Genomic DNA, 70,740 nt, shown 5'->3' with positions numbered 1-70,740 from the left:
GATGTCACTCTGTAATCTAAGGAGTCAGACAGAGCATGTTGCCCTTTCTACCTATCACCATTAGCACTGTCATGTCCACTTGATGCTAATCATTCAGACAAATGGTTTCACACAGAGCAATTAGTTACCTGAGATCTTAACTCATCCCCTGCCAAACAAGTATAAATCCCTAAAAATATATCCTTTCTAGTATTCTGACCAGTCTAAATGCAGCTCCTACTGCGTACAGCACATAAAAGAGTCATACTGCACCGCATCCAATGCATTTCCCTTTCATAACGTTTATAAAAGTGCTCTGCCTGGTGAGAATAATTATAAGCCAGATACTTGTGAGGAGATTTATGCCACATCCTTCCTAGAGTCTGCTGTGTGTGGAATATAACAACATATTATTCCCAGTTACATTGGGAATACTCATTTTTATTTCCTATTTTCAGAATAATTATTATCATCCATAATGATTCATTCCCCCAGAAAGTTATTTTTCTCCCTAATTGTTAAGTTGCTGATTGATGTTCATGGGTTAGGGACAAGATAATGTATTCCATATGATAGTTTTGTCACAGTTTGCCCCAGATTTTGACACCCTGGAGGCGACATAGTCTAATATTTGTAAACTAAATGCTTCCTAAGGAGTGAAGCTGATAGCAAAAAGCACAATTATTGGTAGTCTTATTCAGTTACTTCATTTCTGCAGGAAAGATGTGAAGGTGACAGGTCCCTCATGCGCTATGTCTTTACATGTGTGATATCCTTGTTATATTTCCAAAATATGTGCATGTACTCTGCTTGGGATATTGCAGTAATTTGACTAATTTCACGGTTTTATAGGGTTTCTAGAGTTGTAGGTGGATATATTTGTGATTTCTGTGCAGTACGATGATAGCATTATACATCTGTAGAGTACACAGAAGCATGCGATATTCCACATACCACTTAAAGTGTCATCCCGGCACCAATCGCTCTTTTAATTAACCAAGCTCAATAAAAATCAAAAACCTCGGGAAGTGAAATCCTTCCCCAACTCACTCAGAGCCCCAATCTAATTAGACACCCATTTCAAGCCTTGATACCCAGTATGTAACAGCAGCGTGTATAGGATTGTCGAATGTTCATATAGAAACGTATACCTCGATTTAAGCATTTGGATGTGAAAAATCTCCTAACATTAATGAATACAGGGAATTCCGAAGCATCTTAAATGAGGCAAAAAATGCAGCAAGTAGGGGGTCTCTCCTACGTTAACAAGTAGACCTGCAGAAACAAAGAATATGAATATCTTACATGCCTCACCGTTGCCATAAGATCTTCGTTCAAGCTGTGTGTGTCTTTTTCACCACTTGAAGGTAACAGGTCCTGTTTTTGAACCCAGATGTCAGGGGTGACCTGACACAAGTACCCTGGGACCACCCGAGCCCTTAGGTTGTAAAGTCAGCATCACATGGCCTAGATGAATACGGGGTTCACACATCTCCAGGAGGAAAGTTCCGGGCCTCACCTTCATTCTCATCCAAGAGGCTGAATCTATGAATTTACTTTAACGTTAATTTTTAATATCATTAATTATAATTCATTAACGCAGCTCAAACCTATAGCCACAGACTGGTACCACAAAAATATAAATATAAATATATTATTCTTCTATATAATGTACAATGTTACAACACCTCCCAAGAAGTCATAGGGCCACATCAAAATTTTGGTACTGCTCTCTGGACACATTAAAGTGTCACTTTTTCCATACTTTCCAGTTATTTTAACATCTTAAACACAGGGTCACTCGAACACAAGTGAGGTGCAGCCCGGACCCCGTTATGTGGATGGCATAGTCACTTCATGTCATATTCTACCATGGCTGCACCCTATTTTCACCTTTAAATATTATTATTATTATAGCCATGTCACCTTCAACATTGATTAGAGAATAACTCCTCATTCTTATTCCGTTTTACCCCTTTCTTTGTCACTGCTACCCTCTCCCACCTCGGCGGACTTTAAATACCCAGGGATTGGAAGGATAGATTTTCTCTGTTTTGTGTCTGGGTTATAATGAACTGAGACACAAGTATCAAATTCTCTCGGAATTCAATTGCTTTAATGGAATTTGATTCTAGTAACTTGCTGATCTATAATTGTGTTTCTGGGAAACAGATTATATGGGCTAATGCTACAAATCTAAACAAGAAAACACACAGAGTGCATGGACAGATAAAGCTAATTTGTGCCATAAAAACATGTTTTCCTCACACCTCAGTTCAGACATCTAATGCGTACACCCTAGCAAAGAGAATAGGATAATAAGACGTAAGATATAAGAAATTTACGACATATCAACATTAAGACAAGCACCGATTACAATTTTTAATTCAATAGTTACTTGGGAAAATGTTCATAGAAAAACAAATGAGACACAATAGAAATTATGGTTTGGGTGTGTTGCTTCCACATAGTTAGTGAAAGGGTTAATAAATGAAGCAAACAGTATGAAATGAAGGGTTCTGTACTGTAGCAGCTGATCGTGCCCACCTGCCAGTAGGTCCAACTCCTAGGAATACTGCGCATGCGTGAACAGGCAAGATTGAACCAACGCACAAGGGACGGAGCCAGGCGTTTCACACTCTGCAGAGCATGGAGAGGCCATTGCAATTATACTAAAGAAACAGCCAAGAAAATGTATGTCCTTTATGTAAAAGACCACTCACATCCATTTTTTTAAAAAAAATTATTAATATTTTTAAATAATTGAAGTCCCCTTGACCTATACTTTGCATAGTGTTTTGGACTGGAGAAATCACTGTATCCTATCTGGGTATCCATTCTGGTGTCATGAAGTGGGTACTAATTAGACTTGTGCATTCGTATTTGGACGAACATAAAAACAAACACGAAGGGTGCGTTTTCGTTGTTCAGCCTGAATACCGAACATATGAACATGCACGCGGCAAAACATGCGTGCAAGAATCTTCGTGTTCGTCTTTGTTTACTAATCTCCCTGGTCCCTTCTCCATCTAACCTACCTTATCTACCTAGCATCGCAGGGGTTAACGGGAGTGGAAATCCGTAGGTTCGCTGTCAGGAGTTAAAGGGCCGTGCGCCTGATGCCAGAGGAGGCCCCTCTCTATTGGTCGTTCGTCCTGCCGGGTACTAATAGAGTTGCTCGTACAGACATTTAAAGTCCTGGCGTCAAAGCTTCTGCGTAGTGCGTACCGCGTTAACCCCTATTAACCCGTATTAACCCCTTCTACAGAAAACAAAGAAAAAAAACCGAACACGAAGAATGTACACAAATATTCACCCGAACCGAATACAGGAACAGGCGAATATTCATGGAATACGAAGATTTTTTCCCCCACAAAGATGAACAAGAAGAGTTGGCCGGCACCCAAATGGGGCAGTGCACACATGTGCCCTAAACTGTCCTGGTGTGTGTGTGTGTGTGTGTGTGTGTGTGTGTGTGTTTGGGTGTCGGTGGGGAAGAGCCTGTCCTGGTGTGTGTGTTTGGGTGTCGGTGTGCAGTGCCTGTCCTTCATAAACACATACTAAGTACACTGCATACATAGTTTGAAGAAAATATGCATATAAAATAGTCCCCAGATTTAATTTAAAAAATATGGTCCCCTTAAACTAAGAAGAAGAAGTTGACAGGTGAGTAAGCCTGTCAGGCTGTGCATTAGCCTGTGTTCCTAATTGGGGCTCTAGGAAGAGACTGCCACTTTTTATTTACTTTCTGAACTCAACATATAGTCAGTTTTTTTCCGGCTCATTTTCATTATTCCTATTTTAGTGCAAATTTTAGTGTAAATACAACCGTAAATACATTCCTTCAGAAGGTAAATTGTATATGTGCCATTCCCAAATCCTATAGTGTACATATTTTTGTGGAGAAAGCTATATGGGGAATAAAGTGTTTGTCTGTTTCTGTCTAACCTTGTTTCAGGAGAAAATGAAAATGGACAGGGAGGGCTTGCATCTTCTGGTCTCGTGGGGCAGGTTATGCCAAGTGGTCCCATCGACCCCTTGCTCCCCCAGGTAACTAACATATGCACTGGCACACATATTTACACACACTATCATGCTTACACAAACTTACACTCACGCTAACACACATACACTCACACACACACTTACAGATACACATTCATGCTAACTCACACTCCCCTAATACATTCACATTCTTGTTAACACACACGTTTACATTCATGCTAGCACTCACTCCCTTTTATACACACACGTATACATACGCATTCATGCTAACACACATACACTTGCACATACACATTATATACATACTCACTCCACCCCTTCAGCCCCTTACCCTCGCCCACAGTGTTGTTTATGGGTGCCCCATTTTTTTCTGCGAGGTCTCTGAGAAGGGAGATAACATCAGGACAAGAAAATGGTATGCCACTCTGCCATGTTTATGTTGCTGATCCTAGCTTCCATAAGGTAAATTAGTCCCTTACATTTCAGTCAAAGTTATACAGATTTACAAAAATCACAAGCAATAGGTAACTTTTATAAAAGCTATGGAGGTGACAGTTATGACTGTGTCCAACATTTCACCCACCCAACATTTCGCTCAGAAGGTCTCGATAAACTCACTCACTCTGGTTGTTGCATGCATTGGTGATCTCCTCCAATGCCAACATTCTGTTTGATGAAACTACGTGTTTGGATAGGGTTCAGGCTCCGGAATGTCTGTGTAGCTTCATTATAGCAGCAAAATACAATATCATCTCACATGCCTTTAATAAAACTACAGAAGCAGATTAACCAAAATCTTGGACAGCACAATAATGTAACTCTTAAATCGCCAGATATCCCTAAAAAAAGCAAGAAACGGGAATTATCTGATAACTTGGATTTAATAACGGTGATAAATCTATTCCAAGTAATTGAATACCAATCCTTGAATAGACCAAAAACTTTAAGTTTTATCTCAGTTCATGAATCTATTGGATCCATTCTTTGGCGTTCAATCACTTGTGGTAGAATTATCTGTAGTACTAAATTCTGCCCAAGGAGGGCTATTCTATGGGCGTTGTTAATTTTAAAAAAATAGTGAATAGCAGTCAAAATACATCATCAAATGATGACAAGAGAGGCACAATTTGTGAGACATTACATTGTCTGCAGGACAATATGTATATACCTAACGTCAATTAGACCACTTCAGGCCATATTTATTTACCATGGCGATATAGGGCAGTTATTTAGTAAAGTACAAAATGTGGAACAATCTCTCTAAAAAAACAAAAAAACAATGGAATGATTTAGCATGATTGAGTGTTCACAATATTGTACTTTGTCTTGTAAGAGCTCAAATTAGACGGTCTTCAACTTCCATCTGATCCATTTAATACACAGGGCCAGCCCTGCCATAGAGCAGAGTGGGGCAATTGCTCAAGCGCCTTTTTTTTTTTGAAGTGGAGGAGAGAGGGGCGCCAAGTGGTTTTTGCTTATCAAGTTGTCAGTACCCGCTGAGCGCCGGAATATGATGTAATTTCCTGCGCGAAGCAGTGAAGCAGCGCGCACCGCAGGACTGCTGAAAGGTAAGTGAAGTACAAAGGGGGGATAGAGTAGATAATAGGGAGGGAGGGGGTGGGGGGTAGATAATGAGCAGTGGCATCGGTAGGGAGGTGGGCGGCATTTCAAACTTCGCCCCAGGCGGCACTATGGCTTGGGCCGGCCCTGGTAATACATTACAGAAAGGTGTGTATATGTGGTGGCCAACTAGTTCCTGTAGCATTTGGGTAAGCTGTAATTTTCAGCATTGTGTAGTCTGTGAATAATGTGTTAATTAATACACACAATTTAAACATTTCAGAGGGATGTGTGAAGGAATATTGAGCTTGTGTCCTCATAGGAAATTATCCTACCCTACCTTCTAAAGTCATGCTATGTGTGCATCTACAAATATATATATATGTATATATGTAGATTTTAATTCAACTAGAATTGTATTTTTGCTGCGATGTGGCTAGTGTTACACTGTGCAAAGGCTTTAGGCAGGTGAGAAGAAAAGTAGGAATGATTTTCAAAAATAGACATGTTAAAAGTGAATGAACAGAAGAAACATTTAAATGGAATCAATATTTGGTGTGACCATCCTTTGCCTTCAAAACAGCATCACTTCTTTTAGGGACACTTGTGCAACGTCAGGGATTTTGTAGGCACATAGTCAGGCGTATGATAAAACAATTATACCAAACAGGTGCTAATGATCATCAATTTAATGTGTAGGTTAAAACACAATCATTAACTGAAACTGGGTGCAGAACAGCCAAGCTCACTAACGAGGTGCGAATGTTGAAGACAGTTTAATGTCAAAAGTCACACGTTACGGTAAGACTGAGCACAGCAACAAGACACAAGGTGGTTATACTGCATCATATAACACTAATATCAAACAAGCTTATTTGAAAGGCCTGTTGGGGGAGTCTGGGTCCGTGCATCAGACATCAATCCCCTGCTTACCTCAGCAGAAGAAAACATTTAATATTTAAATAGTATATGTCTTTCAAGAAGGTATTCTTAAAAAAACAACAAAAAACATTACAATAAAATATAAATTAATTAATACGAAGAAGATGAGAGGAGAGAGGGAGATTTAATAAAACAAAAAAACCATAAATATCATAGTATGTAATTTATCATCCCAGGCGCACACATTTTCCAGACATTTTTATATGCTGCCAGTATGTATAACTCTATATGTTAATCTAGTAGTCCAGATTTCTGAAATGCTGCCATGTGGTACTTGCACTCTAACGCCCATTGCCTGCCCCGAACTAGACGTGCCAGGAGCTATAATTTGAACAACGCTCATCGTCGGCCACATGCGTGAGCGTAGGCAGGATTAGGGATCAATGACATACTGTATGTGTGTCTACCTGCTGGATACACGTAGATACACGTGGCTACATGCTACGGTCTACTCTATTGTATGTATCATACTAGAGACCACACACTAAGGGACCAGAAGTTAAGGTAAGTGACCTCCACCATTAGGCACTGGGCCACCAGAAACCCGTCTTGCCAGATGGCCAGTCTGGGCCTGGGGGTAACTTAAGGGTTTTATCGGCTATTTACCTAACCTGGCAAAGATCTTAAATGGCGAGAGATTAACGTATTAAACAATGAATATAGATATCTGCACTGACTGTGATCTGCAAATCAAAACTGTCATATTTTTACAAACCCGGTGGAAAATAAAGTTCCACCAATAACTTCAAGAACCAGAAGCAAATAAATCATTTGTCATCGTGCCACTGAAAAGGCAAATGCACGTCCTGTACATTAAATTCATGATTTGCCATCTGATCAGCAGCGTTAAGACTGTTTAAAGCCATCCTACCAAGACGCGACAAGCCAAAAGAATCATGAAAGAAGATTATTTTTTGGTGATTGTGAGGTATTCCATCTCTAAGTCAGCTGGAACTGTCAGGATCAATAAAGTATATTTATAAAGTGCCTGGATGCAGGTCCCCATTCTACGCCTGAGGGGCACACACAGCCACAGCTGCTGGCTTTTACAAAATTACGTGTCTTCTATAATTTAATGCCTTCCATCTGATGTCCGTGGCTGTGTGTAAATAGTTTGGAGATGGAGGGGTTATTTGCATGCTGAGGAGTTGATCATTCAGGCTTGCTAGCCTTATTGCCATACCTAGGAACATCCATGCTCCGGCTACCATGAGCCCTCTCTTTTCAGAATGTGGATAGACGACGTTGGGTGGTCTAGCTGAAAGCTGCCCGTTTCTTAAGGAGAAGTGGCTGAGGAGTGAAAGAATGATAGCGGGAAGAACTGTGTTTAGGCCTAAAATAATTACACCTAGGGTGGACCGAAGGGGTGCCAGGCCATGATGGGTAAATCTCTGCCGGCACACATTTCTCATGATTTACTCCTTTGTTTGGCTACATAGTGTGGAGCACCAAGATATGATGTCATACCACGATGTTCTGGGCTGGAAGATAGCAGATCTTTACCACCAACAAACTAATGCCGAGGCTCTATGGGGGTTCAGGAAAATGTGGATCTGTGGGGTGTGACAAAGGGGGTAATTAAGAGTAGGGATTTCTGGAAAAGAGGGACAGAGGTATTTAGGGTCCTTAAGGGGGACGGTCTCGCCTCGCGTGGGATCTTTTGTGCTACTGGATGCTAATATATAATAAATTATGTACTGTAATATTTATGACATTTTAGAATTAAACATTTCCCTCCTTTCCTCCTGTGCGTTTATTTTTTGTTAATTTGGATTATCTGTATTTGCTTCACCTTCCCTCCTATCTTTTTGATCGTCGATAAGTGTTATTGTATTGCATTTTTATTAGAAGTATAACTTTTTCCTGGCAAGTATGCATTTAAGGCTAACATTTTGTAGCATGGGCTTCCCATTTTCTCAAAATCTCTATTTTACAGAACAGCTAGTTCAGAACGAGGAAGTTAATAAAATATTTAACACCAAGCTGTACTGACTTAAAGCAGACCCTCACCTTACTGTAACTTACAGATCCACCTAGATTCATTATTATATATTATGGTAACTTGAAAATAAGCTCGTTTTATACAATATAGAATATTGTGATATAGAGAACCACGTGAACGCTGTGAACATCAATAAATTGTGATTTGTGATTCTAGCATTTTTTGTAATTTTTTTTTTTTTTTTAATAACATGATTACAAATAAATCCAAAGGAAACCGTGATCCCTCCGTGGCAGCCAAGGGCTTATTTACATGCCGTCTAACATATTCAGAAACAATCCAATAACTATATATGTACACAAATCAATAATGCTCTTTAAGCTTTGATGTATACATTTCAATTATGTTCACAATACAATAAAATCGTATGGCATTTCACATAGTAATTTCCTAGGAAGAAAGCATTGTTCCTTTTAAGTGATCATAGTCTCTATTTATTTTATTTGCTATGAATTCCAGTTTTACAAGAATATATTATTTGTTTTTCTTCTGTGCATATTGGATCTCTAATCATTTCTATTGTATAAAGTGTCTCTTTGATGTGTTCCATCTGAATGCACATGTTGGATATCGACATTTACTAGCATTGTGTGTTCATTTGGGAGAATAGCATGGCTCCCAAAGTTCCACATGGGGAGTTTTAATGGCTGAAACATAACAAGCAGGAGATAATCTCTACTGGCAGAGACCTCAAAGTCTCTAAAACACTCCCTGGCATAAGATGCTCCTCACATACCTAGGAAGGTTAGTAAGGAATATAGGCTTAAGAATAACTCTTGTTATATGGCATTATAAATGAAGGGGTTAAAAGTGATGAAGAAAGGGAAGATCAAGTGAAGAGCATCATGTAAAGAGAAAGGGGAAATAGGAAAGGAACGTGTCTGCATAAGAACATAATAGTGAATAGAATCTTCAGAACCGTAGACAGTACTCCAGTACTCCAGAGCAATTATGGAACCAGACTGAAGTGAGACTATGAAAAATGTGCTCCTGGGATGAAATGCAGAGAATGGAGAGGAGCTTTGAGGAGACAAACAGAGACAAAGAGAACGCAGAGCTGAGTATTATTGAACTTTTAGAACACAACAGCCGGAGAACGGTCTGCTCACACCCCAGGGTTAAGAGAACCTTATTTGTTGCGTAATACCACTTCTCCAAAGTCATTAATAAAGGATGGTTTTGGGTTCCAAATTATGACAACCTTGCCTTTGAGTAAAATATTAATTAGACACAAAAAAATTAGAGGACAACTGTACATGTAATGGGAGAGTCACCAAAAGAGCTGTTCACACTTTGTATATTAATGAGCACTACTACTTGGTAGTAATGTACTCCTCCTTCCCTTGGTATTAGCAATCACAGCTTTGACCTCTCAGCGTGTTATATGTTTGCTTAGGGGTTGTGGTTAAAGGCATGTCTAGGGGGTAGGGTTTCGGATTTGTGGAAAAAAGTAACATCAAGTGAGAGACAGAGGGATTTGGGTTTGAGTTATATTTCTTACACCTAAATGATGCACATCTTCCATCCTCTTACGGTGATTGATGTCACGCTCTTTTAAGTCTGGCAACCATGAGCATTTAAATAATATCCTGAGAAAATTATAACATAAAGGCTGCTTTTTCTATCATTTGAGCTATGCATTAAACTATAATGGTGCTGTTACATGTACAGAATAGCAGAATGCTGAACCTTCCCTTCTCAGTCATAAGATGCTTCCAACACACCTTTGCACTGTAGATAGGATTACCAGTTAGGGGGAGGTTAGGTGCATTATTATGAATTATAAAAATATTGCAATTTCACGTTGGGTAAATGTTCAGGTTTCTTTACATTGTCCCAGTGATTTCTATTGTTGGTTTGTGGTTTTAAGGACACGGCTTCATAGTTTTTAGTAGTTTGCTAACCATTGGTAGGCATGCTTTCTTTTATTTATTAAGCTTTTTATCATTGCCCAAGAAAAAAAATCACACTCTTTATATCCATCAATGGTTAATTCATTTATTTAATATATTGTTTTCCTAATTTTATACTTGGGGAAAAATCTTGGGGAAGTCTACCCCCTTTTGAACTTACGTTGGACAGGACTGGATATTGTGTGAATTAAATACTAAATAGCCTCTTCATAGTTCATTTGTTTTAAATAATCACAATATAACATTTACTGAAACGTATGTGTGACCGTGCGTCTTCCTGGTCTCTGAATAATGTGAGAAAAATGTTCAAAACCATTCAGATTAATTAGTATCAAAAGAGACATATAATTTCTTGACTGATAAGAAGTTTTTCTAGTAAGTCCATTATTTTAAGACCCCAGATGTGACTTGTTTTTTTTGTCATGTCTTATGTTAACGATAACCTTATGCCTTTCCCATGCATGCCTAAATTCTCCTACCACTTCTCCTGAAAACCTATTCCATGTATTCACCAACCTCGTAATGAAGAAATATTTTATATCTTAGGCAATGTCCATCAACTTTTAGAGTAGATCTACGTTTTGGTGGCCAGTTTCTCCATGGACCTTTTGAGTTGGAGTACATATGTGAACTATAGACTCTGGGCCACACCAAATCTCTGGTGGCAAATAAATACAGGCCCAATATGATTTTGATTAGTATTTTAATGATACAGTATGTACATATGTAGGTACATGCATGTTAACTAGATAATGACCAAGTGTTTCTATGTATGTAAAACAATGTACGCCAATTTCAACTATTCACTATAGTCATCAGATCTGTTGTGAATATGGTTTTAGTTAGAATGACTAAGAAGACAACGCAAGGATCACTTCTCTACTCTAGCTGGGGGTACCATAGGAGCTCCATGTCCACCATAGCAAGGTAAGAGTAGCAGCATAGGCTGTAAAGAGAATGAGATAAGACCGGAATAGAAGACTGTCTAATTTGTAGCAGAGACGTAGCCAACGAGTGTGCCAGAGTTCCTCTGATTCCATCTCTTCCATGTAGGAGCGGATTGACGTGACTTCTTCAAGGATCTTTTCCATCAGTGGGTCAGCTGATACTGTAGGCCCGGGAAACTCTATATGTGCTGCATCAAACAAATAAACAGTTTAATATAAACAGACCGCTTACATCACAAACAAAAAAAACCATTTAATTTAGAAAGGTTAATTCACTCAAGGCAGGAGAGTTAGCAAAAAAACGCATAAAAAAATATTTCTGTTAAGTCAAGGAGTGGGGGGAAATTCTCTACGTGAAACACTGTATGTTGTAAGAAAAATTTATGGGGCGACATAAGTTATGCTATTACTGCTATAACATTGCCGGAATACCTTATTAAAGGTATATATCTTGGAGTATTAGTGTGGCTTTTGCTAAAAATTTATACACTGTGCATATGATCTATTGCAAAATGCAGGACTATTAAATTAACTATTTCTCATCATCTGACCTAGTGGTTTTATAGTAACAAAAAAGCAGATGTTTTGGTTCATTTTTGCAATATATTTTTATTTTATTAATACTACACAATGGATTATATATAGATTTATGGTTAAGTGAAATCGTATAGGGTTGCTCTTGTCCTGCAGTATAAGATACCCTTCCTCTAGATTGTAAGCTTGCGAGCCGGGCTCTCTCCACCAAATGTATCGGTTTGTCTTAGTCTGTCAATTCTCGTCTTGTCATATCCCTTGAATTTATGTATTGTATTAAGCCCTGCGTAAACTGTTGGCTCTATATAAATAAAAGATAATATTAAATATAAGGAAGTTAATAGAAAAAAATAATAAAATATAAACTCAGGTTTGTTTTTTTCTTTATTTTCAGAGAACGATATGGAACCCAAGGCAGATCCTCTTGACTGACTGCATTCATTAACAATGGCTGAGAGGTGAGTGCTATGGCAGACTTTTTATTGAAATGAACTTAAAACATATCAGCAGTCAATCCAATTAGTGATCATTAAGGAATAAGATGACTTGCTAACCTTTTTTATATCAGAAAGTGTGCATTAAAAATGTGATACATTTTACTGTATATGGAACATGTATCTGAATTATTTGCCTCTTCAAATTTAGCATTCTCCTGCTTGTCTTCCATTTTGATCATTGCCAACATGAATGTTCAGACCTTTCAGACCTTAATATATAATAACATGCTATAAACGGTCATGTATACCTGATGTTTCGTTGATAGAACCCAAAGATGTGTCTTCTGTGTTGTCTTTCTTGTGGTCAAAGTTCTCCTTAGTTACCAGCGGACAACGGGACTCCAAGAGTCCTCCTGCCTCTTCCTTGTCCAGGTGAAGAAACTTTATCACCACAATAGATTTGCCAAGACTCAACACCATGAGTGCCATACAAACCACAAAGAATACTCCTAATATAAAAGAAGAACAACAGTTATTTATTCTCATGGTATTACATTCAATAAATGCTAATAGAGCCCTCAACAAATTTATGTTGGCAGATCATTTTAAGTATACTTTCATCACGTAAATAAATATAAACAGATTGCACGCATATGTTTGGATGTTTACCAAGGTGTAAGCGCTGTTTCGGTTATTCATAGTTGAATAGTAGACCAAGACTATATAATAATTAATTTATTCCCTGTCGGTCTAATTTTGGCTATTTTTAAGGGTCTTTTCAGAAACCACAAAGGGTGTAAAGGGGAACTCGAGGAACCGGATACACTTTAGGCTTTCTAGTGCCAAATGTTATATAACGTGTAATGCCAATACATACTTTTATTGCATTTGTCGCCCCTAAAGTTAACTTTTATTAGAAAAATCTGTATTTCCTGGGTATAATGGGTACACTGGAGCTTTTTGAACTGGGCAAAATAAGGGGCAGATGTGGGTAGGGGTAAAACTTCTGGGAACGTTCCAATGTCATGCATTAAAAAATAATGTTCTGGTGAACTTACCTATGAGGGGTACTCTTAAAGTAGTAGCTGGCAGTTCATCAGCCATATTAACCCGAAAGACAGTATACCCCACAAGAATACTAGTCTTAAACATGATCCTCGTGCCGCTGTTAGGAGGCAGGTAGAAGCTCATGAGATCCACAGTCATGAGCAAGATGCTTGGCATGAGAATGCTGACAATATACAGCAAGGGACGTCGACGAATAACTAGCTGAAAAAGTATATAATAAGTACGTTAGGTTCTCGAATTTAACACCAAGAGCAATAAGGAAACTGGAAATCCAGCTGCCAAGATCCACAACTAGGAAAATATTTTTATAAAAATGTTAGAGATACCCTAAAATCTTAATGTCCTAATTTCAAATATATTTAGCTACTGGGCCATCCATTTTTGGGGTAAGTGGCATGTCAGAAATCCATTTTTTGTCTTATGCTGTTAGCTGAAGACATGAAACTGACCTAACGGACACTTTCCCTCCTCCTTTTTCATTATGTACACCTAAATGTGTTTTTTGTTTTACATACAGGTGTAAAATATTAGAACACCTGGATTTGATGAATGGAAGCCATAGATATGTGTTGTTGGGTAGACTGTACCTTTAAGAGGCTGTCGGTACACTATTTAAAATCTCCGTCTGTGATAATGAAAAGAATAAATCTAATTGGAAATTTGTACATGATGAGTACACAGAAGATGAAATAGAAGCCCTACGGTGTTAGCCTAATTGCTCCGCTGCTCGTCTAACCTTCTGCTGGTTCGTTTGATAAGGTTCTCTTTATGATGCTATGAATTTCGAAAGCCCTCATTTATTCCACATATAATTCTCCATCCCTCACCCCCCACTCTTTATTTCACCCTCTGCTCATTTGTGAGCTGTTGTCGTAATGATAATGATTTTGCCATTAAAGCTGAAATCACTGCTGCATGAGAGAACGCGGTCCCCAGCCGGTCATTCATCTCTCGGTGTTATGTGTGGTTAACTAGTCTTGCCAGGGTCGTTGGCACCTCTGGACGCGCCAGATTCTCAGAAAGGAGTGTCAGCTCTCTAGATCGGTAATTGTGCATGTCTGGGGTGCACAGGTTAATTATAACATAATGGATACCATGAATTAGTATACACACACATTGTCCTTGGCTGTACACACTGCACTGCGCATGGTGTTGTGTTAGGGCCAGTTCCCACCCCACTCACGGTAGTGCCTACTCTGATACACCTCGTTGAATGCAGCGCCCGGTCCGTATGTAATATAACTGCTTAAACAGTTGGAAGACCTGTGCCAAAGAATATGTTTGGCTGGAAGGGAAGGATGCAGCTGAGTGTAATTGTATTCCAAGTATTCATTCCAGTACCCCGCAATTTATGTTATAGTTTGAGTCTGGATAGAAAGTCTCTAAACAATGTACTGTAAGATAGTTACGCTTTTCCGATGTGCATCATAAATTAAACCGGATGCAGCATAGCGCATGGCAACTCCGTTTGGACAAAATAACTTTGTAAATATATAGCCAATCATTATGCCTGCAACTGCTGAAAATTCATTGTATCTACTTTAAAAACATAGATTGACTGGTTTGTTCTGTATTCTGCGCTGGGGCCCAGAGAACGAAAGGGGACACTGCATGGGAAAATCTAAATAAAGATTGTAGTATTTGCTCACCCGTATACTTTCTGCCCCAAAGTAACGACGAATCAGAATGCAGATATTAGGAGCAGAAAATGTACCCTACGCATTTCTCTTGCCTTTCATGTTCCCTCTGCTATCTCCCCTTGGATTGAAGGTGAGCATTCTGATGTGCCTTCAGAACTGGGGTGCACTCGCTAGGCTGCCATGTATTCACTACTCAGAACATGATTCTGCCCTTTACTGCAGGTATCCACAGTTCTAGTAAAAGGTGTAGGTTAAGGAGGTTTTACTTTACTGAGAGAGTGGTAGATAAATGGAGCAGTCTCCCATCAGAAGCAGTAAAGGCTAATACAGTTTGGCAATTAAAACATTCATGGGATAGTCATGTGGCTATGCCAAAGAGGAAAAAAATACAAACTAGAGGAGCGCACAACCTAAAAAGCATAAAAGGTTTGTATATATATATATATTCAGATCTCTGGGTTACTGCTAGAATAATGACCATCAAGTACACAACACAACGCAAGAATTCAGCGCATACCCAGCGAATACCATTCAAACAGCAAACGAATAAGTCAATAGCAAACGAGTCAGAAGCCATCAAACAATATAATCCAGAAAAACAGTATATCTGAAGCTCGCAGTATGCACTGGCTTCCAGCTATTATCCTGCCAACCTGGGCAATTTTCTTTGTTCTCTGCCGGCGTATACGGCGTATATTACATCATGCTACATACAGGTAGGTCATCCCTAAATTCTAAAATGATGTCTTCATGTATTGGCTCCACTACCTTGGCAAGCTAGAAATGATTATAAACAAATACTAATAAACCATTTGTACCATTCAATGGATTACCTGTCATTCTAAAATGTTCTGTGCGCACAGATAGGTTTTTGTCGGTGCTGGCTCTTGATTATGTGTTCATTGTTATTGCCAAGTTTGGGTGCTACAAACTCTTTTGTACTACCTTGTATGTGAGACTATGTTTGGTGTGTTGACCAAGTAATTTTTATGTACTATATGTGGTCAATGATTCTTTGGAGAAGAGAACTGCTGGTTTGTGGCACTTGAGGTTGCCATTAACCAAATGTTTTCATATTCATCCCCTACTAAGATTGTTTTATTTTAAATGTAATTCTTCTAGAGAAAGAGCTTAGATCATACCCCAAGCTCTGGATATTATAATCTTCTGAAAACAAAAAGTGTCAGTTTTCCTCTTTGATCAATAATCTTAGTATGTTCTCCAAAGAAGACTTGAGGCATCTCTTGAGTTGTCCTACCCCCATGTTATATACCCTGTCATTTAATCTGTCCACATGCGTAGAAGTATTTCAGCCTAATCCTTCTCGCAGGTAATGGTGTGTGAGTTAATAGCCGTTCCCTGCGTTACTGTATGTACTGGTATCCTGTTCCATGATAATAATGAGGCTCTTTGGCTCATATGCAATTTAACGAGCTGTGGCATTTCAGCTTAGTGAAAAACGTTATCTAATGGTAATTTGGAACTGAACCACCTATTGGTCCTGGAGTCACTCAAACACTGTTGGTTTGATATTTATTTCATGGCTATGAAAATGTACAGAACTTAAATTAGTTAGTGAGCTAGTCCTCAAAATGTGTGATTAAAGCTAGCAATCCTTTCTCCCATTTTTAGCTTACACCGTCGCTTCTTACATCTATCGAGTCACCAACAGTAATCTTGGTTTACTAGGCCATTATTTTGCAAGGAGAAACTCAATTAATTATGTTGTAAATAGCTAAATGTTGGAACTATCGGCAGGAACGTACTGTAGTAGTAGCGCTAGTTTCCTAACAAAGCAGATCTGATATGTATAATGATTCATGAAGTATATTGTTCCAGAACCTTCACAACTAAATAACAAGAAGGTGAACAAACTCAACCTAGTTTCTTCCCAGATTAAATGAGAAACAACAGAGCCACGGATCCTTCTTAAGTAGCCTCATAACACCCACCTTCCTTGTAGGCTGAATGGTTCTTATCTGCCATAACATTTATGCACAATCTGGATCAATCCTAAACATTCTAGAAGAAATACTTCTCCAATGGGAATCCGTACTTTCTTCTTTGTGTGTAAATATCGTGTTTGACAAAGGGGAGTTGATCAAAGCTACTGACACTCATTGTAGTCCAAGATTAACCTGTGGGCAAGATGCCCTCATTCAGAAGAGAATGTGTGGAGAAAACCAGGAATTGTTCAGATTTGGGTTAAAACGCAATATAAAGCCTTCTCTGGACACCATTTATCAGGCACTTGAGTGGGAGGAGGGACTGCTTAGCCCTTGGGGTAATTTGACTATATATGGCCTCAATCCCCAATATTATGCTTTAGATAGGTGTTTTTGAATGGTATTCGATGGATATTGGCTGAATTCGTTCTTTGTTTTGTGTATGTATTGGTCATTATTATTCTAGCAGCAAGTTGGGAATTTGAATATGTATGCCTTTTGTGCTTTTGTGCTTTTTGTTGTGCGCTCCTTTATTTTTGTATATTTATTGTGCTAAACTAATGATGCTTACTTACATTAAACTTTACTTGTGCAAAACTGCCCCCGTGTGTGTGGAGAATCTCATAAGAGGATGGCACTTCAAGGAGTTCCCACTCCCCATCATTCAGAAAGATGCTCTTGTCTTCACTGATTTCCTCATAGCTCCTCCAGATGGAAAGATTCAGGTCGTTCACTAGTTTTAATATAAAAATGTGGGATTCATCAGATACATATGTGACGATAAAGTACTTGGGCGCAGTGGAAACATTACAATTAGTGTTTGTTAATGAAGAGTAACGGGTTCAGCAAGTAAAGGGCTTGGTGCTTATGGACAGCCCTAAAACATATGGCCACATTCTAGTAAATAATTGGGGATCTATTGCCTATTAACTAAACTACTAATCTACTAATCTAAATTTAACATTTAACTTTTGACACCCTTGAATCAGTCTCCATCTAGCTCCAAAATAAGCACTCCATATAAGCTGAGTTTGGGACCCAAGCCTGGTGAATCAGGCACGAATGAAAGGCTAAACCGCAGTACATTGATAGGTCCCTAGTGTTTTAATGCTTGCTCTTCTAGGTAGTAAAGAGATCTCTTACCTGTGTGCAAGCAGCTGCTGAAGGTGAGGCTGCAATTTTGAATATCAAAGGGGAAAGCATAGGTTTCCAGGTTACATGCAGAGACCACTTGCAGTGGCTTATAGTTTCGAATAGTTCCTACGGAGCTCACATAGACATAGGGCAGATCTGGAGCCTTTTCTTCTTCTATGCTGTAAAGTAAAGCAAATTTGAAATCACCAATTTGCAAAATTGGATTTCTGATTTTTTTTATATCATTTCTGTGCCCAATCTTTCAGGTGTCAAAATAGAATCCCTGCACTCTACGTTATTGTCGGTTAACTTTAGGACGGCTCGTACTGTTCTCTTTCTACTTTTGAAGTCTGTTGGTTCTGTTGTGTTGCTTATTATTAAAGGTAAAGTCTTACTCGCCCTCCCAGGCTGTCCAGTTGGACAAGCTGATTCTATTCAGCTTTAGTTGGACTCTATCCCTTCTAATCCTCATCAATGATCTACCTTAAATTGAACTCTAATCAGCACGAATCAGAATTCTGAGTGTCTGATGAATTCCCTTTTGTAAACACAACTGTAACAAGGTAAATATTAAATCAACATGGCAGCTATAAGATATGTTCAGGTCCAATATGTCCCACCTTCATGCAACCTATCATGCAACGTGCTCCTCATGTAAAAACAAACAAACCCCAGATGTCCCCATGTTTAAAAACCTGGCTTCCTTATGGTCTTCCCTAAAACAAGCCTGCTCTTCTTCCTGTCTTGCAGTTTTAACCCTTTATGACTTTATGACTAGTCCACTTACAATTCATTGATAACAATATCAGGAACCCAAATCGCATTGAGTGGCAAGGAAATTTCCTCAATTCCATCAAAATGTGTAGAGTTCCAGGCCAGGAAATCATCTTTCCATATCTAAATGCCAAGAATACAAAACCAACACATAAATGAGGTTGTGAAGCTAAAATTGTTGCAGGATGAAGCATCTGCCGTGTCGTGTACAGCAGACCTACATTCAGCCAGAGATACATATTTGCAGATAAAAGTTCCATTAGAGTAGTGAAAATAATATTGACTATTGCGATTTTAAAAGAGGTACCTGCACAAAAAATCTACATTTAATGCTGCAGAAAGTGTGGGTACCCAATCTTATATTTCTACTTATATTTTGTATTTATAAAGGGAGAGTGGAGTTTGTCACCAATATACAGGGTATTAGGTTACAAGAGGTCAGAAGTTACCTGACGATACCAGATACTGGTAGTTAGCTTCTGATTTTGTCCGTCCTGTTAACATAAAACAGAAGAAAGTGGTAACTTGTTACTTGTTACATATATGGATGAAACAATCGCATACATTCATGTGTGCATAGCTGAAACAACAACTAGTAAATCATTGAATATATGTTCTCTGATTATCCTGCTGGCCGTTACCCAATAATCTTTAATTTACTTTTATAATTTACTTTATTATCTTTTAAAGTATAACTGGGAAACCTCATGCTGGTTAAAAACAGAGCATGATTTGCTTTGATGAGACATTTCATAATTTCTACCTTTTGTCTAAGCCTAATAATCAACCATAACCAATAGAGCAAATAATAATGAACTGCCAATGGATCAACTGGACATCCACAAGACAAGTTTACACATCTGTCCTATGCAGTTAGGATGTCCTGTAAGACACTGTCCATGTTAGTTCTGTGCGTTGATTATGTCAACTCCGATGACATTCTGCCAAAAGCGTGGCATTACTTACGTGGCATACATCATCACTGGCCGGGTGCATGGCGAATACCCAGATTACCAAAGACTATTTCATTTCAATACATGATAGAAAGAGCTGGATTATTTCAATTTAAAAATAGAAAGCTAACATTAGTATAATTTCTAAACAGAGAATGTAAGAAGAATAAGCATAATACTAAATAATATGTCATGCAAAACTTAGACCTTAACGTTGTTATGTATGAATGACCCTGAGATCTCTGTTGATGTGATACTCTGGCATAATAGGAGCTTCTAAACCAATAAAGTTGCCATTTCTGCCACACTGGGAAACAGAACTGAAGAGGACATTCACGGAGGATCAATGGATAAGTGGGATTACCAACTTTCTGGCCAAATCTGGAAGATCCAATCACTGTGAAACTATCAGAAAATTACTATACAGGTGGTACAAGGTACCCTCCCGACTACACAAGATGTTTCCCTCAGTGAAGGAACGGCATTGGAGAGGATGTAGACGGATGGGTTCAATGGGCCATATTTGGTGGAGCTGCCTACTTACGCAGTCATGGTGGACATCAATTCATTCATTAATGGAGAAAATGCTGAATTGCAAGTTGGATATGGACATTGAAATGGCACCAATAGATGGCTTGCAAAGTTATTAATAGCTAAAAATTGGAAGGCGACGAGGGTCCCAGAGATGTCAATGCTGATAATTCTGCTTGTCTCCATAAGGCACCATAAGAAATACGCGCACAGATCCATAAACAGCACAACTATCGTTTGGAGCCCATGGAAGGAGTGATTGCTCCTAAACACTTCACCATGAGGGTGTTTGATAATTAAGACCCTGCAATCAAGCAACATAGGCCTAGGAACTAAATGCATATCAAACATGGTCCATTCGCAAACCACTTTTTCTCACTACTACCTTTATCTCTTCTATTTATCTATTCTTTGTCTTCTACGACATACTATACTCAAATGGAAAAAAATAAAAATCTGGTAATGATCTTAAAATGTTTCCCATTATAACATTTTGATTTAAAAATTATCGTTCTTCTACATCTCTCCATGAGAAGATCTGGTTAAGACCAGGCTAACTTTTTAATGGATTATTTGTTTACGTAAATAGCTGTTGCTAGTTTACCTTTGATGAAATGTAACGTCACCTTCAGATGACACGTTAAACAAATCACCAGTCTTTCCCACATTTTAATTAGTTCCTGAGCCATTAATCAGGATGCTGTGCAGAATGATATTATTACTCACAGGTTCAAAATGTTGTTCTCGGTAGATGTTTGTCTATTAGCCGGGTCTTGGTATTCACTGTAAGAAGGTATGGGTTATAATAACTCTAAATTATAATACTCTATAATAAAACTAAGAAATGTGATTTTCTGTATCCATAACTAGCCAACATACATTAAAAATCCCCAAGAGGGACTGACCGGTGCTGTGATGTATTTTATCATCTTAAAGTAACGGGTAAAAGTTGCATTTAAAAATGCGCATTTTACGTTGTTTTGGCTGCTGTCTTTTTAATATGTATAAAAATATCTGAAAAAAAAAGTTTTGTAAATATGAATTTCAAAAAGGACAGTTAAAATGGTATGTAATAGTATGATCTCTAATCATAAATAACTGGGTATGGCAGCATCAAACGTTACCTAAAAATGTCTGCCCATTTGCGCTTACATATTTAATTTGTGTAACCAAATTCTTCATTATGTCCCGTTGTTTATTTGCATTTTGTACGCTCAATGATTGTTTGTTCTGATTGTGGTAATAATTCGCTAAATATGCTTTATATGAAAATGGCCCGTTCTGTTATCTAATGAATACCACATTCATATTTAATCATAACATCCAAGTAAGTGTAATCTGTAAAGCTGTAAAATGGACGATGTAGGCGATTTTGGTTCTGCAGCTATTCAGAGCACAATATGAAGGAGTCCACTCACCCCCAGACCCTGAGAGGTGGTATAAAGACCCTTGGACTCGGGGTACAATTTTGAGAGTTGGGACCTGTCGCCGGCAGGTAGGCTCCTGCCAGGGGAGCGAGGGTCCTGAGCAGCGTGTACTCACCAGTGCTGCCCCAACAGCTCACGAATGAAGGGGGGCATTAATAGCGCCAGATTTAAAAATGGCATCCAGTGTATTCAGTCTGTGATTCCTGCCTGCTGTTTACTTGGATTCCTCCGTGTTTTGCCTACCACACTCAGTATTGAACTATATCTGCCTATACCTGAGCCTCCTCACTGCTGGGAGTCCCTGTCCTCTTAGCTTGGGGCTCAACTCCTTGCTAGGTGATTGAGGGCTGAAGAACTCCTGCGGTGAGCGCTCATTCCGTGACATCTCTAAGATCTTAAATGCATTTTTTTTTCTATGCAAGAGATACATTTTGTAACAGAGAAAAAAAAACTTTGTTAGTGGGACTTCTATGGATCAATGGGCGATAAATCATTATAGAGACAGATTACAAAAAAACGTTGAAAAATAACTTGACTTTGCTTACAACGTCTAAAACAGCGTGGATAAAGAGATCAATGTAGACTGTGGTGGCTTCGCTCCAGTTTTTCACCGGTCTCACACCTTTGTGGTAGTTGATCAGAAGGTGTTTTGTTAACTGATGTAAAGCTGAATTCTTTGTTTGAGGAAGGTCAGCAGACGAGGGTCCGGGGAGAGTAACTGTTAAAAGGAGAGTCTGAGGTTAAAGAAGACCTCATGTGATGGATAGAGCTCCGCTTTGCCTAGGATTGAGCTCAGTGAAGGCACAAAGAAGAACAAGTATGGTAGCTACACATGAGTACAACCTTTCCTGTCTCTTGTAGCCATGACTCCTACATTTTACAGCAGGTACCTAAACATCTATATGTAGTTTTGTGTAAATCCATCCCATACTGACTGGTAATAAATCAAGCTGGTTCCTTATATGTTTCATCTGGACTCAGAATCATAAATCAATATGTCAATATAGACCTTAAAAATAGAGTTTCCCACTGTTAAAATTGTAATGATTTCTTAAATAGAACAACAATTATGAAAGGTTGTGTGTACTCTCACAATATGGCTTAGATGATGTCATGTAAAGATGTTTTACATCACTGAGAGGGTGATAGACAAGTGGAATAGCTGCCCAGCATAAGTGGAAGAGGTTAATACAGTGAATGAATTTAAACATGCAAAGAAAAGGATTATACATATAATATATAGATTAATGCGTACATGAAAATAGGCATATTTGCAGATATAAATCATACACAAATGTAAATATCACACTTTATAACATAAGCTATATAACTATATAAGATCTGGCGATTTGCAAATTAATATAAGTACTTGGAAAGTGTCTGATGTAGGCTGAAGCATTTAAGTGCTCTCATTCATATTCCATTTAAATTACACACAAGTCCATTTTGAGATCCCCCCCAGGGAATTAATTTTAGTTTCTAGCATACAGGGATTATTTAAAGAAAAAGGGTGGAATGAATACTTTAAGGAACCTGTACCCTAATTATTTTTTGTCTTTAGAACAATATAACCTCATATTAAAACTTCAGTGTATTTGCAAAAGAAATATTATGTGCCTGTATGTAAGTAACTCAAAATCATAGTAAACACATGAAATTAAATTAACATTTGAACACACTTTGAGGAGTTCATTCTAGTTCAGGTTCCAAAATGATAAGTTAATATAGTTTTTATATTAGAGATAGCATATAATATATTGGTGTCCATTCCGCCATTGTAAATCAATAACAGCAATAACATATGAAGACAAATTAAACAAACCGTATGTTCGCTCATGGAGGAAAGTGGTAAATGTAGAGCAATCAGACGGAAAATGTCAGTGGTTTTTATGGTGACTGCTCCTGAAATATACAACTTTGCCTGAGAACTGCTCTTTATAAATATGATCCTTATCCTATGATTGATCATCTGCAGAGCAAGAACTGAAAACACTTCTGAAATAGTATCTATTGTTTCAAATATGGAAACCACTTTTTCTAAACACAATGTCACTTGCCACTAAAAGTATTTTGTATGATTAAATCGTTAACTTCGTTTTTCATAACTACGATCTATAATGTATAACAGAATGCAAGAACAGCTACTTATTGGCAAAAGTAAGTCTTACCTGAAATAAGTATTAACAACTTGGCTAAAGACTCCATCTCTAAATAAATCGTGGAATATGTGGCAATAAAATCACAGAGCAGAATAGGGATTTTTCATAGTCTCGGGAGCAGGTGTCGGATCCGGACCCACTGAATGTGTCTAAACTATCTCCAGCCAAAAGGAAAGTCTACGGTTACCTGAAAATTAGCTGGCTGTCCATCCAGCCTCCTCGCTCGAAGTAATCCCATTAAAAGTCAGATTTCATCTTGAGCCGAGGGGACCAAACCGTGAATACCACAAGAGTCCTTGGAAGACACCAAATGCACTGTTAATTAGATTTCGTGAAGATCCTTTACCTGTGGCTAAGGTCCAGCTCGTGAATATATTCCGGTAATCGCAGATTCCAAAATAGCATCTGTAAACTAAGTAGAAGAACCCATCTTGGTTCAATGTAACCTAATAATAGCGTAACTGCCGACGCTCCCTTCATTGTCTCGTTCTGATTCCTTTCTACATACAGATTGAAGACTTGATTTTTAAGTCTTACTAGACTACTATTCCATGTTAATATAGCTTATTATTCTAATATGCTTATGTAGGTAAGTACATACAGTATATTAACCCCTTAAGGACAATGGGCGGTCCCTAAACCCATTGAAAACAATGCATTTTGAGCCCGTACATGTACGGGCTGTGTCATTAAGGGGTTAAATATGCTTTATTATACATTATTCAACAAGCTGAGAAGTGAATACTTGTGTCAATTATTTTAACTTAAAAAAAATAGGCAAACATGTTGGTTTATTGTGTGTTCTGGTTGATGAGAAAAGTAGCTCAGTTCACTCTTCTATTATTTTTTTTTGGCTTGTTACCTATTCCTTCAGCCAGATTTCTTTACTCGGGTCATAGCTATTCCAATTCCCCGCTTCCCGTTCCCCTCATTGATACGAACACATCACATGAAAGATCAATAGACTGGCATGGGTTATGGGCCAATAAATAGCCAGTGCTTGCATTTATATCCATTATACTATGTATGTAGGCCAGCAATGATTTGGGTATGGGGCCGATTTATCTTAATGTTGCTTCTATATAATGTGTTTTTAAATTGTTCCCCTTCAAGCTTCTATTGTCTATATAGACAAAATGTATCCTTTAAATCATGGATCTCATTGTACAAAGTTATATAATCATATTTATCCCGTTTTATACATCTATATGGATGGATTCCACTAATTCTCCAATGAGCATACCCATCTAAATGTCAATCAGTAAAAGAATACGTCTATATATTCTAAATGCTTATATCCCTTCACACTCCCAAAACCCGTTAATTTTAATTAGATCAACACAGAGCTTTATCAATAATGGATTTATTTGCTCTAGACTTAAAAAAAAATGCGTGACCTTTATCAATAAAAATGTATTTGTGTTAAACATGGAGCAATCACCATAGCAACCAATAGCATGTTTCTGGTCAATCTACACCCCTGAGATGCTCTTTGTATATATACGGCTTTAGGTTTTAAAGGAGCATAAGTACGTTTCTGTGAGTCGTCATGTACATGTTGTTTTGGTAGAGCATCGGTTTACGGCCGTTGAATTTTATTTTGGGTGAGACAACCATAAATCCCAACAAAACAAGTCAGTTTCTTTCCGATAATTCTGAGTGTCTGATTGTTTTTTAAGAGTAATTAAACACTAATGACCCGTTCTCAGAACCACGGGAAAGAACAGCAAATTTCCACAGTTGATTAATCACTGAAATGAAAATGAGATATTTAATCAATGTTAGGAGTTGTTCTTTAAATCCCAGAATTTTAAAAGGCCCTGCAGTACATTGCATAGTCAGGGAAATGTATTATGTCGTAATGGCAACGACAGCCAGTATAATAGATGTTGTAATAAACTATTATAGCCACAGAGGCAAATGCGGAATAACACATTAGGAAAAGTCCCAGACCATAACTGATGTTATTTTCCCCATACTAAAATCAAGGCAATCGTTCTACTTCAGTTATGATCTCTGTAATCTTTTTGAATGGCTATTTGGAATTAACGTAGCATGCGGCTGTACTCGTGGCGGTAGCCCACAGGATGCTAAACTTTTTTCCTGTATGAAAAACATGGAGTCGCCTTTTTGGTCATAATCGCCATAGGCGTTACCATAGACACCAGACATAGTTTCAGCCCATTCCTGTTTCTTTGACATCTCTGAAATTTCATTTTGGCCCTTGGAGACAACATGTCTATCCAAAAAAGTAGGAAGACTTAACAGTAATTGATTGGATCTTCTGAATGGCTGGACATTGCAAGTCTCTAGCTTTGTAGAAGATGCTGCATTGTATAATAGCATTTAACACTGCGACTGTTGTTCCTGATACTTTTTGAGGTAAAATACCCATAAATATCAGCTTTCTCTGATTAATTACCGTCTTCTCAAGGTGTTTAAGGAAAACCGTACTTCTGGAAAAACTTGGGTAGGCCTGCCCCATGGACCAGTACTTGGCGAACCCAAGTGAGTTTACTGCACTGGGTACAATGGATTATTTGAGACCAATTCTCTTTCTAAGGTTAGAGATGGTTTACTGGTCTTAGATCTAAGTGCATGAAGGTATGCTTCACAGATCCCTACTAAAATAAACAAGAGCTTACATGCTCCTTTCAGGCAGTGGCTTATTCTGGCCTAGGCCGACAGGTCCGGGGAGCCAATTGCCTTTTTGTGGGGTCAGGATCCTTGCAGTGCCACTGCTCGATGGGCTGGTTACAATGGAGATCTCCCCAACTGGCCCATTAAATACTGTGCCAAGTCATTTCTGCAAAGTGACCTTGGGGGCCGCAGTTTTGGATATCCCAGCTTGAGAACGGGAATCTTAATTACAATTGAATTAACAGCTTGTTTTCAGGCTGGCCTGGCTTGTTTGCAGCCCTCAATACCTGGAATCGTGCATTTCTGGGCTAGAAAATAAAACAAATCAGTACCATGGACAGTGACCCTCATAATACACCACAGACCCCAACCCAGGGCTATAAGTCTCTGTATACAAATTTACTATCTGCGGAAACGTGACTGCATCTATACATAATACAGGCTTAGAACCAGACAATGATATACAATTAAAGTAAAATAATGCCAAAGTAATAACATCAGTAGAAAGAGAGAATAAATTCACATTTTTTACTAAATTCACATTAGTCTATGTTCATACTCCAATTCTTTTTATATCTCGATAAACAAAAAGCCACATGTATTGTGGATATTACTTTAGCATCCTTAGTGAACGCCATATCATACATCGTCATATTTAAATTAAAATGAATGTATTTACAAGCCTAGAATTCACGATTATTGCTCGGCACCAGCCTCTGTGACGAAGTGCTGCCATCTGCTGAAATAACCGCTGAATCTGCAAGCTCAGGGACTGATACTAATAACTAAATGTGACTTTCTATCAATGGTACGGATACTGAGTTTACATTGGTTAATACAAAAATGCTCGTTTTATATAAAACTAATGGAAATTCCTGTATTGTTAAAAAATCTGTAAACACAAACAAATACCTATTAATATATCTGAATCTAATTGAATTCCTTTTATTTCCACACATGGTAATGGAAACTACAGCTTTGCTATAAGTGGTTTCTGTCTTGGTGCAGACATTAAAAGCAAATGGAATTTGATATATCTATATATATAATGTAATTTATTAGAACAATCTTTACTAGAAAGTTTTGTAGACTAAATACATAATAAATATGTAAATATTACAAAATATACCAGAGCTGGGAGAAAGAACAAATATTTGGGCTCAGGATGACAAATGGCCCTTTAGAACTGGGAACTTTGTACTTAAAAACTTATTCCAGTTCCACTTTACTTATTGTACTTATTCCACGATCTGCAGTGGAAGACATGGGGTTAAAATCTAGCTACCGCCATGGCTGGACCATGAAGCTTCCTTCTGCAGTCAGTCTTTATTCTTAGTACATAATATAAGCTAGATCCCAAGGAATGCCGGAGTCAAGTTTTACCTGAATTAGAAATGAATTCATTATAGAAGCGGGATTTTAGAAATACATTACTGGTGATGTTTTTTGTTTCCAATCTTTGTTATCATAAAAATAGAAATAATGTTAATCATGCAGTGCTTGATGAAGGTACTGATAAAAAGATATGACTGTAGTAGTCTGATAATCATTTCAGGGCCGCTACATATAAAACCAAATAATTAAACAGAATATACGGTATCACCCAACCAGTAGTTTTTGGCTTTTTCTGCTTTGGTATTATAGATTTTAATGTGCATTGTTAGCAGATGAAGTACTCCACAAACCACAGGTTACTAGGAATTAGATGTCTAAGAGGCTGCTAACTTTGAAATGGTAAATAGATTGTAACAAGGAAGCGCTGTAAGTGAGCAGACTGGCGGAAATTGTGTGACAGGCGCATGTTCTGAGCTGTGAATACGACAATAACAACATATCGACAAGGGCAGAAAATCATTGGGGAAACGTAAGAGATGAGATTTTGCTTAGAGCTTCTTTCCGTTGATGAATTCATTTTTTCCTCTTTTGTATTTTGATATCCCTGAAAAAATGGTGATTTTTTTTTACCATAATAGAAGTCAGGTTTTTATTTCAAAACAGACCTCAATCCTGTGATATGATTAAAACCCTATTTTTCAATTAATTTGCTGAGTTCAGGAGACAACACTTTACTGGATGCCAGAATTCTTTTATTTATTTTTTATTTGTTAACTAAAATTAATGTTTTATCTTAAATCATTATACTTGGGATTCAGCCAAAAGACTCTTTTGAAATATTATTATTATTATTATTATTATTATGTGATTTACTTTAATACATTTTGCACGTATATGTGGTTGCTTATCTGGCTACATATGCCTTTTTTACACAAGATATCTGTCACTTTTCCTATATGTTCCGTGGCGCAGTTCAGAACATAAAATAAACCTACTTAATGGATCTTTGGCTTTCTCTCGCTAATTCTAATACAGGAACATTATATAATATCAAAAGGCAGCATGAGCCTCGAATGTGTGCAGACAGCAGGAGGTGCATTGGTAGGTGGCCCCAAAATATATATAAATATAAAAAATGGAGAAGGGGGCAGGAACATGGCTTGAAGTGCTATATTCAGGGACGGTTATAACTTTTGGCCAAAGGGGCAGCCGTGCCCAGGCCCAGGCTTACCTTAGGGGCCCACAGGCTCTGTCCTTCAAGCCCCCTGTTGTGTTTATGAGCTGTTCCATGTTAACCACCAGAGAGAACTATATAAAGCACTCTTCATGGGGATACGGAGGAGGCCCCTAATGAAATTTAGCTGCTGACATATGCGCTTGTTAGTGTGGACGGTATTATATACACAGAGGGGATTTGTTAAGGTCACTGCATACCCCCCAAAGTGGGGCACCTTCCACTGGGGGCTTGGTAAGTTTTCCCGGAGATATTGTCAAGAACGAGTTAAATACAAAAATGCACTCTTCAAGACTGCGCTCTCAAGCTCACTTATCACACACGGAAGATCTTTGGCCCCGTGGTGCATTTGTGGTGGTTTTGCTGAAATACCATTGCTGTCACCTTCTTTTTTCCCACTATACCTACGCTTCCCTACACCATAGAGGATTATTGTTAGTATGTAAATATTATTAGTATTTTAGTAAATCTGTGACAGAACACCATCCCCATGAGATCCCTTTGCATCAATTATCTTTCTCTGCTGTTGCAGAATACTGTCTGGCATTTGGATGAGCTCCTTCCGGCCCCCTACCTATTTCCATAGCCAGTCTGCAGCTGCGTCACTGAATATTGAGTTCTCAAGCTCATGTATCATACACAGTAAAACATCTTGTGTCCGTGGAGGTGCTTTTGGTGGATGTTTTACTGAAATATAACTATTTTATTGTTTGGCCTTAGTTGTTCCAAGATTATAGGACTATCTACAGCCCTTTCTTCCCAAACAGAAAGGACTCCGTCTAGCTGTTTCTTATAGGTGGCATCTAGCTCACTACTGGCATGTTTAAGGCATCCACGATGACAGGACTCAGGTCCTTTCCTTTTTCTATTTTGGATGACATTGTTGGCCAAGTGTATTGAAGTCAGCTTTCTCTTTGTCTCTGCCTTACCCAGCTCTGTGTCCCATACAAAGATAATGGCTTCAGAATGCCTCCTGTGGTGGATGAGCCAGAGGGACACGGTCTGGATGCTCAACTCATTGTTTTTCATCTCTGAGAGCTTCTCCTCCATACTTACTTTTGAGAATAAAGACATTTCAACTAACACAAACTATTCCAAAAGATCTACTCCTGATTTGTAAAGCCAAGCTTGGCTGCTCAAACGATTGTGAGTTGTAGGTAAGCTGTGTGGTAGCCATGTGATAGCCTCTTATCTGTTAAATTTTGTCAACAAATATTGGTTGGTTAAGCGTTATGGAATCTTTAATGATGGCCCGTCTTAACGTTAAAGTAGGAACTAAGAAATTCTACTTCTTAACCCTGATTAGAGTTTGAAATGTTGTTGTATTGACATTGCCCTATATTTAATGTTGATTTACAGCTAAATTTAATCACTACTAATAATAATAATAATAAATAATCCATACCTATGACTAGAAGCCAGTGTCAGAGCAGTGCAAATTAAACCTTTTTATCTCAGCAATTTCTAGCAATCACAAAAAACTTTGATTAAGTTTGTTCTTTCTTCATGCTTTCAATAGCAAAGTGTGGAAGAATAATAAAGGAAAATTGGAATTTGGTCTTGTTACTGGTTGGTAATAATAAGCTGCCATTTCTTAACAAAAATATAACTAGATCACAAATATTGGAAGCACTATTTTCTCAATAACAGATTTTCATGGAAATATCCTTTAACTATTGCTCCTTATATTAGACTTTTCTAATGGATCTGTGCCCCCCCCCCTTGGGATTAAATACTTAGCTACACAACCTGCAATATAATAACTAACAGTAAAATTGAATTAACTTGAAAAAATACTTAGTCCAGTTCTAATTAAGTCAGCATTGTAAGGTTCAGTGATTAACAAATAACAGAGTCATTCCTAAGTAGATGCAATCAATGCTAACTACATATACAGGAAGAGTAGCTGATGCCTATTGTATAGACAACCAACTCTTCAGTTACAGTAACAATAGACCAACACCACTCAATAACTAATCAGGCTTCATTTGCTGTAAGTGAGTTCATCTAATGATTCCTTGAAACAGCCGTGTAAGTACTTTTAATGTACACAGAACGACATAGCATAGCTGTGCGCTACAGATCTATTATAAGTATGGTTCTTCCTGTGCGTGGACTGGTTGTTTAGGCGTTAAAATGACGTGAACGTTGTGGATCATAAAGCGTTTAATTGTATACATTTAAAATAATTAAAATGGCTTTGCCACCTAAAAATCTTGTAATTAATGAAAATATATAATAGCATCTGCCCGTATATATCTTGATATCATATATATACATCATAACATTTTTGTTAAGCTTTCAGAACTACCTTCAAGTGGAAGCCAACATGGTAGTCGTATGCAGGAACTTGTCCTATGGAGTTATATGGAGCTGTTAATAAAAGATTACTTTCACACCAGGTGCTGTGTGACCATGGTTGGACGCTCCATGAGGCGTATGGAGCTGCCTAGGCGATTGCCAAATGGCCATAAAAGTCAACCCATAGGTCAATTAAGAAGATCTGACATATTCGCAGATCAACCCACTGTGTGCAGTGGAGCATGAACCAGTTCAGGTAGGACTCCAAAGGACGTAATATACCGGTGCTCTGTACATGCTGTGGGGTAATTCATAATTGAAACAATGTAATCCTATTTAATCCCATTAATCAGTCCATCTCTTAATAACAACAGAGGTGACATGACAACCGTAACTGGAGGAAGATGGCCAACATGATTTTTCTTTTTCTTCAAAAAAACTGGGGAGAGTACCTGATGATGGAAACACAGGCTTGGAAAGTTCTATTAAACTTAATGTCCACATTAGCAAGTTTCTCCAAGCAACATACTTTTCAGGGTCAAATCTTATTTCATCTGGTAGATAAACTAGACAATGCTTTCCCAACTTCCATTGGTGGCAGAACCAGCGAAGCTTTCCTAATCGGTATGTTTTTTTGTCTGACGATGGAAAAGTTCTGATGACCTATTGATCCACCCAACACAAATTTCCCAGTATAAGGTAGGGCATCAGATAAAGCCATGTATCTAATAACTGACTGCAGTGAAAGATGGTATAATATTCATCGCAAATGTGGACTAATGTCGTAACATCTCATTCCCAGTTTCAATCTATAACTCTTAGCACATATGAAATAGAATTAAATGTTCAGTACTTTCCATGAATTATGTATTGTGGGTAATATGTCCAAAGTCCTTTCTGACATTGAGTGTTTTTAATGACTTCTAAACCCACAAAATATTTCCTTTTTGTGGTTTTTAAGTGTAGTGAGTGTATTAGGTGTATGATAAATTATCATTGGCTGTAGTGTACCTGTTTATGGATATAAAAGACTACCCTTTTTCACATGCATGGCCAACTGATGTCCATCATCTACCGTGAAAAATGAAATTAAAATATAAATCCATAATCTTCTGCCATTATTGCGTTATGTAGTAACCTAAGATGCTGTGTTCTTGGAAGGGCTCTTACAGAGCCAATAAACTTTTAAACAAGTTCTTCATTAGTGAAATATTTTAATTAAGTTGGCTTTGGAATTTTGTGGAAATTGATGCATTTTTAAGTGGTTTTTCCATTGAAATATTGTTTGATCTGTATATAGTAATCAAGCAAGTTGTCATTTTTACTGAAGGTATACAGTAAGTGAGGTTGGCCAACATCACACACACACACACTGACATTTCAGTAAATAAACTTTTGATTAGTAGATTTAATTTGAATTTTTGTTCCAGATTTAGTTTGAGCCCCTCACCCACCGACTCACCCCAACTACACAGAATAAAATAAAACTATTCCGCACTGGCCATTTCAATAGTGTATTCATAGGACACTTATAGTGTATTCGTACTGTACTTATAGTGTATTCATAGTACACTTATAGTGTATTCATAGTGTATAGTGTATTCATAGTGTATTCATAGTTTATAGTGTATTCATAGTGTATTCATAGTGTATTTATAGTCTATAGTGTATTCATAGTGTACTTATAGTGTATTCATAGTGTATTTATAGTCTATAGTGTATTCATAGTGTACTTATAGTGTATTCATAGTGTATTTATAGTCTATAGTGTATTCATAGTGTACTTATAGTGTATTCATAGTGCATAGTGTACTTATAGTGTATTCATAGTGTGTAGTGTACTTATAGTGTATTCATAGTGTATAGATAGCGTATTTACAGTCTATAGTGCAGTTATAGTGTACTTCTAGTGTATAGTGTATTTATAGTCTATTCATAGTGTATTTATAGTACGGTATATAGTGAATTCATAGTGTATAGTGTATTAAGTGTACTTCTAGAGTATAATGTATTTATAGTGTATTTACAGTGTATTCATAGTGCACTTACAGTGTATTTATAGTGTATAGTGTACTTACAGTGTATTTATAGTGTACTTACAGTGTATTTATAGTGTATAGTGCACTTCCAGTGTATTTATAGTGTATAGTGCACTTCCAGTGTATTTATAGTGTATAGTGTACTTATAGTGTATTTATAGTGTATAGTGTACTTACAGTGTATTTATAGTGTGCTTGTACTTGTATTTGTGGTGAGCTGTTGCGGGACAACTGATTTTCTGGGTTTTTTTTTACATTCATGTTGCTATCTGTGTTGAGTTTCAAATAGACCCTTAAATCTAATTCACAGACGTCAGGGGTTAAAAGGGGTGTGCCTGTGGGCGTTATCAACAGAGGTCATGGCAGGAGACTAGGTCACAGGAGCCAGGGGGCGCGCTCACACTGGACAGGGCGCGAGCGCGCCCACTCTGTGCCAGGGAGAAGGGGAGTGTCCCCAGCCGCGCTCCGCCTCGCAGTGGGTGTGCGCGCGCACGTGTGGGAGCCTGTCCGGTAACGTGTGTCCAGCGACAAAACCCCCCAAAACAACAAAAACAAACACCGACAGTATGACCGCCGAGAGGCAACCGGACGGGGAGGAGGACGACGAGAAAGAGGCCAGCAGTGGAACGGACACTCATAACAGCACGGTGAGGAGACAAAGAGTAGGGGAGAAGGGGGCGTCAGAGGGAAGGGGGGCGGGGAGGAAGTGGAGGACAGGTGAGGAGGGCAAAGGAAGGAAGTGTGAGGGGAAGAGAGAGTTTTGTGTTTGGGGATAATATGATGAGTCTGCACAAGATATATTATATAGTATTAGTTATTGGCTGGTGTATGCCGGTGACCGGTTACTTCCGTTCCGTATTCCGCTGTCTGAGGTGAAAGTCACGCTGTATACCTCATGCTGTCCCGGTCTCTTTCTATTAGAAGGGATATCTGTATTTGGTGACACATAGTCATTAGACAGAAACGTTAACAAAGTGCGGGGGGGGGGTAACAATTATCTAAAACTGGAGGGCCAGAGGTTTATGTAATGTAAGTAAGGTTTACTTCACTGGGAGGGCAGTAGCTAAATGGAGCAGCCTCCCAGCAAAAGTGGTAGACGCTAATACAGCCAGGGTATTTAAGCTTGTGTGATAGAGGCATAAAACATACCTCAGCCTAAGATGAGCTCAAGGGCTGAATGAGGTCCGAGTCCTTAACGCAGGTGACAGCCGGCAGACCAGACTGGCCGAGAGGGTCCCATCCTCCATGACAATGTTCTAGAATTTATTGTAAACAGCGTTCGCATGGTTTACCCGCTTTGCTCTGTAGTCTCCTTTATTAACTGTCCTTTTTCCCCAATCTCTTTTGGCCAATGTATGTTTTAGTCTCCCTATCTGTCTTTATGATGAGCCGACTAGATGGTCCTTCTATGTCGTCAGATTCTATGTTTAGTTGGTCATTTTACTTTCTAAAGCTAAAGCGACATCACTATTGTATACTTGATAATCAGGTATTTGTGAATCAGCTACTGTTGGATTCACAGACAGAACCGAGCAACTGGTCATGTGGCTCATGTAATTATGAGTTGGGTCATGACAGCTGTCTAGTAATAGTCTCCCACCCAGATGGCAAAGACTGGAGAAAAGATCCAGCCATTTGGCTCACTCGTGATGAGATATCTGCAGAGAAACTGCAGCGACAGGAATGCTGAAAGAATGCTGTTCCCAAACGGACATGACGTCGGGTGCCCCAAGACTGCCAACAGTGTGGGTTCTGATGGCGGATCTTCAAAAAGGAGATCACTGAGCCATGAGCTGCCGGTACTTTCACAGACCCGGGCAGAAGGATCTTGCCCTCCGTAGACCTTTTCATTTTATTTGTTAAAATAACCATGCATTTAATGATGCCCCCAAATACTAAGAGACAGAGACACCCATAGAAGCGATGAATGTCGTGTGTTTGAGGTGTCAGTTTTTTTAATAGATTTTATAATACAGGTACAACTCCGGAGCATTCTTCGCAGAGTAATGCAGGTACAAAGGGGAAAGGAACAAAGACAAAAAAGGATATAGAGTAAAATTGGTCCAATACTCCTGAGCGGGAGAATATGGAAGGGAGAGCAAGGGGCGGGGGGGACAGAGAAAAGGGAATGAAAAAAGAATTAATTTGGAAAGGATGAGTGTGTTAACAGTGAGGCTCCCGAGTGTGTGAGTGAGTGAGTGTGTTCACCCCAATCACACTGAATAAAGGGCTAGCAGACCGAATTCACTAGGGCAGCAGATAATATCTGCTTGAAAAGCCCTCCTTGTGCACCAAGAAGCCATTGGCTCTTCCTTTCCTCCGCGGAGGCTTGTGTTACGCACTTGTTTGAGCAACACTTTGATCCTCTATCAAAGTCTTTGAAGTGTGTAAATGGTGCATTGTGGGAGCAGCAGCGAAAAGAATATATCACGAGTTCTGGTTATCAACATACTTGTTGCACCATTTAGATAATAGTTCACATTATCAATTGCCATTCACAGTGTAGTGACTATTCGTTTATATAGTAGTGGAAAAGTAATACATTTTATTTTCCTACTTTGGTATTTCCCCATAAACTATAATTATATATATATATAATCTTATAACATCTGCTGCGTATGTGGTCTGCTAGAAGGGTAAAAAGAGGCCTCTATCTTTATAATGGTTATTTCCTCTGTACATACTGAAATATTATATGTCTGAATGAAATGTGGTTCCAGTAGACGAGCTGCTTTTTGGGTTTTATTTCTGTTTAAGCGAACTGTCTTCACACTGTTCACTTGTGTTTTTTATGTGGTGAAACTGACGTTTTGGTGGTTTGCCCGTTTCAGAAAGCCGATGACCTAATTTCTTTTGTTTTTGTTTTGTGGTCTTCCATGTAACGCTTTGTTGCATGTCGCCGGGTTTGTATTAGTGACATCTATAGAAAATTCAAAAGGCCAGCAAAGGCGTGAGAAGATTTGGCCTGTTTCTCAAATGAAATATGCACACAATGCACTTTTTTTCTTGTAATTTACATTTAGTGATTTTCCGTGATATACAATCAGTCGCAATGCTTTTGGTTGCTGCATGTTGATGAGAAGATTATCGTCGCGCTGGTCTAGTGTGCCGGGGTCAACGTCTCTCTCGGAAACATCCGTAATTGGATCGCTTTTATAAATCTTTGTCTCTTTACCTAATTAATGGGTCTGTCTTTGTCAGTTCTAGTTTTGTCAGACCCCTTTAATATATGTATCGTAAGAAGCGCTGTGTAAATTGTTTGCGCTATGTAAATAAAAATAATAACTCTAAATGGAATTTAATGGCGTGTAAGAATCGTTTGACCCACCTGGTGTGAAGACATCGAGACTGGTTGAAAGTCTGTTATTAGAACCATGCGGGTACCGTAACTAGCACGTTGCCACAACAGAGTCTTTGTGATGGGCTAGAAGATCTTAATATTAGATTCATAGTATTGGAAAATATCAGGTATGTTCTTCAAGACATAATTCACCTTAACGTCGAAGAGTGTGTTTGAAATATATTGTAGATACGAAGAGTGTGTGTTTGAAATGTATTATAGATATGTTCCAGATCATCCTAAAGGTGTGCGATGGGGTTGAGGTCAGGGCTCTGTGCAGACCATTCAAGTTCTTCCACACCAAACTTATCCAACCATGTCTTGATGGCAGTGATGTTCCTGCGTGGGGCGGGGGGGGGGGGTTCTTGCAAGTCGCATGGCTGATAGTTTGAGTAGTTTTGGACTAGGGGGGTTCTGCCAAAATTCTGGTCTGTCTCTTTGAGTAAGCAGTATGCTTTCCTGTTCAGACACTGCGGTACAAATGCCAAGTGCAAGCAACCGGCGTTTTCCTTCGGGGGTTCACCATGTGATATATAATAACACGCTTAACCTTTGCGTTTAACCTGTTGCCAGCTGGATTTTCTGTTTTGTTCCTTTTGTGTATGCATATAATTAATAATATACACAACTGCACCAATCACACTTTTATCTGTGACTATAACCAAACAGTAATTTACTCGGTGGTTAGTCTGTGTGTAAGGAATAATTGTTTCTGTGCCAGGCAAATTAATTGCATTGTAATCCTTACATTGTTTCATATGATACTCTTTAAACTAAGTGCAACAGCAGAAGCTCAGGCAAACCTCTTCAAGGGATGGTTTACCGTCTGATACCCTGTGTATGCACTGAAATATACAATCAAATTGATGTAGAAAGTGCAGCCCTGCAGCTGGAGTTTCCATCCTCCTTCTCTGTGGGATGGCAGGAAAGCAGTCGGTACAGGGTCTGCACAGGGGCACAGGGTCTGCACAGGGGCACAGGGTCTGCACAGGGGCACAGGGTCTGCACAGGGGTACAGGGTCTGCACAGGGTCTGCACAGGGGTACAGGGTCTGCACAGGGGTACAGGGTCTGCACAGGGATACAGGGTCTGCACAGGGGTACAGGGTCTGCACAGGGGTACAGGGTCTGCACAGGGGTACAGGGTCTGCACAGGGGTACAGGGTCGGTACAGGGTCTGAAGAGACGTCTGTAGTGGAGCTGACCGATGGTAAGTATGTCCTGTGCGCTGAGACTCGCTCGCCGGACACATTCTATAAGCAGAAAGAAGCTGAGGCGGGGAACGGGGCAAATGCAGAAGGATGGATTCTGCACAATCCCCTCGACCGCTTGTAAGGGGAGCACCGTGAACAGATACCATGAAAGATACAGTCCAGCCATCATAAACATATTAGTGCATATGATACAGGTGTGGCCCTATTAAATGTTCATGGTGCTCCCCTTACAAACGGGTGAGGGAATTGTGCAGAATCCATCCTTCTGCGTTTGCCCCGTACCCTCCCAGACATTGGCAGGCTGTGAAGGTGGATGGAAGGGCCTCACCATGGTGTTACATCTCGGGGCCCGAGTAGCTTCAGTTCAGCTCCCACAAGAGGCGAAGGGCTAAGCTGCGGGTTATATGTCTCCCTTTTTATATTTTGTCAAAGAATAATTCGTTGTAGCCCCGCAGTCGTGAGACACAGAAATAAGGCACTGATAAGTTTTAAGCAACTCGGTGCCAAGCGTGGTTATGTGAAACATGTTATAGAAGCATCAGGTTATATGGAAGAATGCAGCCGTTGGGACTCGAAAATAATGATGATAACACAGCCCTGATTTTAATCTCGATGTTGTCTGAGTGCTATTCTATAGAACTATACTATATATAATACTCTATTCTATATTATAATAGAGTATCTTCAGAAGTCTCTTAACCCCAAATACCACCAACGTTCACAATTAATGCTATTATATCTGTTTCTTTTTTAAACAGTACAGCTTTTTGGTTTGGCAGTGGTTTCTTATAAATAGACGTATGAAGCGCTTACTCGATCCGTACATAAAATTCAGAGTCCCCCAAGTCTGTAGACGTTGTAAATGATCACAAATTCCACATTCAAACAGCTGGCTAAATAACTTTTGATTCCATGTTACAAAAATAATTTATTAGTGAGTAATACATCTTTTGGCTTCGGCATTGCTATATCCGGGCTGTAGGTCGGCTCACCCGCCGTATGTGTCCCTGGAGGTGATAATAATGCGGGCTGCTGCGGGCTCCTGGATATCACCGCAGAGGCATCGGGTTTAGGCGGATTATGTTGTGTTTTGGTGCTATCCTTGCTGGACTTTGTGGTCTTTCTTATTCTCCATCCTCTTCCCTTGCCTTTTACGTTGCGTTTATTTATACAGATTCTGCAGCGCTTGTAATTTGGAACAGTGAAAATATGTTACAAAGCCAATCTAAAACTGGCAAAAACGTTCTCACACGTTACGAAACATTTAGTACAGAAGAAGAGGGCCCTGTTCCTTGGAGCTTACAATCTGTCGCATATCGGGTGTAGCCCTGTAGGCAGCTGTTGTGGAATTCTCAGCTAGTCTTTGGCAAGCTTTTTTACCCTGGCTGAGCGTCATGGGAGTTGTAATTCCACAACAGCTACATAGGTACAGGTCTTTTATTCTCAAGTAGACTATATTTTTCCCCATGTTTATGTTTCTAGCGAATGTTTTGTAGATGAATGTGAACAAGTTCACGAGTTGCAACATTGCGTTTACTGGACGGCTGACCTCTTTATTAAAAACATCTTTTTACTATGAAATGAACGTAGAGGGAATAATCTTTGACTTCCCCTGGTTTAGTCCTTCTGTAACTACTGTGTGGACACCGCGAGTGGAAAGGGATATTTCCGTCCCAAGAATGGCTGCTGGCACCTCATTGTGAAGAAAGAATGACAAACACAAGTGGCGTGTGTGGCTGGCCTTAAAATAGCGCATGGTGCTCGCATTCCCTTTCCTCCTTATATGTCCCACGGTATTTCCAGCCCTCAGCTGAGCGCATACTCCGTACAAGTTAAAAAGCGAATTGGAATCTACCAGCTTAAGTTGTTTAAGAGAACACCATTTATTCAACATAAATTAGTTTTGAAAGTCCTGCCAATCACGATTTTCCCCCCTTTTTCAGTTAATTTATACAATTTATGATCTTAATCCCAGAGGGCATCAAGTGAACACTCACTCTTACCGGAATACAGATCCATTGCTGCTTGAACCTTTATAATATTCTATGAAACATATTATTCAACGCATTTCATACGTGAATGTTATGTATTTTTGGCTTTGTTTTGTAGTAGGTGGTTGGTTCTAATAGCTTTGCTGCCCCTTAGGGGGTTTTTAAGCTTAATGAAAACAGGTTAGGGTACATGTTGAAGGACACGTGGGCTTGTTGTAAGGTCCCCCACCCCGATTAAAAGGTTTGATGCCCCTGCCCTTCTGAATTTGCCCTAAAACACATGAACACGGAGATAAAGGGCCCGGTTTGTAAGAGATTTGTGGTTCATGCATTTTGTTTTACTGAACATCTTGTACTTTTTTTTTTTTATTATTTTTTCTCAGGACAGTCAAATACTTCTAAACCAGTTGAAGGAGATTACAGGGATTCAGGATGCTGCCTTCCTACACGAAGCACTTAAAGTGAGTATGTTCATGACGTTAGGGGTATATTCACTAAACCATGAGTTTACAGATGAGACCTTTTCGTTTACACCCCGGCATTGCCCCGCTTCTCCTGCACTGGAAGCGCATTCGTCCTGTTTATCATAGAAATCTTTTCTGCGCTTGTTCAACTCACATAATTCTCGGCAAGCTCACACACGGGACCTCGGCACGCTGAGATCCATAAAGTGATCGTTAATGAGGCTGGGATAAACGCTCGGAAGGTGTGAGATGTGTAGGCTAGTGCATGTAGCGTTTTAGGATTAAATGTGATTAAATTTGGAAACTGAATTTGATGGCGGATAAGAACCATTTGACCAATCTATGCCGCCGATTTCTCCTGATGTAAAGACTCAGATCTTAATCTGTCGTTGGTCTTGTCTTATATTCAAGATAGTCTATAAATGCTTACTGTATTAGCCTCTACCACTTCTGATGGGAGGCTCTTCTTTTTATCTACCACACTCCCACTAAAGTAATACTTTCTTATTTTACGTCTAAAACTCTGACCCTCTTGTTTTAGACTATGAAATAAACTCCTGTAGCCTGGTAAATTCCTTTACGTGTTTCACATGTCCCCTCTCTTTCCTTAACTCTCAGCTTTACATATTGAGACCCTTTAGTCTTTCAATATTTTTTTTTTATCCTGCAAACCATTCACCCTCCTTTTGGTCTCTCCAAAAATGTCAATTATTCTGGAGATGGCGTCTCTTTAAAATATTAAAAAGTATTAGTCCCAATACTAATCCCTCCGGTGCCACGCTGGTAAAAAGTCCTTCTGCTTCCTGTCACCTAACCATTTGTGTTATCCATTCCATTATTTTTACACCCAAAGACTGCAGCGTATTAATAACCTTTTGGTTGTAGTATGCTGCTGTCATTGGTACGATTGCTTGGATGCCTTTTAGTGATCACAGGGAGAAATATGATTTCCTTTGGCATCATGAAGGATTTGGTTTTATCTCTTTAGGACGTTACTGGATAAAAGTGTCCTTTGGCACTTGGAAGGGTTGCGATTTTATGGACTTTTTCAGCCTGTTTAGCCGTGTGAATATATTCAGTTTGAGCCACTGGTGGGGTTACGATTAAAGATAATTTCTACAACATAGTGACAAACGTGAAGCAGTTATCTCGTACAGTAAAACACTTCATCTAACTGCTCCTCATTTACCGTTTTTTGGACCAGAATTGCTCTTTTTTTTCCCCCCAACCCGCGTTGATTCTTTAACAGCGAGGCACTTGATTTTTAACAACTTCAGGATAAACTGACATAATGGCAACGCGTTACCCGACTCATTATGAACTGAGTATTATGATGAATAATTTATGTTGGATTTCAATTGGAATAGCCATTGGCTTTATTTTTGGTAAGCCTTTTGGTGACATGGTTGTTAATTGAAAGTGTATTTATTATCCATTTTATTTCTTTCAGGCCAGCAATAACGACATCACTCGGGCAGTTGGCTTTCTAACAGATGAATGTGCCAAAGAGCCTGACTCCAGAGAGCCGGCAGCTGAACCGTCTGCCACCGGCGGGAGCGCCGCAGACCACCAAGTAATCTCTGGTAGGTGCTGAACTACACATTGCTGTCGCTGATGTATTTCCAACCAAAATTATTGCAATTATGTTATCAATAAATCAATCAATGGGTATGGTCCAAGAGAAGATGGAGCCTTTAGTTGAATACGGATCCTAATTTTAAGATTGAAACATTTAGAAAAGTAGCGCAGTTTCTGATCAAAATTATATTTAACCCTTTCTTTCTAGTTTGGTGCCTTTTTCTCAAGCACTTTACAAACTTTCCATAATTTTCCAAAAATTAAAAAGGCCCCCTTAGCGCTTACTAACGCAGAGATAAATAAAAACTGTCCTCGCAGGCCTTCCTTTCCAAATAAAATTCCAAATTTAGTTTTGGGATTGACAACCTACAAAATTAATCTGTAAACGACTAAATCCATGTATCCATATGGCCGGTATTAAAAACATAGGTCCATAGGTTGTATACGTGTTACCCGCTGGACCTGTTATATTGTTGTGAGAAGATGGCTTTACGATTGTCTCATGACCTGTCCGGTCTTATGATCAGTGTCCCGTTTTCAGGTGTGGACAACCTCATGCATGATAAGGAAGCTCTGGAGACGGCAATCGCTCTCAGCTTGCAGGAGGCCACAACTCATCCGCCGGATGGGGATGATGCTAGCAGGTATGGATTTTCTCATGGGGTCTTCTAGACTACTGTGATTGACAGGAGAGCCTGGATCGATTTGTTCTTACAAGCAGAGGCTAATGCTGAATCTTGTAGAATCTGTACAGGGAAACACATAAAGACGCATGACTTGTCCTCCAGTCCCTATTAACACGCGCATGGATAATGTATCCCGCAAAGCTGTAGTAAAAGAAATGCAGCAGAATAACATTAAATGCGTTGCCTTATAGATATGCGTTGTAGAAGGACCTTATCCAAGAGTATCATTGGCATTAGTATACATGCAGTTGATATGACCCAGTTTGAAATGTATGTTAGTTTTGTTAAAATGTAAGTTTAATTGGTCCATGAATTTTATATTTTAGGACTCATGAGCCCCAAAGCAATGAGAGTAAAAGCCGCCCAAAAAGGAAACGCTGTGAGGTTTGGGGAAATCCGCCCAACCCTAACGACTTGCGAAGAGTTGACGACTGGCCCGTAGGACTAAAAAACATTGGTAACACCTGCTGGTTTAGTGCAGTGATACAGGTGCGTCCCGACGTCTGCGGCTAAATCCTTTCAGCCGTGCAGGACGTTCTTATAAAGACTAACCTTTGAGTGCAAGTTTTTAAAGGAACATGCAGACCTAGTGAAAGATCCTGATCATGCGTATTTATATGTTGAAATCAATCTTTGAGGGCATGTAGAAACCCCCGCCAGTGCTGGACAGTGAGGATGTCACGTGAGTGCACGTATTAATGCATAAAATAGCTCAATGGTCCCTTTAAATTTTCATGGTGTCCCCCTTGCTAATGCACGGAGGGATTCTGCATGAGCCCCCGTGATATCCTTCCTGTCGGCCAACTCCGACACTAGCTTGGCGAGGGTTTGGAGGTTTCTGTGTGCACAGAAAGTGATCCCAACGATTTCAACATATAAATAAATGCATGATGGGCATATCTCATCATATCTGCATTCTCATGATTTTTCTAGTCATCTCCCAGCAGCGGGGTAGATCGCATGGCTTCCTATCACTTTTCTATGCTAGACCTGACTTTCTCTTCCAGTGGGATTGAAGAGTTCCCAAAGTATGTTTATTTTATTGTGTGTACTAATTACTGTAAACTGTTTAACACTCTGCCCTGTAGCACACACGCCAGTCCCCGCGTCGGCAGTTGCCATTTAACTCTGTAAACGCTGTACGATGCTCTGTGGGTCTGAGAGAAAATAGACGCGATTGTGATTAAAAGATGTTTTTCCAATTTTAACAGATAAGCTTCTGTTGCCGCGAAAGGATCCCTAAAAATGGATGACTCCCTTAATTGCCAATTACCCTGCTTGGTAGGAGAGCGATATTATCGTTGCAAAGACAGAAAACATTTAAAGTTTAGGTTCCGTGCTATTATTCCAAACTCCTCAGATTAGAAAGGCCGGTTCCGGCTGTTCAATTGCGGCGTTTACGCTATTAGATTGCTGAACAGAAATCGGAGCGGGCGTGAGCTGGATGAAAGCGAAGAGGTTGGACTTGGCACCGAGATACCGGCTTCCTTTTAATCTGAAAGCATGCATTAGGCTGTACGGTTGGTGTTAGTGGAGCGCAATTAAAATCCCGGTGTTTCGCTCGGATTCCTGGGTGCGTGTGATGAGAGTACGAGGCACAGCTAGGAATAAAGTCAGAACTTGATTGGTTTCTTGCTGTTTAGTAGCGCAACTCGCAGATAGAAATAACCCGTTCAGTTTGATCGGTTCCCAGCGGAGCCTTCTGCTGAGCTGTTATCAGCGACGATAATACGGAAACCTAAACTACCAATTAAAGCAAAGGCCTGTTTTCTTTATTTAAAACAATGAGGGTTACTTAAAGCCTAAGCATCAACAGAAGCGCAGTCAAATCACTTCAAGTTCCTCAGTGGCTAAAGATTTGGATTTTTACAGATTTCTATTTAATCTTGAACCTTTATACTTCATATAAGTCTTGTCTTAAGAATGTTTGTTTCTTTGTGCTGACCATATAGTTTATTTATTTTTAAGAAGTATAGGTCACTGTCGTATGAGATACGGATTAAAAAAAAACAAAAAAAACCCTGCAAGACTATAAATTTAAAAACATGATTTAATAAATTCCAATAAGAAGTATCCGTTTCTTATCGAACACCAAGCAGTCACCTTTACATCTTTTTGTCCGATTATCTTACATTATCTTACTTTTATATCTTGATTTTAGTCGCTCTTCCACCTGCCGGAATTCCGAAGGCTTGTATACAGCTACAGTATTCCTCGTGGCGTCCTGGAAAACTGCCGATATCGCAGTGTAAGTAACTACATGGTTGGGGAACATGTTTTAAAAATTCAAATAGTCAAATACATTGAATGTTACTATTGTATAAAGAGGTTCTGGCTCAAAGTTTGAAAATTGGTCTTTTCACCAGAGCAGACAGCTGATTGGTCCATTCAATTGGTTGCTATGATGATACGACCACTTTGTTCTCCCAATATCACTTTTTATCCATAACCTTGTATGTCTTATATAGCCTTTGTATGATTTGAAACACTTTTAATTTGTTTTAATAGTTCATTGACATCTTGCTCTGTTCTTAAGAAGTCATGTTTTTTTTTTGTATTTATTTAACACAATATAACTTAAAGTTTTTGCTTAAAATATTCAGGAGAAGAGGAACATCGCTTTCATGCATGAACTCCAGTTTCTTTTTGCCTTAATGATCGGATCTAATCGAAAGTTTGTTGACCCGTTTCCGGCGCTGCGACTGTTGAAAGATGCGTTTCTATCCGAAGAAGCACAACAGGTAAAGAAGAGAGGTTGCTGTTTATTCCCGATGGAGTGAGTGCTCCCTGACGTAAAACACCGTCCTGTATGTAACATACTAAAATCATCAGCTCTGAAATAAAAAAGGACGCGGTGGCAGGAAAGTGTTTGTCGCAAGAGTGTCTTAAAGGAACAGCCCTGTCAAAATATTTTTGCTGAGACTATTTCTTTAACCTAGACATCAGACTCCACATGCTTGCCTTCTGTGTGTAGCTGCCGAGAAAGTAAACGGAAGGAGCGTTAATCTCACCGGCACCTAGAATACAACAAAAGAATATAGAACGGAAACATCATTTATTATATACATAGGCGGACCGGTCGGGGTGAAGGAGATTATCAAGGTGTTGGGCTGATTCTCTTCTTGAATCATATGTCTGATGTATGATTTTGCAGTATGCCGTTCCCATTGGTTTCTCCTCTATTTTAGAGTGATGTTCACATTTGAAATAGCTTGTTAGTCTTTAGTGTACCTGCTTTGTAAGCTGGCAGAGCAGCCCTGAAAGCGTCTGTGAAATCGGTCTCCCCACCCTGTATAATGACGCTCATCCTATCTGATTTCCTATTATACTGTGAGTCAGCAGCTTCATCTGTAAGTCATAAGATAAAAATAACACTCTTGCGTTTATTGGCTGCTTATAGCATATGTGGTCATTTCCTTTGGTTATTTTATATGACTGGATGCATGTGGCCGGTGGAAATAGATGGATATTTTTCTGACTGATACGTACAAGCACAGAAGCGGAGTATGATGGCAGATAGGAATCATCTGATCCATCTCTATACCATTTCCCTGCAGTAAAGAACTCAAACTTTGGTCTTGTTTACATTCCCTCCCACTGTCACTTTTGCTGGACAGCTGGTCCACTTATCTACAACCCCCTCCACGGTCCTTAGCATTGGTCATAGGTTGACCCTTTTATTTTCTTTATTTAGAAGACCCACTAGCCAGCCAAATCTGCAAAATAAGACATTGGCTGTTCAGATGAGATAGGGAAGATGAAATGTATTAAAACCTGTTCTGCTACAAATTCCAAAAGCTCATACAGATGACATATCGGGGGCTCTTGTTACTAATTAACGCATTTATCTTGTAGGGTAGAAGTGCGGCTGTCACTTTCATGGGGTGACCCAAATCTGCCATTACAGACTTACTGTTTGTCTGCACTCACACCCAAACCGTGATAGATTTTCTCTGTTGGTGGGCTCACGCAGTGCGTATTGAATGTTATTCGTAGCCTATGGCTCGGTGTGTAAGCCGTCCCAAACAGGCTAGCATGTAATGTTAGTATGGAAGCCCAGGCCTCCACAATGTAGCCGAGTGCGCAGAAACCAGAAGTAGCGTGTATGGTCACAGGAACAGCGAAGCCATCACAACGGTGTATAGAAAGAAACGGTCGACTCTAGACCCAAGAATTTAACTAATCTGTATCCATCTCTAACCCAGTCCTACACTAATGCCTTGTTTTTAATTTGTAGCAAGATGTCAGCGAGTTTACGCACAAGCTCCTGGACTGGCTGGAAGATGCTTTCCAACTGGCAGTGAGTGGAGAGTGAGTATCCATCATCACCCGTTAGAAATCTTTCACAAAGATGACTTGCTAATGTTCAGCTGTGTTCACTTCATTCCGGTTGCGGTATAGTCACCCACCTTCTGCTGTGTAACCCCCAAAAGTCTGGTGGGATTTAAAAAAATATTTAGAAACTTTTAGATCAGGAAAATGAAGTCTCTCTAAAGAAAAGGCTTCAAAGAATTACTCGAATTGCAGATCTCCCTCACAATGAAGATAATTCTCGCGTTAGTGCATCCAAGTGCCAGCCGTTTCCCGGTACTCTTGTCCAAATTAGACACTGAAAGCATGCGAACAATAAACAAGAATACTTCCATGTCATGGATGATGATCAGTTTGAATATTTATATATAGATCAATGTGTGCTTTAGGAAGTTATGCTATACTTTAAGTTGCTAAAATAGCCATTCGTAAGATTTCTTGCTAATCGTTTCATATGCCACTAAATAAAAAGTACTGGCTATAGTAGTCAGATTATTTCTGAAACCGCATCAGTAGATGTGTTCCCTTATTATATGTCAGATAATGCACTTATTGGCATATGCGGTTTGATCTGATGGTTTATTTTTTTGTTTAATCTATGTATTCTTTTTCTCCATAGTAGCCAAAGGGACAAATCTGAGAACCCAATGGTGCAACTCTTTTATGGCACGTTTCTCAGCGAGGGATATGTCGAAGGTATGCAATCCATTCCTCTTATTTTAACATTAAATTAACTCGTATGGGGGTAAGGTTCTAATTCCAAGCAGGATTTAGCCGAGTTGCTGAATATCGGGGGCACCTGGGATTTAAATGAGTAGCGGGTCTTCTCCGGCACTTTGGGATGCAGGCTACCTGAAGGGGCAGTTTGAGAGAAATGTCAGGTTTAACGTCTCTTTAAACGTGTGACGGTGCTGTCATGCACGTTAATAGAACCATTCATTGTAGTTTAGGAAATGGCATCGGTTGTTACATAAATAATTGTTAAATAGCTGATGCTGCCATCTGTGCGCTGGAGGCAGAGACGATGAGAAGCTTCACGTTTGTGTGCCTTTAGGACAGGGTTCAGAGCACAACTTAATAGATTGTAAATCGTGATTTACTCATAAATAATTTTGAGCTCTGTGCCAATTTGGGCAATTGGACTGGCAAAAGAATTGTCCGTTTGCTCTGAGGCCTGTGACAAAGGTGGATGCGGTTGATCATGGTGAAGTTATTCCTGAGCAGCAAAAAGTGACTTACAGAGACATAAATTAAAATGATTTATTTACAATGCAGTGGTTTGGCATTATTTGTGGGATCCTTCGCTTGGTGAGTTCATTGTTTAGTTGGTTTTATCCACTATGCAGTTACCAAGCTAGAAAGATTGCACCATAGGTTAGATACATGCCCAAAATAATCCAGTGTTGTTAGTATGTTTCTGATGGTTAGAGTAGAAAATAAATACCAGAGCAAAGGAACAAAGTCTGAACATAAACTACCGTATTTGCTCGATTATAAGACGACCCTGATTATAAGACGACCCCCCAAAATCTGAATATTAACTTAGGAAAAAAAGAAAAAGCCTGAATATAAGACGACCCTAAAGGAAAAAAGTTTTACCAGTAAATGTTAATTCATGTAAACTATTTTTTTTAATAAAAGCTATGATTGAGAAAAATATATTTTTTTTGTTTTTATTTCTTGTATTTTCCAACCTGTCCCCCAGTTACACACATCTGCCCCCAGGCTTGCCACACCAATATGGCACTGTGGCCCATGATATGCCTTTTAACCCTCTATATGCCACTGTGCCCCATGGTATGCCTTTTGACCCCCTATGTGCCACTCTGCCTCCAGAAATGCCTTATACCCCTATATCCCATTCTGGCATTTAGGGGGTTAAAATGCATATTATGGGGCAGAGTGGCATATAGGGAGGTATAAGGCATTCCAGGAGGCAGAGTGGCATTAAGGGAGTTAAAAGGCATTATATAGAGCACTCTGCCTCCAGAAATGCCTTATACCCCTATATGCCACTCTGGCATTTAGGGGGTTAAAAGGCATATTATGGGGCAGAGTGGCATATAGGGAGGTATAAGGCATTTCAGGAGGCAGAGTGCACTATTAAATGCCCCCTTAACGCCACTCTGCCTCCTGAAATGCCTTATACCTCCCTATATGCCACTCTGCCCCATAATATGCCTTTTAACCCCCTAAGTGCCAGTGGCATATAGGGGTGTAAGGCATTCCAGAAATGCCCTACACACACACACACACACACACACACACACACACACACACACACACACACACACACACACACACACACACACACACACACACACACACACACACACACACACACACACACACACACACACACACACACACACACACTTACTTACCGGTGCTTCCAATTTCCTGCTGTATTGCCGGGGCAGCGGGTTGACGTCTCATTCCGCGGCAGCCGGAAGGAGGTGGAGTTGGCAGCGGGGGTTTGTATGCGTCCGTCGCAAATACCTTCCCCGGCTGTCAGACATCAGGAACTCTGGAACTCTGATCTCTGACAGTCGGGGAAGGTATTTGCGACGGACGCATACAAACCTCCGCTGCCAACTTCACCTCCGGAAGCACCGGTAAGTGTGTGTGTGTGTGTGGGGGGGCGACGACAGGAGGATCCAGGTCCCCTGCAGCGGTGCGGGGGATCTGGATCTTAGTCTCCTAATCAGACCTCTATTTGAGGTCTGATTAGAAGACGACCCCGATTGTAAGACGAGGGGTATTTTTCAGAGCATTTGCTCTGAAAAAAACCTCGTCTTATAATCGAGCAAATACGGTATTACATTTCCCATGCATTTAATTCTAAAAATGTTTGCATGTTTATTTACAATGTAACTTTAATTTTTTTTTCTTTGGAAATATTAGCAGATAGAACGTTCTCCAACATTGAGACTTTTGGCCAGTACCCCCTTCAGGTGAACGGTTTTAATAACCTGAACCAATGCCTGGAAGGCGCTATGGTGGAGGGAGAAATCGAAAATGTTCAGACTGGCCATTCAATGAAGTACAGACAAGAGGTTAGTATCACTTTAACGTGGTATCGTTCAAAAGTTTCATGACCTGTAATCTGTATATTTAAGATGCCGTCTGGGTTTTTTTTTTAAGCCAAGTTATACTGTGTAAATTAGATTTAACTGTGATTATTTACAATCCAGCTCTGCATCTTCAATCTATACTTATACGGAATTTAAGGATGCCCATGAGGTCCAAATTTGTTCAGATCTCTTTCAGAAATTCTTTATTACGGTTTAAATATCATAATTGTGAACGTAACTGCAAATTTACCTCCAAAGAACAGATGCCCTTTTTAATTTTTCTGGAACATTGCCAGTTCTATGGATAATTGGTGTTAGAGATTTGCCTCAAAACCTCATGTAGATTAACAAAATTACCATTAACTAAGAGATTGATTTTGTTTATACATTTGAAAATGTGTATTAGACAAAATAATTAAACACTGTTTTTTGTTTTTTCTTTTATATAAATTCACAGAAAAGGTACTGTTTCATGTAGCGTATTCTCCTTGGCGTTCAGGCTGTTTGTATTTATAATCCATGTATTGTCGTCTTAAAGTAACCTCTAAATATATAATACGTATTTTGAAACAGTATATCCTATACAGTGTTTATTTAATGGGCACGGGGGGGGGTTGCTAATTTACAAATCATTAGGAGTGTCAAAAGGTCCATAACGTGATACGAATATTAAAATGATAAATACAGAAATATCAGCCTGTTGTCGATTTGTGAGAAAATCCCAATCAAACTTAATTTGCGATTCCTGTGGGATTTTTGTATTATTTACAATAATATGAATCTAATTTCCGACACTGAAAACATTCAGATCTATGTGCCTTGTATTGGTGTTGCAGAGATTGATACGTTCTAGCAAGGACCTCGGCTTTTCACTTCTGATGCATACGTGTTTGATATGTTCTGTTGCGATTCTTTATGCTTTACAGTGTTTTGTTTGTTGCAGCGCTGGTTTACAAAACTTCCTCCCGTTCTGACCTTTGAGCTTTCCCGATTTGAATATAATCAGTCTTTGGGGCAACCAGAAAAGATCCACAACAAACTTGAATTTCCTGAGATTATTTACATGGACAGGTGAGTGAAAGTGGTTTGTGATCTCTCAGCTCAACAGAGAAGAACTGATAACTTTCAGGCCAGAGACTAGGACTGCATAGGAGGACTGTAGAACGTATCCATCCATGGTGTAAATAGTCACACCACCAGCTGGCTTTATCCGGAATCACAAAAAATAAAATATATATATACATACTGAAGCACTTGTCACCTTGTTCTGTTGCTTCTATCCTCAATGTGTTCCCCGGGGTTTACTTAATAAGTCAGAGCTTTGGTTTGGCCCACTGTTGTGACTGCTGCATCTTCCTTTCTTGTGCATTGCTTGTGATGACTAAAATCTTCTTCTCTGAAATGTTAGGCAAAATAAATATTCTCTTACCCTAAAAGAATGTTAGATGAATGTTACCTGGTTCTAGATTGGAAAGATCTAAAAAGTTCTACCCATCAGCAGTCATAAGATAAGTTAGATGCCTGCTCAACGTTAGTGTCTCTATTGTTACAAACCTTGTATAAGAAGGTAACTTTTTATACATAAGCCCAAGTCATTTGAATCTCTGCTTCATGTCTGTGTATTAAATCCGAAACCTCACTATTTATCCAAACCTCCGATTCCAGGTACCTGTACAAAAACAAAGAGCTCATGAGGAAAAAGAGAGAGGAATCCCAAAAATTGAAAGAACACATTGATTACTTGTACCAGAAGCTCGAAAGGTAAGTTTTATTCAGATATGCCAGAAAAAAATGCAAATATGTAGCTGTCTCTTTTTGCTTTTCAATGCACCATTCAAGCAAATACATTGTTTTTTTCGGAGAACATAGCCCAGGTGTAAGCTCAAAACACACGGCTATCTTCTCACCGTAAGAAACGTAATGTACGATGCATGCGATCCATATTCAGGACTGGAGATCTCCTGTTTGCCCAAAGTCTCAACTGAGTGTGTCTGTAGACCATTGATTCAAGCTACAGGATACAAAGTATAGTTAATAATAAATGCGTTGTAGCCATCAGCTGTAGTTGAAGTGAAACGAATTTGGTTCTTTGTTAGGCTGCGTAAGAGATGGGTGAGAGAGGATGGGAGTTAAGCCGGAACAAACACGTGGTACAGTAGTGGGGAAAGTCTCATTACATTAATAATTGTATTATTATTATTATTATTATTCTGTTGTGGGTAGTAGTGTTGAATCATATCGTGGTTGTAAACTTTTCACTTATTCTACTGAGTTTATGACTCTTTTGTAGCTAAATGCTGCGTTACAAACACTGTTCCTAGAAAGACTTCCCAGAAATACTTTAATCATTTTACATCGTTCTTATTCTTTGCCAAGAACACATAATTAACGTGACGCAAAAGCAGGCGGTTGTGATATGCACTGAAAAAGTCATATTATTTTAAGACAAATCTACTAATGTGTATCTGTGAAACGTATTAGGGTGCCCAATTAATGTTTTGTAGGGTAGTCAAGTCCAAAATAATTTTTCAGGGATCAGTGAAGCAAACTATAGTTCACTCGCCGATCCGTGTTTTTCCCCAGTCCTACCAATGTGTGTGTGTGTATATGTATATATGTATGTATGTATGTATGTATGTATATATGTATATATATATATCTATATATATATCTATATATATATCTATGTATGTAAATATATATATCTATGTATGTAAATATATATATCTATGTATGTAAATATGTGTGTGTGTGTGTGTGTATATATATATATATATATATATATATATATATATATATATATATATATATATATATATATATATATATATATATATATATATATATATATATATATATATAATAATGTCACTTCTCGCCCTGGTACCTGCCGCCTGCCTCGTGTCAGGGGTATGTATGCTTTGTTGCATTCACCACGTTCTCCATGGCAGTTGAACCCAGAACACTTCCTTTTTGTCTTTGTTACACTAGCCTAGAAAGGGTATGAGGACTTTAATATTTAATTACAAATATTTTTTTATTGAATATGTCGTTGCCTCTTAATTAGGTACATGAAGTATGGCACTGGCCCTCACCGATGTCCTCTCCCTGATATGCTGCACTACGTACTTGAATTTGCCAGCACTAAGGCTCCCAATAGATGTCCCCCTGCAGACAGAACAAGGACCTCACTACTTGAAACCGAGGACTCGCGTACCTCATATGACCGACCTTTAGAGAATGGGTAAGTGTGTGTTTACACGTTAGATGTGCTAGTCAAGCTTGCAATCGGCACATTGTTCTGTATGCTGGAAACTATATTAGGCCGAATTTTTTTGAAAGTATTATTGTTATTATTATTATCTTTTATTTATATAGCGCTGACAGTTTACTCAGCACTTAATACGATACCTATATTCAAGGGGTCTGACAAGACGAGAATTGAGAGACTAAGACAAACCGATACATTAGGTGGAGAGGCTCGGCTCGCAAGCTTACAATCTTGAGAGAATGGGGTGACAAACATAAGGCACAGAGAAAGGGTGAGCGGTAGTGTGGTGGTCGTATCAATGACACCACACTAACATCTTAATCTTAGCAGTTAAGTTGGTGCGGCTTCTCTGAAGAAGTGGGTTTTGAGAGGTTTCTTGAATGTTGGGAGGGAGGGTGAAAGCTGAAGGTTCGGTGGAAGCAGATCCTAGAGATATGGGGCGGCCCGAGTGCAATCTTGTAGACAGGAAAAGGAAGAGGTGATGAGTGAGGAGGAGAGCCTTAGCCCACAGGAAGAACGTAAGGATCGAGTAGGAGAGTATTTGCTTATGTAGGCCTGTTGCCCACAAATGTCTGAATTGCGAGTAGGGTACCTATATATTCAGATTGGTATTTAGATTTTAAGCTCTTAGCTCAAGTTTGAATATGGAAGGACGTGACTTTTTTCCATGTTCTGTGAGAGGTATATTACGGGCATATTGAGAGCCGCATTCTCAGTTGCAAAACCTGTACTTTGTATAACATTCAAACTAAAAACGTGAATTAACCGGCAACACATAATCACAATTTATATTTTTTAGTTACGCGCATAGTGATCTTTCAAGCGAGGAAGGGTCGCTCGTTATCAACCTGGAAGTAGAAAGCACCTCTCCAAGTCCTACTTCAGAGCTGCTGTCTGAAGAAAAGTGTAGAAGCCTTCCGGAATATCCAGCTCCCCGGACAACTACAGCGAGCGAGCTGCAGTCTGTGGAAGCCTGTCTTCAGAGATGGAGGACAGAGGTGGAACAAGACATACAAGGTGAGAATGGTACTTGGACAGTGTATGGTGGTCATTTATTCTACCATTGTATTAATGAGACAGTCGCCATATTATCTCCCATGTGTTCTGCAGCGTAAATCATTGTTAAAACCCCATTACTAGTCTTTCAAAGGGCAATTTCTGACGCTAGTTAGTAATTTCAGAAACGTATATTGTAAAAGCAATGTTCCTGATTGTCTTTGGGAGCTTCCTTACCTCCACCTCATGGAGTGAATCACGAATGCCGAGGGATAATCTATAAAAATGCAAGAAAAGGTTGATTTTATTTGATTTTTCTGTGTGAAACAGTGGCGGAAACATTTTACGTGGCTTTGGGATTCTACATCCGCGCTCTGTGACCAAACATCCCGAGGAGATGTTTTTTTACGTGTTTTTATTTCTGCTCCGGTATGAAACATTAACTTGTAAACCATTCTTATAGACTTGAAGAATTCTATTGCCAATATTTCAAAGGAAATTGAAGAGATTTACTCTGATCCTCACCTGTCTCAGGTAATATATGTATATGCTGGGTTTTTAGGAATGTGGGATGCGTTTCTATATTTCATTCTTAACATTACTTTTTAACGTTACATTTCTGTCTTAGCTTTTCATTGTAGTCATTTGAATGATCATTAAGTGCGTTTTATTTATTATGTATAAAGATGTTAACGCCCAGGCCAGCTCCTGCAGACAATTATCATGTTCCTTTATATTATTTCATGCACATTATTATAAAAAGGCTTCCAACATACGCTTTGTTTGGGTTTCATGGATTCTTAACCTAATGCAGCAAGCAGTTATAGGTCATGGTTTGGAGCTCGTTAATATTTCTAGTTATGGTACAAATGAGAAGCATGAACGATAAAGTGCTAGTGATATTATCCGAGAAACAAAGACATGTAGCACAGAACAAAAATGTTCTACACGAGATCGCGCCGTGCTTCGAACGCTTCCTTTATGTTGTATAATAAATAAAAGAACCATGCCTTTCCTGTGACTTTGTTTTATCGTAAAAATGCTCAAAGAAACAATTCTTCGGTTCCTCAAGAAAGACCGTAAACACGTATGCGCTATTGCTTTAAACTGTTTAATATCCCATGGGTATTATTTTTGTGGATTTGTATATTTGGTCAGCGGGAAAGCTCTAATTGCAGCCGTTTGATAAACAAAAATAGCTTTGTTTATCTTTCAGAACACCTTGTGATTTCCCGGCTTTTTCTGATCTTGGGTCACACATAGCAGAACATGGTAGTGCCCTGGTTTTATATTAATGATATTAAATTCGGCTGAGTTTTCAGGACTGTATTGTGGTGCACTGGTGTTCCGGCGGAGCGTCTTGAGTTGTCCTTTCTTTTCCTATCCAGGTTCCGTACAGACTCCATGCAGTGCTGGTTCACGAAGGCCAGGCTAATGCTGGCCACTATTGGGCCTATATCTACAGCCACAACAGAGGTTGTTGGATGAAGTATAATGATATATCTGTGACAGAATCCACCTGGGAGGAGCTGGAGAAAGATTCCTACGGAGGGATGAAAAATGCCAGTGCTTACTGCCTCATGTATATAAATAATAAGCTGCCGTACCTTATTGCTGGTAGGATTTCTTATATACCAGTGTTCTCATTCCCTCAAGATTGTAAGCTTGCGAGCCGGGCTCTCTCCACCGAATGTATCGGTTTGTCTTAGTCTGTCAATTCTCGTCTTGTGATACCCCTTGAATATATGTATTGTATTAAGCTCTGCGTAAACTGTTGGCGCTATATAAATAAAAGATAATAATAATAATACTGTTCTGTCGCTTCCTATTGTCCTCATAAACTTCTCTTATCTCCCTTTTCATCATTGAATTCAGTCTTAGTCTCTAGCATTTTCTGTGGAATTTTGTTTTTAAAGCTGGAAGGGGTAACCGCAAATGCACCATGAACTAGTTCAGAAATAATAATTCTTCTAACCTTGTCTTTTTAAATTTTTTTTATGTATCGTTGCTGTTTATAGATAATGAATGTGGACAGCCGGAGGATCATGTTGAACGTCTTCCTCCTGTCCTGAAACATTATGTGAGCGAGGACAACCAAAGGTTTGAGCATGAAGTGGAGGAATGGGAGGAAGCTCATTCCTGCAAGATCCCCCAGATGGAGCCCGTGGCAGCCACGGAGCCCGAGGAGCTGTCTGTCCGGTGTGAGGGTGAGTGATGAAAGATATGTTACTTGATCCACAACGCCGTCGGTGCAGATACACTGAGCTTCATGTGGTGGAAAGCAACCTCAGACCAAAAAGCCATGGTTTTTACACCGCTCTCCTCTGGTTTTAAGCATCCGTTTAATCGCCCTTTACAAGTTAAATTAGTTAGCAGTAAGGTTATTATTGTTCTGTAAATTATGGTCCGCTATTTCACCAAAATCATGACTAGCAGTGGAAAAATAGTCAAAATCCAGATAAGATTCATACACTAAGTATGTTTGTCGCAGATGCTGTATCATCTCCATGGTTTCTATATTTAACTTTAGAAACCTTGTCTTGATCGTGCTCATCTCTGCCGCTATGCAATGTAACGCGAGAATATTCGATGCGGGAAAGTTGGCATAAAGAGATAAGCAGCAGTAATATGTGCCAACCGTGCAACCGGTTCCTCCTGAACCCACCGAGGGGCACTTGGTTGTCCTCAGCGTTTGTAGGACTTTTTCTCTGATGCCCCGCTCCCACCCCTTGTCTCCAATGTGATAAAGTGCATGCAAAGCCATGCCTCATATCTACTATCCATAAGCACACACGCTTTGTTACATATAATATATATTATAAAATATATATAATATATGTATAATCTTGTACATGACTGTGTACATTTTTTTACTGTCACTTTAGAGCCACATATGCAAATTAACCACTTTAATGAATAAATCATATGTGTACGACATATTGTTAAAATGTAGCAGAGGCTGAGCCAACATTTAATGGGAAAAATAAACTTTTTGTCTCTTGTGTGAAATTTAGATTTTAGATTTATGTTCTGCAATTTTTATTTTGTTCTAGCTCACCCAAACTTTACTGATATGTTTTATACTTTTTGTTAAGCTTATTCTTATGTTCGCTATACTTTCTCGTGCTGTTTTCCAATTTTCAGTGTCCGCACCAAGCCATGAAGAAGGTGCCAGGACTTTATCATCAGAACATGCCATGATCAACAAAGACCAAACTGCCCTGGCCATCACCAAAACTGCTGAATCGTATGAAAGAGATGGCGTAGAGGCAGCTTTGAAAGAGGTAAGAGGTACAGTTAGTCTATGAATTCTGTATATCTGCCTGATGAAGGTGATCTGATAATGTCGTGGTTTGGATTTTTGTCTGCATTTGTTCTGTGGTCGCTTCTTTTATGAGTTTCTGGGTCATGTTTCCAGCTTCGTTGGTGACTTTACATTTGTGTGCGTTGGTTCCTTAGCTTTGTGCTAAGTATTATTGGTACACTTTTTGATGGGTTAAAAAGTTCCCGTGCAGCCAAGCAACCTCCACAATATTGATAATCCGGAATTCCCATAGAGGGTCTTCGCTCAGATTCGCTAAATACAAACATACCTCTTTATGTCTACTTGTTCAGTTCTGTTATTTTTACTGTCTTCCCTTCTCCTGCCTTCCTTCCCTGTTGTGCCAGCCAACACAACCAGAGCCAGACGAGGCCAGCGATCCGGAAGCCAGCCCCAAGGGGCAGGAGGCCGTGGCGGAGCAACAGCCCAGCTCTCGGCTTTCTGAAGTGGAAATCCCCAGTGTGGGAAAGATACTCGTTAGATCCGATTCCGATGGCTATAACGAGGAGGTACAGAATGCGGGAACTCAAACCCCGTTAACTCCACTGCTCCACCCTGTTCAGCAGTTTCATAGTATAGCAAGAATGATAAATCCATACGCCAAGAGTTATGTGGAAAGATTTGAGGAATTATATTTAAAAAAACGCATGATCTATGGCATTTAATGCTTGTATTACATTGGTTAAAATACTCGGGTGCATTAATATGGCCCTTTGCAGATCCAGTTAGTAGCCAAAATATTGCTCATGATATCAAAGCCCCCAAGAGAAGGCATCTTCCAGCACAAACCCTGCATAACTATCTCCTCTGGGTCACAGGAGTTATAATGGCATCAGAGCACCCATTAAATAGCGGGCAGAGATCATATAGGGACAAACAGCTTTCCTCCGTTTCCACCTATAAATAAACCTTTCTTTCTTGTGCATCACCTATTCTTCTGCCGTTTGCTTTGTGATATTTCTTAGATTCTATTATGTTCTTCTTCTTTCTTTTGCACTCTTTGTTTTACTTTTTCATTCATTTCTTGTACCAGGTGATGCTCTGCCCTGCAATGCAAGGCGTTATATTGGCAATTCTCAAAGCCCGTCCTGTCTTTGACCGAGATGGGCCTGAAGCAGGGCTGGTAAAGGTATATCATAAGACTGTCTTTGTCCTAACACTCTGATCATCGGAGATACTGAGGTGGTTGTGGACTCACAGTTTACACGTTTGCTGTGTTTACTAATGGCGTTTGCTGTGGTTCATACTAATTGTAACCACAGACATTGAACGACTTACAGCTTCAAGCAACCTTTTTAGATATGTTTGTGCTGATGTAGTCTAAAAATAAACAAGAATCTTTTTGTCATAATGTGTGGAAACGCAGATTTACTGTGCCCGATACTCTAGTGTCTCCCGAACTTTTGTAACTTGGGATACTTTAGAGGATTTCTGAGCTCCTCGTCGTTACTGCGCTAACGCAAATCTTTCAAAAACTGCGCAGCGTTCTTAACATAAAACGTAATACAAGGTGCTAACACAGCACAATTTCGTACCGCTCTACGCCCTTGTATCATCTTGAGGCACCACAAACCACAGCTTGAAAGCCAATGCGTTACTTAAACGATGAGGCTTTAGATCACATTTGACGATCGGATGATTTCTACACACCCACGAACTCCTCGCTAACGATTAGTAAATGCCAGCACTAAGTGAATGTGTATATCCCCTAAAATGAAATGTCCTTGTTAACCCCTAAATTATTTGCCAACTGAACTGTTTTCCAGTGACCTGATTTCTGTCTGATATATTAATACTTATATTAGTATATTAATATTTTTTTCTGGTGCCATTGATGGTATGATCCAAGCTCTGGCCTCTGCTCAGAATGAACAGATGGGTTTAGGCTAGTTGGACGGCTAGCCCACAAAGAGTCGAGAAGCAAGGTTTTGTTGACTGGCACATGTGTGGGATCTTTGCCACCGTGGAGCGATTACATTTGCTTGGAATTTTTAGCTGTTCTTGTTCTGTGAAAAGCACTGTCAGCTCCGCTATTGTTCCATCTGCAAAAACATGCAAATTTGTTTTTGAGCCGGTGGAACATCTATTTTTGTCGCTGCATGCATATGCAGAGAGCCGCTTGGGTTCCAGCAAGATAATTTTAGGCTGTACCATGCAGAATCATCCCGCGCTTGACGTAAATTGGTTTTCAGAGCTTGAAAGGTAGCTGACGATGTCTGTGGCTTTTTCTAAAGAGCTTTCTCTTTTGAGGTTAAAAATCCGTTTTCAGACAGATTCATTCTGTGCTTCTTGTAATTATGTAGCAACACCTTAAAGGCAAAGCAATCCAAAATCTTCAGACCCCCTTTCTGTTAGCGGCATGCTCTTTGCAGCCTTGGACCTTGTATTAAGAAGGACTTTTGTGTTATTTGATGGGTTTATGTTATTGTTTTCACCTACAGAGACATGCGATGCTTCGGCCTGCAAAAAAAGAGGCTGGTTTATGTCCACATTTACTAAATGTCATTTTTGTGAAGTTCTGTTTATTTAGCGCTGATCTGCAGCTTAGCACACCGGGGAGTTTGGGAAGATCAGACGCCCATGACTGCTTTCTTTAGGAGAAGGTAGAGAGCATGGGATAAGCGAATGAAGGTTAATGGGGCAAGGAGAAAAAATGGGATTTAGATTTAAAATAGAAATGACGGCTTAATCATACTGCTGGAGTGACCAGTATTTGCACACCAGAAAAGGGGATCGACCTGCATCTGTCCAACAAACATTATTATATATAAACCAGAATGTAGATCCTTAAACTGAAGAAAAAAATCATTATTGGGTACTTTTGGTCTCGTATATTCACGTTACTGGAAGACTTGGTGATCTATGACTTGAATGCAATCCAGCACTGTACAGAATGCAGAAAGAGATATTTTAAAGATATTCGTACATCTCTATAATAAGACAGACTTGGGTAACTGAGTAACGCAGTCATCACATTGTTTTCAAATGAAAGAGCTCGGTAACCGCTTTTTAAAGCTAAACAAACGGAAAAATGCCAACTTACCTTAAAAGTAAAATACATGATGAATATAATTGATAAACAGTGTCACGCGCCAGAGACAATTTACTGATGTTTTCCCCTTACATCCTTGAGCCAATTTTGCTGGCATTATACCGCGATGAAAACGGTTTGGTTGTAAGTACAGATGTCGGGTAATGTCCATGATATTGAACCTGCGGCTGGGTTGATTACTGTAGCTTGGATTCCATGTCGATTTGGCACCTTCAATGATTTTGCTTTCGTTTTCAAACAGGAGCCATTCCCGCTATGTTTTGAAATGAGAAAACCAAATGTCAGGGTCAGACTTTAAGTGAGGTTTGAATATATTTGCCCTGACCCGTATTCAGTCCAGGACAATTACGTGTCAGTTTATCTAGAGCTACACCTAAAAAAACGCAGATTCTTCACACTTGTACCAAGCAACCTTGGGTGAAAGTAAAACTGGTTATACCCTGGTTATATGTTGTAATCATCCCGTCCACTGTGTTGCTTTATTGTCTGGTTTAAATACACTGGGATGTTTTAAGGGTGTTTAAGCAATGCTTTCAGTTAAAGGATCTTAAGAAGATGGGGCACCAAACACGCCAGGACATACGAGGGCCTAAAACATGTTTATGTTTGGTGCCAGGATGCGTGTGGTCTTGATACTAATGTTACTGATGATAGTTGTGGTTTCCGGTGTTTATCATGCGTACAGAAGCTTATCACTAGGTCTCTTTTGTAGGCATTCCACGAAGAATATTCCCGCCTCTTACAGCTTTCAAAAGAAAGTCCGTCTCCATCTAGTGACCCTCGTCTGCAGCACGTCCTGGTGTACTTCTTTCAAAACAAGGCCCCGGAGCGGGTGCTCGAACGGACGCTCTTAGAACAGTTTGCTGACAAAAATCTCAGCTACGATGAAAGGTGAGCTAAAAATTGCCTTTTCCTTCTGCCAAAAAAACCTTTCCTTAAATTAAGAAATCAGCCTTTTCATTTTTTTTGGCACATTTCTACCAAAATGTCCAGGTCTGCTGCCCATTATTTCTTAGACCTGTGTTAAAGGGGAATTCCCACCAATATCTTTATTACTTGTATCAGATTAAGAATGTGTTTGTTTTCATTTTTGAAACAGTTCTAGTTTGTGCATAATGTTTTCAAGAAGTTGCGTATTAGCCGTTTGTATGTATTCCAGCTCTGCACTTTAACTCCTTATCATATTGCCTGCGCTAAGCAGTATTGTTAAGAATCCAGCCGGATAGTCTAACTAATCAAAAGTATGCGTAGGAAGGGACCTCGTATCATTGACGTAAAGAATGAGCTAAGTGTGGTGTTTGAGCAGAGAAAATCCCCTAAAATATCACATGACTGATAGCAATGGCCGCCTCCAGATCTGCAAATAAAGGTCGATTACTGGAAGAAAAGGAGATAAAACCAGGTTTGTGTCAGTGCTAACCTACATTTAAGTATACAGCATGGGACTTCTTAACCCCTTAATGACCTTTGACGGTTCAGGGCCGTCCCGCAAAAACGGTCTGTTAACGACCTTTGACCGTCATTAAATTAAAAAAAGCTTAGAAAGTGATCAACAATCACTTTCCTCGCTTAAATGGCGTTGCTGTAATGCCTTAATGTCGAGGCATTCAGTAATGCCGAGATTGGCATCAGGGGCCATGTCTGGGCATTACTGAATGCGGGGCGTCAATGTCCGCCATACACTGTAAGTCGGCGGACGCCCATTTTAAAAGCGTTTAGGAGGCGATCAATGATGCTCGTAATTTGTTTACGGGACTCTTTTTCATCATATAATAATAGCAGTCTAGTATATATATAGTATACTATAGTATAGTACAGTTAAGCACCTGAGTTCCTTTGTGTGTGTGCAGATTCCTCATTCTGGTGACCTAGTATATATAGTATGGCTTTGGGTTTCATATTTTACCAATTGTTTCAATACGAAACATTAGTTTTTGTTTTTCCGATGTGTGGTTGAACAACGATCCAAGTCTAGACAAAGTCACATCCCATGGTGTTGAACCTCTAGTGCATTATGATGGCAGCTGTCATACTGAAATATGGTGGCTTTAGGTGCCTACGCAATGTTCTCTGCTACCCGGACCCCTGCTCACTGGCTCTATTTGTTTGGTTATTTCCCCCCGATACAGATCAATAAGTATCATGAAGGTGGCGCGAGCAAAACTGAAGGAGATTGGGCCAAATGATATGGATATGAAAGAATATGAGGTAAAGATTAGCGGTTATTTTACTATTTCTTGTTGGTTCTCCAGCTGTAGCAATTTAATTTAAATGATATTCTGTAATGAAGTAATTAACACTGTTTGGTGTTCTCCTCTCATGATCAGGTAATAACGGCCTCTTCCGTAATAATCTGATATTATGTTTTGTCAGGGAAGAGAGCGAAATGCTTTTCTTACACTTTATTTTTTAATAATTTGTGTATTTCGTATAGAAGTGGCATGAAGACTACAGCCTGTTTCGGAAGGTGTCGGTGTATCTCCTGACTGGATTGGAGCTCTACCAGAACGGAAAGTAGGTGAAGATTGAAACGTAACGTTACATTATTAATTGTGTTTCAACAGATAAATGAAAGAATAATAACAAATGATCTTATACTTTTTATATCTAGCATCCATGATGCAAAAAGACGTGCGGATTGTAAACTCCATTTAATTTTAACCAATCCAATACAAAAAGGAATTCTTGGATCAGATTCGGTTTAGTCTTGAACTCCAATGGTGACCTTTTCCTAGATATATTTAACTTTTCCATGTAAAGGCAATGAAACATTTGCTGTACGTTGTTGACAATTGTGTTTCTCTGACGATGACAAAATAGGAAGGATTTAACCTTTTACTAATCCCAGTCTAAAGCGGAAAATGCCATAACGACTGCTGCTGTTTCAGGTGTCAGGAAGCCCTGACGTATCTCGTGTATGCCCATCAGTGTAACAACACTCTGCTGAGTTCAGGAGACAGCCGCGGAGTAGAAAACAGACTCATTGAGTTATACAGAAGAAAATGCCTTCTCGTGAGTATTTAGCATTTCTTACTCTTTTTTAAGATTGATGATGGTCACCACCACGAACTGTTTCTCTCATGTGGCTTGTGAAGGTTTTTAATAAAGCAGGTTTTTTCCTTGTAGCTTGTACTCGGGGCACTGATGGGTTGTATCAAAAGAACAGTAGTCTTTATGGGAGTTTTCCCATTTCTCTGATAAAACAGCATATGTTCCTGAGTACTACTTCATTTGTGCGGGGAGACAGGCATAGGGGGACGAGACGAAGTGTGAGTTTCTAACTTGTATAAAAAGGAAATGCCAGCACTGATTTGCATGAAGTTCCATGTATGACATGTATGTTCCTTCAACTGCAGTGGACTGGATTGGGATAAAGCCTACATAAGGGTGATCAGAGCACGTCAACATATGTTCTCGCGTTGTTGGGTATAATGTAGACCAGTCCTTGAATTTTTCCAGTCTGTAAGCTTCTGCGTAGTAAACATTTGGTGCATTCCACAGGAACTGAATGAAATGGCTGCTAGACTTTTTGAGAGTGGCCAAGAGGCGCAAGTGTCTGAAGGCGTTGGTATTATGAATGATCTGATCATCCCGTGTATGCACCTTATCTTCAATAACGAAATCTCAGAGGAAGACTTGTCTGCTATTGAAGACATGAGAAGTCGCTGGTGCTCCTACCTGGGTCAAGATATAGACGGTGAGAAATGTGGGCACAATGTGGGCAGTAATGTTAATGTAGTAGTTTGTAGCAGACCGCATGGGCCATCTAGTCCTTATCCGCCATCAAATTCTGTGCTTCTATGAAATGGACAAGAAATAAGACTGTACGGCACTTTAATACTCGCACATTCTCTTACTAAACACACGTTACAGGTAATGGCCGGAGGGCGCTCTGCAATTTGAAATGTAATAAGAGGATTTCTGTGCAGTTAATTTGTTTGCTGTATATAGATAATGAAATGCATCTGCACTCTTCTAGAGGAATAACTAGAAAGATCCTCTGTTTACAAACACATAAAACAGTCCATATGGGCATACAAGGTTAAATTCTAAAATGCCCTGAATTGGTATTTACATTTTTTTTATAGGAAATCACATCGTTTTTATAATATAGTACTTTAAGAAGAAAACCAAAACAAGTAAAGCCGAAGCTTGACCTCCACACGTTTGACATTCACGCGATTTAACTCTCCCCTCACCCCCTCTTAAGCTGCACGAGCAGTTGACGCAGTAATAACCCGTGTCACTTTTAACATCCCTGCATATTTATTGACTGACGGCCCCCTCTCTCCTCTTCCTAAGGAAGATTAAAGCATAACGATTTCAGTTTATGGCACATTAGAATACACATTGTCCCTCCAAGCCCGTGCGAAGCGAGATTAATGGGCTGTCAGAAATCCGTCTCTGCCGGCAATCAATTCCAGACATAAGAGTCGCAGGCACGTTGGCTGGGATACAAATTAGCACAGAGCAGTACTTATTAGACAGTGAAGAATTCATACATATTTTTGTTCTTGTGCCGTGCCAGAAACTCTTACACCACGCATACCGATCAAGGCAAAGTTTTATTCCCGTACATTATCTCTCTTAATACTTTTAACTGTTGTGTTGATGCACTTTAAAGGGACACTCCAGCCATCATATGCTCTTCGATGCACATGGCGGCCCAGTGTTCTCTTCAAATGGTTATGGTTTTCTCCCCTTCCTTGTACATGGAGGGATTCTGCATACTCACTGCCGGCCATCTCCAACGCTAGCTTGGCCAAGAATTCCAGTGGGTCTAATGAGAACCCCCCAGTGCATGTGCAGAAAGTGATCCCATTGGTTGAAAAGCACTTTCCTTCCACTGATTGGCTGCTTCAAGCAGCAGGATGCGGTGAGGAAACTGGGTGCAGCTTCACCAAAATTGTCTTAAAGTTGTTGCCTATTAAATAATGCATATTCAAGTGCTAATCACTAGACTGTGTCTGTGAGACACGAGGCCCATCCGTACGGATTGTTATGGTGTCTACAGCAGGTAAGTCTCCAAAACCAGGTCTCATAACAAGTAGCTGTATATGCCAAATAGATTTTGATCTGTAGGGTTGTCTAAATCAAGTCCTTGAAGATAACCTTGATTTTCTGTTAGATCCACTGAACAAACCCTGCGTCCATTTGTATATAAAATTATTATGCATTGGAGTTTATGTAAAAATAATTGATTCTGGCACACGGTTTAAATAATGGTATGTAAACCACAGCAGCCCGTGGGATGGTCTTTTCATCAATGAACAGTCTGGTTACTTGAGTTATAAGACCACTTTTCAAACATTGCACCTGAGTCACATTTATTGTGTTTACCATCTTCTGCCGTTATAACCCAAGACAAATTTTTGTGTAATATCACAAATCATTACCGTGGCACAAAATAAAGTATCAAGTGTTTTTTTCTTGCTTTGCAGAGAGTCTACAACTGAAACTTGGACAATTTCTTCCTCGGCTCCTGGACTGCTCCAGTGAAATCATTGTGTTAAAGGAGCCGCCAAAGATCCGGCCGCACTCTCCGTACGATCTGTGCAATCGCTTCACAGCCGTCATGGAGTCCATACAGGGAGCTTCTACCGTCACAGTGACGTAGGAGCAGGGCATTTCCATCTTCACTTCCGGATCAAAATAACTACCTTAAAGTGCCAGAATAAGGTCAATATAAGCCGTTGCCACTCTGCTCGTAATAAGAATGTTTATATTTTATTTTTTTAATCTAAAGCCACAAGTTAAAGCAAGAATAAAGCTTTTTTTTAATTCTTGAAGGGGATGATGAGTGTTGCAGCTGTGCAATAGGTTTGCTGAAATCCATTTGTCCTTTACTACTGCACACAACTTTCTCGACAACACTAAACTCCTATTATGTACCTGCACCACTACAAAGAACTATGTTAATGGTCTGGTTCTGTGTTACTCTCATATACTTACCACTTTTAAATGTGCCGTGCCATAACACTGGTGCCCTTAGGATGTACAGGGACTGGCATCCCACTTCTCTTACCCTTTGCTTCTTGCTCCCTCTCGTCATCAATGCCACCAATAGCCCCTCTGGTAACCTGCGCAGCTGCTGCTTATCCTCTATCCCCAGCAGGGGTCATAAAAGGGACGGTTTAGAGAAGATCTAATAGTCACAAAAGCGAGAGCTAGAGGTGGCATTGATTGCTATTCACCGGCAGAGACCACAACAATATAGTTCTTGCAGAGGAATGTTTTTGGGGTAACCTCATCATCTGAATGGAGTGTTTGCGTTACGAATGTGGGCCTTGTATCTGATACTGCATGTGTCGTGTAAATAGCACAGGGGTTTCTGTAAATTTACATTCTTAAACATTCATAATATAGTTATTTTACTGTGTGGCGAAAGAATACAGTGTTTGACTCACTTTATATTCTGTTTGTTTTTATCCATGACTCTTTTAAGATTGTGATCTCTTCCTACCCGTATCATGTTATACCCGAGAAAAACTACGTACGTTTTTTCCTAATAGACGGCATTGTTAGAACTCCAAAATGGTTTGGTTTGTACTAATCCGGTTACCAAAGACTGGCATTAAACATGATGTCCTTTACTGCTTATATACAGTCTGCTTATAGTTTTCTTGAGACTACTTGAAATGCTTCAACCGCTGTTTATTTTCTTCCTTAAAAGAAGCCCAGGTCCACCCGTAGTATCGGCACGAGAGAATAGGTGATTGCTATCCTTGTACAACCAAACATAGGGAATGAATCTTGCTTTGTTATCCTGCACAGCCAAGGAACAATAATCGGTACAGTGCAGAGTTATTATTATTCCAGGTTTTTCTGACACTTTAAGCATATTTCTAGTAGCAGACTCATGTTAATACTGCCTGCATTTCTTGTAAGTAGCTTGTGTCAGACCCCCTTTGCATTGCTGGCCTATTATTTTTGTATCATTTGCTAAGTATTTGGTTCAAAAGTCAGTATAGTGGAGTGAGCTGATGAACATCGTTTCCGTGAACTGGTTTAATAAGCTGCACAGATTGATATGTTTTATTAAAAATACCAGGGAAATGGCAGCAACATATAGATAGAGTTTATTTATTTTCTAACCCTGTAATGATTTATTTGATGTTTCCCTTTAAATAATCCTCGCGTCCATATCACTTGCCAAGCATCTGACACAGACCAACTGGGTAACGTGGAAATGCTAGCCTGTGGATGTGGGTATTTCTGTACAACCAGCTGCACAATTACATTTAAACAGAGAAAAGAGGGAGAATAAACTAGTGTAAGAAGCCAAGCACCATTGGGATTTGGCACGGATGGTATAGGGTCTTGGCTCTCTTATTTTGGAAACAGCAAACATGAGAACATATCAGGAAATTTCACCCTGGCATCTAAGCGAGTGTCGCCTTGTTACCGTGGGCAAAAAATAAAACCAGAGCTTTTCATTTTATTGTTAAAGACGGATATATCTTTCTAATTACTTCGACTTCTCTTTTTAGAGCTGTGGGTTTTATATTTTTTTCTTCCATAACATTTGTGAGCCAGTGTCGCTGTGCCTTGTGAAATGCACGTATGCATTTGCCAATATTGACACCAACTGTGCCAAACCAAATTGTCAAGAGCCTAAATTGAGCACGTGTGATCTTTATAGATTCCTTTCTCTTTTGTTTCTAATACGGGTGGTATTCTGTCAGTTCCTCAGATACTTGGGGGGGGATTTACAATTAAAAACGATTGTCAGAAAATATGTCGAAACATTTCTTATCTGTTTTTACGTGCAATAAAATATTTGTTGTTTTTTATCTTACACTGTGATCCCAGTCTTTGTATCTTTAACATTTACTAACTTCCATTTTGAGTTAAGAATGATCGTTTTGAAATCGGTTCACTAACGTGCTTTTCACCGTTCACAGCGTATATAGTGAGATCAATCACGAGATGGTCTGTGGGGCAAGCTGTTTAGTCTTTCACATTTTCCCCCATATCCACTACCATATTGATGGTGTGCACTTCCAGTACCAGCGCTGAGATTGCTTTGGGAGACGGACTATGATCGACAAGTTTCTCCTACGGGATCTAGTGGCTGGATGGGTAATGCACAGATAAAACTCAGCAACTCTAGCAGCCTCAACTATGCAAAGTAACTAAAAGCTCTTTTTTATATGAAAAGCCGAATAGTCTAAATGATTCTAATTGCCCTGTATGGAAAATATGCATGAAATTGTAATGTATCGTTAGCAAAATATTGTGAAACTCCCAAGGTTTTCTCAGACGTTGTAAGCCAGATATAACACACTTTGACTACCTTGTTATACCAGGTCACATTGGAAATGTTGTATTCTCTGTGGTTATTAATTGCTTAATCAGTTACCATATCGAGGTCTAGATCTGCATTTCATGCTCTGTTAGACACGTAATGTTCGCTGCTGCTCTTTAGCTTCTATAGGATTCAGAGCTGCTGACTTGGCTAGTCTGTTCAACTCGCCATGAACAGCCTGGTCAAGCTTGTGTTTATTTCAGATTGTATTTGCTGGAATTGAGGGCTCTTGAGCAAATGCCTATGTGTCCGAACATGTGTTCTACAACTGATGGTACGGACATAGTGTGACAAGAGGGCAAGGGTTATGGTAGACATTCATACTGATTTTTTTTTGGGGGGGGGAACTAATCTTGATTTGAATCTTTGGTCAGAAGTAAAAATCTAAATATTTTTTTGGAGTCTGATGAGGGGATAAAATTAAAAGAAGAAAATCATTGTCTCTGTCAATAGACTGTTATTACATACCTACTATGTGTTGTTATTCTTTAAGATGCACAACTACCTTTTTTGGGACCTATAGCCTCGTGTCCCTATTTCAAACCATGATGTTCATCTTTTCTAAGAGCTCAAATGTTTGCCGAGTATGAGTAAATGTGACTTTTATCGCTGTGTAACTCATTTACTCATACTCGGCAAACATTTGAGCTCTTAGAAAAGATGATCATCATGGTTTGAAATGGGGAAATGAGGCTATAGGTCCAAAAAAATAGTTGTGCGTCTTAAAGAACACGATTTATAAAGCATATTGTGTTGTCTCTACACACATTGTGACTTTTATCGCTGTGTAACGCAATGTGTGTAGAGACAACACAATATGCTTTATAAATAGTGTTAGAGGGCTATAGTCCCTCTAACACAAAGGGTAGATAACCCTGTTGAGCTCCCCCAGTGCACTACTGCTTCATGGGTCGGTTACAACGGAGATCTCTGGTCTCCCCAACCAGCACATTTACATTATGAAGGACTCTGCCAAGCCTCCACAGCGGCCATAGTATAGCGTACCTGGCACTGTGCACATTTTGTCGAAGCGCCAGGGTATGACAAGGGCAGCAGTGGGGGGGGGGGGCACTGCCCTTTATCTGGCCTTAAGGAGCACCCAAGGTAAATACATCTCTACTTCTAACCACATTCCTATTACAAAAGTGTCCTTCTAACCATTTAAAATGCTGGGGTCTGTTACTAAAAAACATGCATACAATTTTTAAAGGAAACTGTGCCGTTCAACAATGCTTGCCCTAATTCAGAGCTCAGTGGTGTCCATGTGCTGATGGCAAATATGCCAGTAATGGTACCTTAAGTTTTACTGAAACACCACCTAGACCATGAAGGGATGTAAGGTGGTCCAACTATTTTATTTAAAGATGGATTAAACATTAGCTCCGTTAATAACAAAGAGACACACACAGGGATTTATCGTTTAACTCTCCCTTTACTGTTCATTATGATAGGCCAACGCTGCCCCCTTTCCCAGCTGTAATGGCTGAACTGGCCCTACATAATGCATTACTTAATGTTAAATCTCACTGATTTAACTACCGTATTTGCTCGATTATAAGACGAGGTTTTTTCCAGAGCAAATGCTCTGAAAAATACCCCTCGTCTTATAATCAGGGTCATCTTATAAGCAGACC

General features: G+C 39.5%; 2 protein-coding genes across 5 annotated transcripts; one reads left to right on the top strand and one right to left on the bottom strand.

Moving 5' to 3' along the window:
* Nucleotides 1-11,093: 11,093 nt before the first annotated feature.
* Nucleotides 11,094-30,210, bottom strand: HTR3B (5-hydroxytryptamine receptor 3B). Its single transcript, XM_053452448.1, has 9 exons — nt 29,908-30,210; nt 22,338-22,526; nt 19,331-19,375; nt 18,895-19,004; nt 18,117-18,286; nt 17,549-17,706; nt 13,378-13,588; nt 12,628-12,828; nt 11,094-11,536 (listed from the first exon to the last, which is right to left on the bottom strand). Exons 1-9 carry the CDS (start codon nt 30,208-30,210, stop codon nt 11,286-11,288), a joined length of 1,638 nt encoding a protein of 545 aa, XP_053308423.1. The 3' UTR covers nt 11,094-11,285.
* A 3,699-nt stretch (nt 30,211-33,909) lies between these two features.
* On the top strand, nt 33,910-66,571 carry USP28 (ubiquitin specific peptidase 28). 4 transcript variants are annotated; one of them, XM_053451577.1, is made up of 26 exons: nt 33,910-34,147; nt 40,428-40,505; nt 41,959-42,091; nt 42,628-42,730; nt 43,099-43,261; nt 44,934-45,020; nt 45,376-45,513; nt 47,010-47,083; nt 47,703-47,779; nt 49,991-50,139; nt 51,101-51,228; nt 51,823-51,918; nt 53,225-53,401; nt 54,228-54,445; nt 54,888-54,958; nt 55,813-56,041; nt 56,443-56,631; nt 57,569-57,708; nt 58,094-58,255; nt 58,780-58,875; nt 61,511-61,689; nt 62,928-63,006; nt 63,233-63,312; nt 63,687-63,810; nt 64,300-64,495; nt 66,240-66,571. In XM_053451577.1, exons 1-26 carry the CDS (start codon nt 34,067-34,069, stop codon nt 66,413-66,415), a joined length of 3,423 nt encoding a protein of 1,140 aa, XP_053307552.1. In that variant the 5' UTR covers nt 33,910-34,066; the 3' UTR covers nt 66,416-66,571. The 4 variants fall into 4 exon arrangements, with proteins under 4 accessions (XP_053307552.1, XP_053307551.1, XP_053307554.1 ...); XM_053451576.1 differs by having other exon boundaries at nt 49,988-50,139; XM_053451579.1 differs by lacking the exons at nt 58,094-58,255; nt 58,780-58,875.
* Nucleotides 66,572-70,740: the final 4,169 nt, after the last annotated feature.

Source organism: Spea bombifrons, chromosome 12 (assembly GCF_027358695.1).
Source record: "Spea bombifrons isolate aSpeBom1 chromosome 12, aSpeBom1.2.pri, whole genome shotgun sequence".
Taxonomy (NCBI): domain Eukaryota; kingdom Metazoa; phylum Chordata; class Amphibia; order Anura; family Pelobatidae; genus Spea; species Spea bombifrons.
Note: the sequence above shows the minus strand (reverse complement) of the source record. Positions and strands in the feature narration are given on the sequence as shown.

What these genes read in the sequence shown, in the direction of transcription:
- HTR3B (XM_053452448.1), bottom strand. Translation starts at nt 30,210, where the DNA reads ATGGAGGAGAAGCTCTCAGAGATGAAAAACAATGAGTTGAGCATCCAG. An exon ending in TCCACGCTGTTTTAGACGTT is followed by an intron (nt 19,376 to 22,337) that starts GTAAGCAAAGTC and finishes TTATGTTAACAG; the next exon opens with GACGGACAAAATCAGAAGCT. An exon ending in CAGCAGCTGCTTGCACACAG is followed by an intron (nt 17,707 to 18,116) that starts GTAAGAGATCTC and finishes TATTAAAACTAG; the next exon opens with TGAACGACCTGAATCTTTCC.
- USP28 (XM_053451576.1), top strand. Translation starts at nt 34,067, where the DNA reads ATGACCGCCGAGAGGCAACCGGACGGGGAGGAGGACGACGAGAAAGAG. An exon ending in GCTGCCGTACCTTATTGCTG is followed by an intron (nt 56,042 to 56,442) that starts GTAGGATTTCTT and finishes TGCTGTTTATAG; the next exon opens with ATAATGAATGTGGACAGCCG. An exon ending in CCGATGGCTATAACGAGGAG is followed by an intron (nt 58,256 to 58,779) that starts GTACAGAATGCG and finishes TTCTTGTACCAG; the next exon opens with GTGATGCTCTGCCCTGCAAT.